Source organism: Biomphalaria glabrata, chromosome 9 (assembly GCF_947242115.1).
Source record: "Biomphalaria glabrata chromosome 9, xgBioGlab47.1, whole genome shotgun sequence".
Taxonomy (NCBI): Eukaryota; Metazoa; Mollusca; class Gastropoda; family Planorbidae; genus Biomphalaria; species Biomphalaria glabrata.
In genome coordinates, this window is record NC_074719.1 from 7,060,422 (window position 1) to 7,116,787 (window position 56,366).

General features: G+C 34.5%; 2 protein-coding genes across 4 annotated transcripts; both read left to right on the top strand.

The window, feature by feature from the left end:
- The first annotated feature begins 712 nt into the window (after positions 1 to 712).
- Positions 713 to 6,281, top strand: LOC129928442 (uncharacterized). 2 transcript variants are annotated; one of them, XM_056042903.1, is made up of 4 exons: positions 713 to 883; positions 1,940 to 2,182; positions 3,040 to 3,157; positions 5,031 to 6,281. In XM_056042903.1, exons 2-4 carry the CDS (start codon positions 2,175 to 2,177, stop codon positions 5,508 to 5,510), a joined length of 606 nt encoding a protein of 201 aa, XP_055898878.1. In that variant the 5' UTR covers positions 713 to 883; positions 1,940 to 2,174; the 3' UTR covers positions 5,511 to 6,281. The 2 variants fall into 2 exon arrangements, with proteins under 2 accessions (XP_055898878.1, XP_055898877.1); XM_056042902.1 differs by having other exon boundaries at positions 713 to 879.
- Positions 6,282 to 17,558: 11,277 nt separating this feature from the next.
- On the top strand, positions 17,559 to 46,640 carry LOC106072078 (choline transporter-like protein 2). Of its 2 annotated transcripts, XM_056042163.1 has the most exons (24): positions 17,559 to 17,830; positions 25,462 to 25,510; positions 26,512 to 26,585; positions 27,008 to 27,086; positions 29,750 to 29,834; positions 31,176 to 31,295; positions 32,375 to 32,438; positions 32,634 to 32,769; positions 34,007 to 34,090; positions 35,770 to 35,882; positions 36,367 to 36,498; positions 37,084 to 37,183; positions 38,600 to 38,692; positions 38,812 to 38,899; positions 39,073 to 39,125; positions 39,248 to 39,424; positions 40,997 to 41,125; positions 41,280 to 41,349; positions 41,750 to 41,823; positions 42,016 to 42,086; positions 43,006 to 43,094; positions 43,387 to 43,471; positions 45,542 to 45,681; positions 46,281 to 46,640. In XM_056042163.1, exons 1-23 carry the CDS (start codon positions 17,674 to 17,676, stop codon positions 45,631 to 45,633), a joined length of 2,214 nt encoding a protein of 737 aa, XP_055898138.1. In that variant the 5' UTR covers positions 17,559 to 17,673; the 3' UTR covers positions 45,634 to 45,681; positions 46,281 to 46,640. The 2 variants fall into 2 exon arrangements, with proteins under 2 accessions (XP_055898138.1, XP_055898137.1); XM_056042162.1 differs by having other exon boundaries at positions 44,871 to 46,640.
- The last annotated feature ends 9,726 nt before the right edge of the window (positions 46,641 to 56,366 follow it).

A 56,366-nucleotide genomic window follows, 5' to 3' on the forward strand; every position in this document is an offset into this window, starting at 1 on the left:
ACTATATTTTTAGACCTCATTCTATTATCAACAAGAGAGTTTATTAAAATGTTTCACTCAGTTTTAATAGTATCTTATATTAGTTTATAGTGCTCCATTCCTTTGGAGAAATTACTCCATGAAGACTAATATTACTAATATATTCTCTATTTGGGACCCCTCTACAAAAAATAATAAAATAACTAGAAAAGAATCAAAATAAAGTTATAATATATATTCATATTGGACTAGAGTAATACAATTGGTAAAATACGAAAACACTAAAGTTAAATACACCCCAGAAAGTACCAATAATACATAAAACATTGAACCATAATTGACAAATACAAAAATATAAGCTAATTAAATACCGAACTCAGAAAGACACTTTTCTTGTTTCTAATGCTAGGACATATTTTTACAAGGACTTTTTTTTCTTTCTCAGTGACCCCAGTGTCATTAGAGCATAGAAAGGTTTGCCTGAATCCATGACTTAGTATAGTATTTTTTCTTTCTAATTAACACCCATAACTTGATTAGCATATAGCACGTACTTATCTACTTATATCAACTTCTGTCATTTATAAAATAAGATAAGCAATGATAGTTGTAACCCACGCTACCAGGGACAATGTCCCCATATTTCTCTCAATGTTAGAACCTCTCAGAGTAAGTACACACAGTCTAAACTTGTCTAAATCCTGTCCACTTGATCCGATCCATTTATTCAGTATAATCTGCCTTGACGTGAAACCAGTCCATTGAGATCAACAACATATCAATTTACACTTTCGTTAGGTCTGGACTAGTTCCAGCAGTTAGTTCCGGGGTGCAACAACATAGAGCTTACGATTTCATACATCTAGGGAATGACGGCGACATCTTCTAGACGTTCTTTCTGTAGGTAGAATATAGTTAGAAGTAATTAAATCATAAGGAATAATCATACCTATATAAACATTTCACTTTGCGATAAATCTCTTCTAGTCTTTTTTAGTTTCTTTACAGTTGAAGCTATATAATGTTTTTTTTTTATACATGTATACAATTTCACATTATATTTATCCAAGTTTAGTAAAAAAAAAAAAGCTTTTTGCAATGGGGTTCTAACCTGTATGGATTTTTTTTTTTACTTTTTAAAAATCAGATTGTATAAATGAATGTTATTATATAAGTATATGTTTATTATGCCCTGCTCGTATTTATGCGTTAAAGCTAGTACTGCATATTAATTAGAGACTTTAATTCATTGGTTTTCATGGCTGAATCAGGCAACTTGCCCCAATGCTCTAATTACACTCATTGAGAATATGAAATAAGAAATGGCTCTTATGTTTATGTTTACCAGGTTGTGTTTTAGTGTTTTTGTAATTTGTAATTGTAGCCCTAGGTCGCCATCATAGTCCATATGCAGTTTAAAAATGCTTCTTTTTTTTGCACTCTGTTTGTCTCTCTTGTACAACTGTTGTACACGTTATGTCTTGTTCACCCAATCTCGGATCAAGTTAAAATTGTACACAATCATTTCTTGTACCTGACAAAAAAATGATCAATTGGTTAATTAATTATTGGTAATTAATTATTTTGGTTGGTATCGAATAAGGAAAAGAAATTGTACTAGACAGATGTTGCGGTATAAGTTGAATTAGTCCCCTTTATACTTTGTCGCGTAAAAGTTTGAAACTAACATTAGATAGCTATGAAACCTTCTATTTTCAAAAGCACTTTGCTGGCACAGTTGCTAGTGTGTTGAGTCCTCAAGTTTGAATTCAAGTCGTACAATTAAATACATTTAAAAAGCTGTCACGGTAACTTTCACCCAGACACCCTCTTCATTCTCCAAACTAATTAATATAATTACACTTAATAGAAACGTTATAGTTTTCTTCTTAAATGTATAGTCTACACTGACATTGTGGTGGATGAATCAAAATACAGTGGCTTTTGTTTTGTTTAACAGGTGAACATTTGTAACAAGGTCAAGGTAACGTGTTTATATTCCAGTCGATGTCGTCCTGGACTCCTAGCAACTGTATTGCAGACTGTCCAGTAACCAAAGAAAAAAACAAAATACGAAGTTTAAAAAAGCCGACGACCTAGCTTAGCCTACTTATGAAATGAGAAAGAGTTCCACAATGCCATGCTAGTGTTATAGGCCCTGGTCATTGACAACCAGAAGATCAACAGGATATGAGATGGACAAGTGAGTGAACAAATGTGCAGACGATAATGGTTATTTCCGGTGTTGATATGGTGCGCAAAGGTGCACGCGTTCAATATAATAAAGTATCGTTCTCCACCATAACACTAATGGTTGTTGTTGGTTTAGTGCTGACTGTGAACCTAGATCTTAATTCACAAGGTGGCAGCGGTGTATTAATGATCAAAGGTAATCATTAATAAGTATATAAAGGTTTATTGTTTGCAATAATAAATAGGCAACAATTCAAGGCTACGCCGTGCAATGGCAGCTAGAAATTTACTTCCTGTACCCGAACCGCTCGAGGTAGAAGGTAACATGGCCGCTAATTGGCAAAAGTTTCACCGGAGCTGGCGAAACTATGAGTTAGCCATTAAATTGTCGGAAGAATCAGAGGAGGTCAGAGTGGCCACCTTTCTAACAATTATAGGGACAAAAAGCGATGGACATATATGAAGGTCTTGAAATTGAGAAGATCGTTCTCCGCCATGACACTAATGGTTGTTGTATGTTTATTGCTGACTGTGAACCTAGATCTTAATTAACATCCGGAGTTGACATTTTACATTCTATCTATCAACCCTTTCATCCATTCCTTCGTCCACCGTTTCGTAGTGTCTATCTCTCTGTATAGGTCCTACTTATTTTCTCCACCATCCCTATCTAGCTATTGAGAAGCCAGCCTACTAGACATGAAATGAATGTGGGATTAAAATAAGGCCAATCACCCCACGTCTAACGTAACAATAATAGGCCTATAGGCTTACCCCCCATTAGCTTTAGTCTTTTATTTAGCACCTTTTTTTTTATCTTCTACAAAACTTAAACGTTTTGATTGTTGAAACCATTTCTTTCACCAGCGATCTCAAAGATCTGCACCAGAACCTCGTAGGAGACCGACGATTGGCTAAAGACTACCAGGAACTAGAGAGACAGTCACTGCGTGAAATTGTCAACTGGAGACAAAAGAGAAGAGAGGTAACTCTGGCTAAGTTTTGATTGTTCATGTTTTAAAAGAATTATCTCCCCTTTCAGACCTTGCGATATATATGGGGTTCTGTGGCCAACGGTTAACGAGCAAGGTGTCATGTGGTCAGCACAACGACCAACCGCCTTTACTTCCCAACTAAAGTCAGGTGCCCATTAGAGTTGGGTGGACTCAGGGGCACCCTAAAGATCGCGAGATTCAAAATCCCAGTCTTCACTAAGATTCGAACCCAGGACCCCAAGTTTAGAAGCCAAGCGCTTAACCACTCACTAACCATGCCCCCTTTAAAAAGAATAATCCATATTTATACATAAAAACAAGGGAAAAAGGATACTTTTTAAAGAACAAAGCTTATCTAAGGTAAAGAATCTACCATTTATCTCAAGATGGCTCTGTTTAGCTCCTTTTTGGTATATAAAACAGAATGAATTAATAACTACTAATTGATTAACTAATTAGTTGTTTTTTTTTTTCATTGGTTTGTGTATTGCCATTGACTATGAATAATTATGCAAATTTTCAACTTGAGACGAGAAAAGAAGGTGGTAGAAAAGATATTACAAAACGTAAAAACGGTGAATAAATCCATATATACATCCACATCTCTCATCAAGTAGTATATATTTCCATAACAAACAAAATAATTAATTACCAATAATTAATTTACTAATTGGTTATTTTTTTGGATTGATTCGTGCCTTGTCAAGTACAATGAAAAATTGTGCAAAGTTTTAACTTGATCTGAGAATGGGAAACGGGAGAAAAACATATTCAAACTTTTTACCAGACAGACAGACAATCAGGTGCTATAAAGAAAGGGGAAAAATAATAAGGCTGCAAATGAGATGGTTTGCATTACATTTGCGATAGTGTTGTTAGTTGGTGTAGAAATCATATCATTTCCGTGAATCGACATTTCTTATTGTTATTATATTAAGGCTACGTCATAGAAACAAGCTCAACCTTCACACTACCATTAGCATGTATGCAAAATACTGTCGAAACACTATTTCTGTATGTAACAATGTAGTTTACTGTATCAAAAGATTGTTATCCATACTTCGCCATATTTGTCCAATTGTCACTTAAGTATGCAACATGTGTAATGTGATATTGTCAATACGCAATAGAAAAGTAAATAAATGCAAGTCTGACCCATTTTTGAGCACATATTTTTTTTTCTGTAAACGAAAAACGATTTTACGAATGGGGGTCGCCGCCTAGTGGTTTAATTATATTAGGGGGTCGAGTAACTAAAAAAGTTGATAACCTTTGTATTAGGGGGTATAAGTTGAATTAGTTCCCTTTATTGTTAGTAGGAAAAAAAAATTGTAAATAACTATAAAATCTATTTTTATAAGCGACTCCCTGGCACAGAGGTTACCGTATTGGCTTGAGGAGACTGAGCAGGCATTAACCCTAAGTTCGAAGTCAGGACGCCCACTTTAATTTTGTAAAAATATAAATACATTTAAACAGCGGCGAGCCAGATACCCCCCCCCCTTCTTTCTCCCTCTCCCTTCAACACCTTTCAAACAGGTCCAGACACGTGATAGGATCAAAGCGTAGTGAGAAAGTTAAACTCATGAAATTGCGTAAAACAAAAAACCATTGGTAAAAGTATTTCTTAATCGCACAGATTTATTATTGTCAGTCTAGATCTATTACAAATTTAACTCTTTCTATCCTAACTGACGATACCAGCGTTGATTCCACCAGAATGTGGTAAATAATTACGGAGAGAAAGAGTTAATGACATGACTGATCCAAACTAAGTGATGTAATTACACTTACTATAAGCTTTGTTGTTGTTTTTTTAAACAGTATTTTTAAAAAAAATATTTTGCCTATTTTTCTATGCAGATTGTTAAAGACTATAAAAGGGTAATACAAAGATCGCCTGATACTGACGAATGGATGCAAAGTCGAAAGGCTCGCAAAGACTCGTGGCAAACACGAGAACGAGACGAGATCTCCAAACGTTACTGCAGAAGATACAAACATTTCCGAGCGCCACCCGATTTGAAAGAGACAGCTGACAAAATAAAATCAGTCATCAAAGAAAGTGTTGGAGAGTTGGCATTACCAAAGCAAACGCGCAGCCATGATTTCAGTCCGATATCGACAAAGCTAACGCCGCATGGCGCGAAACGTCGCCATTCCGTTCCGGCAGAGTGTCAGACGTCCAGTCTGCCGGAAATCATTGAGCCGTTGAGAAGAATGACTCTGGGACACATTGAAATGACAAAGGACGTTCACAAAAGCGGTTCGAATCTAGGGAATAGAGTTTACCTGTGTGACATCAAAGACAGAAAATATATAGTCTGTAGAGACTACCCGTAACACACAGGGAAGTTTGGATCTAACAACATAGCATTATAAACATTATATGCACTGGGTATCGATGATTTTCTATGCCAAAGGAACGGGAAGAAAACAAAAACAAAACAATTACTTATGAGACAGTATGAAGGTACATTTTATATAGTACCCAACCTTAATCTATATTCTTGAAATAAAGGAATTAAATCTAATAAAGTAACAGAATTAAAATTATACTTTTTAAGTTTTAAATCAGACATCTCACACCATATATTCGAAACTGTCGACCAATATAAGCCTATATTCTCAGTACTCAACCACAAAGTCCATTCATCGTTCATCACTTTTATTATCTAAGGGAGGGGCGGAGGGCTTGGTCATTCAGTTTTGTGCCTTGGCATTTGGCTGTAAATCTTTTCTTTGCCCGAATTGTTCGACTACAAACCGGACATACCATGGGTGGGCAACCTTTTGTATTGAGGGTCGCATACTATTTATTTTTGGTATAAGGGGCCGCATATAATACACACTGGTGTTATATATGTGTATTTGTGTGTGCGTGTTTATCTAATTATTCAGATTCCAAATCTTCAAGTAGTTCTCTGATCTGGCGGTTGTTAAGTCCCTTAGACCTGATAAAGTTGATCACTGTGACAATTGGGTCAATAATATGCTGGATTTTCAATGTAGCTTTGCAAAAACTTTTCTGATGGATAACACAGTAGAGAAGTCAGAGTGCATGGTCAGAAGGCTATATCTCCCTTTAATGTCAACATTTATCATCTTTAACAATCCTAGACAGGGCCGCCGCTATCTATTGTTCAATGTGTGCATTTCACGCAAGCGGCCGAATCATTAAAGGTTCCTTTTTTTTAAAATGTTGGTTTAACAATTAAAAGTTACTTAAATATTTTTTATAATTTTTAATGATTCCATTATCCATTGCAAACTTAAAAGGACAAAAAACGATATTCGTACTATAAGAAATTATTTTGGAAACTTATTTAAAACAAAACAAAACAAAAAAAATATAGCGTCGAGTGAGGGATTCCCACGGGTTTTTCCATAGGCGCCGATTCGATTCATTTCTGGCCTTGAATTTTCGCGGGCTTTGTGTGATATTTGTTTCGAGTGGAATAGCCTGCCCTGTAAGTAGATCTAGTTATAAAAAACTCAATTTTAAAAAAACTTTTCCTTTTAAATGGCTCTTAGTTAATTAAACGTTGAATATTTTTGGCCGATTGTAAAGTCTAGATGTAAATCTACATTAAGTTCATTTGCGTTCTAGTTAAAAATACATATTAATTAAGCTCTTTTCGTAGTCGAATCAGTTAAAAACGATATCTATTTTATATTTAACATTAGATTTACTTAATATTGAATTATATATAAAGGTACTTAAGTTCCATGTTAGTGCTTTCTTTCATAAAAAAATTGTGCTAGTAGGCCTATTCCTTAGGCCTATTGGATTATTTTTACTATTATTCTGTTTTACATCAATTGATCATCTGTAATTTTAATGCAAAGTTTCTCAAACTTTGGGTCCTGGGGGGGAGGGGGCGCAACGTCCTGACAAAGACTAGAACTGTTTTAGGCAATGTGTGAAATGTTGATTGCAAGTATATTATTAATTATAAAAATTTCTCGAAATAATTTTCTTTCTCTAAGTAATCTAAAGTAAGTGTGGAGTTCATTTAATTATTACTATCAAAGTGAGCATTCTTTGTAGAACTGCATTGTAGGCCTACAGGGTAAATGCAGTGGCGTAGCAAGGTACCCGTGGGCCCGGGTGCAAGAATATGTTGGTGGGCCCCTTTTCCCAATAAGATGAATGTAAAGTGAGACAGAACAATTGAGTAATTTGAATGTATTGATAAATTTACTAAAAGACATTTCAATGCAAGTAAATAATAATGTCTTTACGTTTGATTCAGACAAGTCATAGTGTCTTAAAAGTCAATGTTTGTACAATTTCTTAACAGAATTAAACGACTTAAAGATGTTTCAATTGAATAAAGAAATGTTTTATGAGTTCTACATTCGACACATTTACATTCGTAAAACACTTCTAGGTGTAAGACTGTTAATTATTGATACATAGTGATGGGCAAAAGTTAACAAAAAAGTTAGAAACTTTTAGTTTAACTAAAAAAATAGTTAAGGCCATTGTTTAACTAGAAAAAAAAGTTTAGTTAAAATCGTAGTTTTATTAGTTTTTTAGTTACTAACTAAAAAATTTAATTAAAATTTGTAAAACTTTTCAACATGTGGTCAGGGTTGAAAAGCACTCCATGTTTTCTGGTCATGTGATATCAATAACTTTGATTATCAAAAAAATGATGCAGTTAACAACTAGTTAGACAGTATGCATTTGAAGAGGGTTAAGTAAGGTGCTGGTAGAAGTTACAGGAGTACATATTTGCACTTGAAAGTAGCAGAATTATAAAATGTTAGACAATTTTTGCCAAAAGCTTAATGCAGTATTATGAATGAGGTTGTTCCGAATGTTTTTGTGAGCCACGTGGAGGTGTTTAATTTCTGTTTCGAGTGGGAATCTGATTAGTGAGTTAGGTCAATATTTAGTGGGTTTAATCAATTGCGGCAAACAATATTTTTTTAACTGCAGGAACATCAAGTACACCCTTTTTATAGTCTTAAGACTTATTATTGAGATCTATTAAGTCTAAATTAACAGCTAGGCCTATATAGATCTAAAAGCATTAGGGTAACCAACTCCAGAAAAAAAAAATCTTAATCCACACACTCTTGGACCATATAGTAAATAGACTGTGCCAGTCACTGTGCCCAACTGATTTTAACAACCTGGTCAGCTAGACATGGTTCCACGACAATTCGTTCACTGACATTTCGTTCACCGACAAATCGTTCACGACTTTTCGTTCACGCGACTATTCGTTCACCAGACATTTCGTTCACCCGACAATTCGTTCACGCGACATATCGCTCACGGACTATTCGCTCACAGACAACTTGTTCACCGACTACTTGTTCACCGACAGTTGGTTCACGACAAATCGTTCACGCGACAAATCGTTCACGCGACTATTCGTTCACGGCACGGACAAATTGTTCACAGACAAATCGTTCACTGGATAGTAACATATTGTTTATATTATATATTTTCGTTGCGTGTTTAATTTATTTACATTAAAACTTTTGTAGCTATTATTTCCAAAAACAAAAAATTTCTAGAGATCAGGTCTAAGTCTAATCCGAGTTTATTTAATTTCGTTGTTGTTGTTGTTGTTAATATTTGTTAATGAGGACAGTATATGATAAAAATAATAATTAAAAGAATAAAAGAGATCTTACAAGCTAACTGAAAAATGTAAACGGGCCCTCACTTTACTATAGGTAACATTTTTACTTTCACCTTTAATATACCTTTACATCCCCTCTTTTTTTTTTTTCATCTACCTGGAATCTAGCCATTCATCTGGATACTCTAGTTAACACCTAGTGGAGTGCTAGTCAGACTGGCTCCTCTGGAAGTAATAAAACTTTATTGGACATTGCCTATACACATTTTCAATCTGTTAAAATTGAAAATATCTACTAGACACTAGTATAGTACTTTCCATCAAGTTTAAAAGGAGTTTTATTTTATTTTTATTTTAGTTAACTTGTTTCTGTATGTCACCACCCATTGGTAGACTAATTTTATTGCTTGGACTTCAATATCAAATTTATGGAAACAATTTAGCTTTGTTGTAGGCCTATTGCGATAAATTTATAATTTTTTGACAGGGAACCAAAATATTTCCTAGTGTTGTATATGTAATTAGTTTTTTTTTCTTAGATGTCTTAATTGATAAGTATTAACCTTAGATCTGTATCTAGTATGTGACGTTCAGAGTTGAACAATGAAACCATGTATTGTACCAAATCTAGTGCCATTGTTAAAAATATAAATAATCTCAGGTAAAAACACTGACAGGATTGTGGAAAAAAATACTAGTTTCTGTGTGTATATTTGTTTTTGTTAATAAGATGTCAATAAAATGGGTATGTTAATTAAACATCTGGACCGCTATTAAGAAAATAAGTAAATATGGGTAGGGCGAACAAGACTACATGACGGACTTGAGTGTAAAAGAAGGCCTACATGTTGAAAGTAAAAATGTTACCTGTAGTAAGGTGAGGTCCCATTTAAATGTTTCAGCTTGCTTGTAAGATCTCTCTTTTCTTTTAAGTATATATTTTATCACATACTGTCCTCATTAACAAAATATTAACAACAAACAAAAAATTTACAAAGAATTTCGGATCACGCCCGATCTCTAGCAATTTTTTGTTTTTGGAAATAACAAGTGAACGATTTGTCTGTGAACAATTTGTCTGTGAACGAATTGTTAGTGAACGATTAGTCGCGTGAACGATTTGTCGTGAACCAACTGTCGGTGAACAAGTTGTCAGTGAACAAGTTGTCTGTGATCGAATAGTCCGTGAGCGATATGTCGCGTGAACGAATTGTCGCGTGAACGAAATGTCTGGTGAACGAATAGTCGCGTGAACGAAAAGTCGTGAACGATTTGTCGGTGAACGAAATGTCAGTGAACGAATTGTCGTGTCCCCGCTAGACATACACATGACGAATTTAGGAAATTTAGGCACCGGATATTTAGGCACCGCGTATTTACGGATATTTAGGCACCGGATATTTAGGCACCCGGAAATTTAGGCACCCGGATATTTAGGCACCCGGAAATTTAGGCACCCGGATAATTAGGCACCCGGAAATTTAGGCACGGGATAATTAGGCACTTTTTGACAAGGCGGAAAATTAGGCACCGGATAATTAGGCACTCTTTAATTAGCGACCTTAATTTTGAAAGTAGTTTTAAAATGTTAACGTATATGTTATCCTTATAAGGCTATGGGCTGTCGGTGACGTTATACAAAAATAGCAACTAGAACGATTCTAGCTAAAGAAAAGTTGAAACAAAATGGGAAAAATGACAATCATGAGAATGTGTGGAAACAAAAGACTCCTGAGTATATAATATAGACATCACAGGATTCAGGGGAGGGTTGGTAGAGATGATACTCCGCTCATTGCTTCCGTCCATCACCAACCACTAAGGTTGACTGGTGAGTTTTTTTAAATTGATGATAATGCAAATTGTGTAAATATTTAGTTACTAATGTAAATACTTAGGATTAAAAAGTATTATAAAATATTTTTATTATGTCGGGGAGTGTTGGTGATAAATATAATCGCAATCGCCCTCTGCTTGTGGAAAAGGGAGGGGTCGTACTCTTAAAATGGGATAGGCGGGGGGGGGGGCGCACACACTCTCACTTAAATGAGAGGATTTCTCGCAGGTAGATGTAAACTTAGTCGTAAAAGTTACGTAGTGAATCTGAAGGCTACACACTGGACTAAAGGGTATGGAAACACAAAGGTGTTCAAATGGAAGTCTGGGGATTATATTTTAGAGGCCTTCCAAAAACTTTGGTAGACACATTTCTGTTTAAACCATCATAATAATAAGAACAATAATAAAAATAATAATATATAAAAGGGAAATGAAGATAGTTAAATTTCATTGGCAGTTTTGAAAGTTAGGGAAACGAGTGTTTTGATGTTGTTGTTGTTTTTTTAAATCATATATGTGTGTGTGTGTGTTTAATAATGTGTGTATGAAACCTTTTTTGTCGTTGTTTTTTTTTTTTTTTCATTCTGAAGAAAAAAAAATTATATAAGGTAGGCCTACTGAACACAAAAGGAATGGGGGAATCGTACCTTCTCGAAAATTGTAGTAAATATATTTGGTTTATGATAGAGAAGGCGGAGTTAAATTGGAACATCAACAATCTTCTATAAGCAGAATAAGTATTAATAAGAGACCAATATTCCAAAAAAAAATTATATTTAAATTTTTAACTCATCTGTCTTTTCCATAAACTTTTTTTAAATTTTCAAAACATTATATTTTATCGTAATTTCTAGCCGTTTTGCGATTTCCATTGCTATTTATATAAATATTATATTACATAAATTTACATATATATTCAATAAAAGTTAATTACCACATTTGAAGGACGTAACACACCTATACACTCACACAATAGATCTTCCTAAAGGGGTTACCTATTAACAATATAAAAGAAGGAGTGTTGATAATAGATATTAATGGTATTATAAAATATGTATACTACTTTAGTTTATCAACATATTTAATTCCTATAAGTAACGCGCGCAAATCCACCCTGCTCATTTCAATTCCCACTATAAGAAGACAATTTTCTCCAGACTTCCATTTTAGCAGTTATGTTCAATGCTGTACCCTGCCCTGTACTCCAGTGTGTAGCCTTGAGACTCATTGCGTCATTTTTACGACCTCGTTCAACATCTACCCGCCACAAATCCTCTCCTTTAGTGGGAGTGCGTAAAGGGGGAAGGGCTAAGGTCAGGAAGCAATGAGAAGAGAATCAACTCTACCTCCCCTTCCCTGAATACTGTGAGGTCTATATTTTATAATGACTATTAATCCGGAGTCATTTTATCCACACATTCTCATGATTGTCATTTTTTTCCTCGTTTTGTCAGTTTTCTTTTATATCATGAAAATTCAGTTAGAATCGCTATATTTGCTATTTTTTTGATAGCGTCACCAATAGCCCATAGCCTAAGGATAACATATACGTTAACATTTTAAAACTACTTTCAAAATTAAGGTCGCTAATTAAAGAGTGCCCAATTATCCGGTGCCTACTTTTCCGCCTTGTCAAAAAGTGCCTAATTATCCGGTGCCTAAATTTCCGGGTGCCTAAATATCCGGGTGCCTAAATTTCCGGGTGCCTAAATATCCGGTGCCTAAATATCCGGTGCCTAATTATCCGGTGCCTAAATTTCCAGATACCCCAGAAAGTAAATAGACAGTGTGTCCGACTGATTTTAACAACCTGGCCAGATAGACGTACACGTGTAGGTCTATATAGTGTACTGAGTGTGCAGTCCATAATGACAAGATCACCCAGTTTTTTTTCCCTTGCGCGTTTAACGGTTATGCAATAGTTTTAGTTGTATTTTTAGTGGTCAGACAAGAAAATAGCACATCGGCAGGGTTAGTCAAGAATGTATTTTACACAATAAAATAGGTATACAGGTCAAAGGTTTTAAAAACTCCAACGATTTCGTTTCTATTTCTTTGGATACTAGATCTAAATTTGAAATTCTAAATATATGTTATCTAATGAGATTTTAAACTTCACCAGTATAAGTAAGAATTTCCGTTATATAATAAGTTTAAAATAATAAATAAATAAAAATAATTAAAAAAAAAAAGAATACCATTATTTTCTAAAGGTTTTAATTCAAGGCAAAAATACAAGCACACATATTTATTTAGACATTTTAAAAATTTTATTGTGCACTTACGTTTTTGTAAGAAGCATATTTTTTATTACTGATTTTATTATAGCTAAATATTACTAGAATGTTAAAAGAATAAGTTCTAACCGTACCGTAGGCATAGAATTGGATGATTATATATCTCTATAGGTTTAGTTCAACCCTGCCCCCCCCCCCCCTAAAAAAGTTATGAAAAGTTTGTTATAGTTTAATTAACTTTCTTTAGTTTAGTTTAACTATATTTTGAAATTCATGATGAACTATTAGTTTAACTACTTTATTTTAGTTGAAAACTAGTTTTAGTTTAACTTTTAAAAGTTAGTTTAGTTCCCATCACTATCGATACAATTAAACTATAGTCTAATTCTACTTCCATCATTAAACAGTAACTAGATGGAACATTTTTCTGGCCTTCTAAGTAGCAAAGTCAGTAACCAGTGCGTCTATTTCTAAACTTTCAGCTGTTTCTCAATCTATGGAAAGAACACAAAGTGATGCCATAACCTGCTCTGTGTCATAGAAATTCTTAAAATATTTTTTCCTGTCAGATTTCAATATTCATAGCAATTTTAAATAAAGCCTAATTAGAGGTTTTTGTATAAATATAATGGTAATAACTTTCTTTAAGAATTATGAACCAAATAAATAATAATAATAATAATAATTATAATAATCGTTATTATCCGTAAGGAAATTTGTCTTACAATTTGTGCATTACACCAAACAAAAAACATTATAACTATAAGAAACCAAAGTGTACATTCACACCAGACTCACTCATAATTTACATGTGACAAAGTTTATACCAGATTGTTCTTATTTAATGATTTGATTGCCAGGGGAACAAAAGAGTGTTTGTGTCTGTTTGTCTTTGCTATCGGTGTCTTGTATCTCTTTTGTGATGGTAAAATCACGAAATCCTGACACAAAGGGTGATTCTTTATTTCGAGGATCTTGTTAGCTTTTTTATAGATGTTTGTCTCAAACAACTGCCCAAATGGGGTTTGTTTTTTGCCAATGATTTTGCCAGCAGCATTGAGGATTCTATTAAGTTTATTTTTATTTTTACTAGGTATTGATTAAAGATTGAAACTTTTCCATGATCAATTTGGACATCTTTCTATCTTCTAGATCTTGGTTATAAACCAGCTCTCCAATTCGGTTTTGCCATTCATTGTAATAGCACAAGCACGATACCTATGATGTTTCTTTTGCTTGCTTAATATTTAATGATATTTTAATTCTGTTGTAAACATTTTTAACATAATACAAAAGAAACCAAAACAATATGATGGAGACTGGCACTACTAGGCCTTAACAGTATGAACTTTGTCGGATCGGATATATATTTTTATAACATTTTGTAAGTCTGTTAAGATCTCAGACTTCGTACAATTTCGGAGACTGTGCATTTATTAAATGGGAACAAAGTTACGTATTTTAAATACAGAAAATAAAAGAAACAGATTAAGCTTTTAGAAGAATTGAATAATAAGTAGATGTGTGGAAATATTAATTCTTGACCATCAGGACTATCTCACTAAACCTAATTGTCATTGTTACTCGCCCCTTTCCTTATTTGTCTGTACAACACATTCAAACTTTCTACATCAAACTCTCTTCTTCCCACTCCATTCAGTATAAGCCTATTTATACTAGCAATGGTTTATGAACATACATGGAAAACAAGGGGGCGATCTGGCAACACTAGTCCCCTCAAACGTACATTGAAGGCTAACCACCATGACAATAAACCTGAAGGAGAACATTTCCTTACATTTAATTAATATTAACTCTAGCTTCAAACACATGGTGAATGTTTGAAAACTAATATAAAGTTTCGTGCCACGATATTTCGAGGGAGCTTTTCATATTCTATATGGCATGACTTTTTAGAAAAGTGCAATTTTTTTTTTCTTTAGTGTCATCCCTAAGTTCTCACGTGGCCACAGGGACAGACTGGCTATATGGGCATTTGGGCAAATGCCCGGTGGGCCGGTACTCAAATGGGCCGGTAGGGCCACCGAAATGGCCTGATCGAAGTCACTATGGCACATATTAAGCTGTTAAAGGTTTTATAATTTTCTTCTTCTTCTTCTTCTTCTTCTTATTATTATTATTATAAAAGGCCCTCTGAGCGTGGCGTTAAAAAAATCTTTCACAGACATTACAGTGTAATACTCTTTTAATCGAACAAATTTTCCGAAAATAAAATGTAGAATGTAGAAAGTGCTACTAGTAGGCTTCATCTTTTTAGGGCCTACATAATTGCTGATTTAAAAAGACGCTATATTGCTTATTAAGATATAGAGTTCACTGTATGCATGCTTATCGATACATTATCAAATTTAACAATGATTTTTAAGGACCGATACACCTAGAAATGGATGCCCATCACATGATTGAGAATTTGTGGGCCGAATTTTATAGAAATGCCCGGGCCAATTTTGACACCCAGTCCGCCCCTGCGTGGCCCCCATTAAATTAAGGATGTTGAGCGTAAGTGCAATAAACCCCTTTGCGCCATTGTTGCTACACCACGAGCTGTAGGCCCCTAATGGTCGTGGGCCCGGGTTCATTGAACCCTTTCGCGCCATGGATGCTACGCCACTGGGTAAATAGTTGATAGAAATAAGATGCTGGATATTTTGATAGATTAAAGGTGAAAGAAAGTATGTCTAAAATGTGATCAAGGCAACTACTAGAAAGATGCCAATTGCTAGATCAAACTTTTTCTCATGATGATTATGGAAAATACGTTCATTAATCGTGTAAAACAAGGCAATTCATTTTTTTTTGTCTGAAATATTGCCACATGAAAAAAAAGTGCTTGCACCCGTAAATAATAAACTCATCTTGAAATTGAATCTTATTAGGCCCTATCAACTCAGTGGGCTATTTTACAAATAAAGAAATGATGTATAAACTAATTATAATAAGGTGTTGGATCATTTAAATACTTACTATCGTGACTGTCGTGGTTAAAAAGGTTCCGCTTGCAGCGTGGTCGTAATAGTCATTATATAGAAATGTTGCTCCGGATTTAAGGCAGTGCATCAATCCAGGGTCTTACCCTCTACAAACTCTCTCTCTCTCTCTCTCTATCTATCTATCTATCTATATATAATAATAATAATAATAATCTTTATTATCCGTAAGGAAATTTGTCTTACAATTTGTGCATTACACATTATATCAGGGTGCGTCAAAAATGTATACACACTTTGAACTGGATCGTCGTCACTTAGCTGTTGCCCCAGCCTTGGAATGTACACACAAAACTTGCCTTTCATCAGAATGCGTAGCACACTACTAGCACTTACATCACTCTCACGTGCCGCTTGCCTTGATAATTTTTGAGGTGAACGCTGACACAGTTCCAAGACTCATCACTTGTAGCTGTACGAGGTCGCCCTGATCGACCTTTTGTGCACATCACACACTGTTCCATGAATTTCAAATTTGTCTCGTAGACGTGTAATTGTTAACCTTGAAGGTGGTTCTGTACCATACTCACGTCTCCACTGTCTTCGAACCGCAGCTACATTCTCAAACTTTCGGTACCACTTAATTATCTGCTTCCGCTCGTCAAAACTCAAACGCACGTCCGCCGTGTTGCAATTACTGATGCTGAGGGCCACCAGTTTGAACATTACTCGCATTAATCACATTTATTTTTCCCAGTGGACTTAAGCTTTCCATGTCCAGAAATTTAGCATTGTAGAACGGGAAATAAATTGTCTATGACAGTTCAAAGTGTGTATACATTTTTTGACGCACCCTATAGATATGGCCTCTTTCAGTCGCGAAGCGACTAATGGATCATCTCATGGAAATGGGATGAATGCCTGAGCATAAGTTGTAGTCGGAACGATGTCGCCCACACATCAGTTCCCCCTACTCCACGCAGCTGATGTATCCAAAGGAACGGCAGTGCCGATACAGTTTGGGGTCAGCGGCGTCGCAGGTTCTGCCAGAGTGTAGCACTGGGTGCTGCCAAAATTATTGAAGGGGTACGTATCTGTCGAAAGAAAACATTAAGAAACTAGAACAGACACAAAATATGCCTAAAGCAGTGAAATTCAAAACTTTCAAACATTCACATTTGACTTCAGGAGAGAAGACTCAAAAGTAAAGTAACAATCATACATATATCACCGAACCATAATCTTCAAATACAAAAAACAAAATACACACACACAAATCTAATAAAATACTGAGAAAAACACAAAGATAAAGGCACATTCCTCGTTCCATATGCTAAGACAAATTTGTACAAATGCTCCTTCTTCCCTGGTGCCATTAGAGCATGGAATGGGTTGTCTGAGCCATCCAGGAAAACCAATGACCTGGCAGAATTTTTAAGTCATTGGTTAATATGCATGACTAAATGCATGACGCGTAGGACGTAATAATCTTCCTTTTTAAAGTAACGTCTGTATTACAGAATGCCTAGGCAAATAGGAAATGTAGAGTACTAGAATTATTTCGTACTTTGCCAAAAAAAAAGCCAGGCATTTATAGACTCGAATACCTGCATTCCGCACCTTGCCGGTAACATCTCTCTCTATATATATATAGGTCTGTGATTGGCATTTAAAATAAAATAATTGTTTGTTCCGCTTCTCAGTGATTTTACTTTTTACGAAATAGATCAGGAAAAGATAATTAGGCCTAAATATAAAACCTATTGTTTATGTTCGATACTAGATCTAGATCTAGAGTATAGAAAGATTTGATATCTAGACTCTAGACGTCTATATGTAGAGTGTAGATCGTATTCATTATAGATCTAGATCTTTAATAATGTCTAATACTAGTACTAGTGTTGATGGGGATATACATTTACGCCGTTTGAATGTAGAGGAGGAAAAAAAATTAGTTGCTGAAAAGTTCAAGGAAGGGGCAGTAGATGATGGTGCTGATGCAGATTTTACTGATGGTCGCATCCTCAAAGAATATGGTAAATTAGTGAATATTCATATTATTTAGATCTAGATTCTAGATATAGACTAGATCCAGCTAGTCACTTTTTAGACTTTAGTATAGACTTAGGACTTAGACTTAGTATATCATCAGTATATTCATTGCTATAGGCACTATTATTATAGCTATACTATAATTTACTATAAACTATAAATAATAATATTATTACTATTAGTCTATTACTATTATATAATTATATTATAAATATATAGACTATTACTATTATTTATAGACAGTCTCTACTCTAGACTCTACTCTATTTTTTTTTTCTAGATCTATAATCTATAATACTAGATCTAGACTAGATCTGTTTAGAACTTTAGTCTAGTTCAGATTAGAACTCTAGAGTTAGGATAAGACTGTTAATAGTAATAGTCATAGTGTTAAGTCATAATTAATAATAATAAAATAATATTTAGAATATAACTTGTCTAGATTGAGATTCTAGAGCAATAAAAAACTAGGCAGTGTGACTATTAAAAGTATATTTCACAATACACTGGCTAAGCCTACATTTTTAAAAGATCTCTGACACAGAATATATGACCGGTCGTTTCATTGCCGGCCATTTCAGCCCCAATTAAATATTTTTTTCTTAGTCATTGTGTAATTGTGCTGTTAAGACTTTGCCTTTAAGCCCTCATTTCATCTAATATATAAATATGTTTATTTAGAAAACTTTTTGATATTTTGGACACGTTATTATAGTGTTCCCCCTTGTACCCATTGAGAAATTAAAGAATATATTTCAATAAGTAGATATATTCTAATGCGGAGTTTGTATTTAGTAATTTTGTTTCTGTTTGTCGTAGGGGTGTCAATACTATCCTGTGCATATTGGGTGATGTAATATTCAAAGGCCAACTTGTGGTGGAAGTAGAGAAAATCTTTTGAGAGATAGAAGTACGATTTGAATAGTTATGATTATGCTGCCCTGCGTTCATAATTTATCAAAGTCCAAGGTGTGTTGGAAGTAGTGGAAATCTTATAATATTGCCGCTGATAACTTATATCCTGAAGGCCATCTTTCACTTTATTAGTCAGCTGTTCTTTCTTAAATATAAGCATGTCTTTTCAAACTCAGATATAACATTTTGTTTATTCTAATAAACGCTGACTGAAAGAAATACACAACACTGGCAAATAAATTACAAATGGTGTTCAGCAATGCGAATCAAAGAATCATCTTCTGTAATTACTATCAATAGCCTATCTATTGATTTCATTTAACATGCAGTAAAAAATTGTTACCTTAGCTCTATATCTATAGAGGTTTTTTTAAAAATATTTTTATTGACATTCTTTTCTATTCTTATTTATTAATGTTAATACTTTTTGACATGTAAATAAAAATATGAAATATTGTTAATTTCATACTTTTTGCAATAATTATTTGGTGGATTGGAGCAGGGGTGGGCAAATTACGAATGCGGAGTGTTTTATATGTCCCGTGGACACCTACAGAAATAAGGTGTGCCCACAGTATATACATATAAAAATACAAATATTTTTTTTGGTATTTTTTCTTGCCATTTGAAATTCTGTATTTTCAGTATGATATAATCATATACAATTAGTCTAGTAACTTGACAATTAATCAATTTAAAATATCAATACAATTAACAGAACAAGACACGCTAAGAAAAAAAATGTTGTACGTCAATGCTATTGACAAAACAAATGTTCAAAATGAAAGTTCATTTACAGCATTTTTACAGCTGATAGCTTTGTTGGTCAGCTTTGTTGGTCAGCTTTGTTGGTTAGCTTTGTTGGTCACTACAAAAAATAAATATACAGAAATGTATAACAATCCCAGCATTGTTTTGTTTCCAATATAATTTATTTGTTGATAGAACTGTTAGCAACATTTTTTGATCTCTTTCGTCATGTCATTAATAATTCTGAATCATGTCCACAGACTTCGTATATTTTATAAATTCAAGGAGTGCATGTTATACCATATTTATTTTTCATTATATATATATATATATATATATATATATATATATATATATATATATATATATATATATATATATATATATATATATAATTTATTTTATCATTATCACGTTAGTACATTATAATAATATTACAAGTCAGTTCTGTAGCATTGCTAGATTTTCTTTTGGAAAGAAGGTTTTTTTTTTTTTTTTCTTGTTTATTATTAGACTTAAGTACTTTTCCCATAGAATCCTGAGTTGTTGTGTTGTTGTTTTTTTTTGAGACGAATGTGATTGATTGGTGTCTATGCCTCACGTGACATGTCAATGTTTGATGCACATCAGGAATCACATGACTAAGTTGACATTATAAACTCTCGACTTCTTCATTCTGATTAATTCTGAGCAAGTTTTCATTCCGTCACTAACGAAGACATAATTCCTAGTAGTTTCCCCTGATTGTTGAAATCGTGTGCTCGTCAGACACAGGAATGTACCAAACGTGACAAACACGAGTTCTCTCTCTTCACATCCTCGACGAAAATCTGTTTCAGAGATTTTCATTTCTCCTAACGGTATTTTGTATTCTTTAATAAACTTTGGGGAAATTAGTAGTTTATAAGGCGCACATCAAAGGAAATTTGTAGATAGAATCATGGAATACAATAAGGCCATGTCTACGTTTACGAAGTTAAGTAAAATAATTTGTAGATAGAATCATGGGATACAATAAGGCCATGTCTACGTTTACGAAGTTAAGTAAAATAATTTGTAGATAGAATCATGGAATACAATAAGGCCATGTCTACGTTTACGAAGTTAAGTAAAATAATTTGCCGGATTTTACTTGGCTAGATTGACCAACATGTGACCTACACATTCAGCCACTCTGATGTCCAAATTTTCGTTTTCTGTGCCTTAAACGGTAGCTTGTGTCATTATGTGCGGACATCGGACCACACGAGGCTTTTGGGCTGCACCAATGAACGAGCGTATTATTTGATATTAAGAACTTACATAATACAAATATGGAATGGAACGACCGTCTCTCTCCTTTCATGTCTATTGTCGATATTAGAGCCTGGTCCGTTCATTCCTTGAGAACCATCGCATCTTTTTTCTTTTCTCATTCAACTTCAAAAGTGTTGATCCTGTGAGAACTGTCCAGACCTGTATTTCTTGAAGCCAAGTTGGGAAAGAGAATTTCTCTGTTACTTGGATTCAACTTAATTTATGTATTTTTTTTCTTTGGGGGAGGGGGAGGAGCGGTGGCTGAGCGGTAAAACGCTTGGCTTCTGAATCGTGATCCGGGTTCGAATCATGGTGAAGACTGCTTCTGAGTCAACCCAGCTCTAATGAGTGCGTGATATTAGTTTGGAAAAAAAAAAGAGGTTGTGTTGGCCACATGATACCATCGTTAACCGTGAGCCAATAAAGCAGACGGCCTTTACATCATCTGCCCTTATAGAGAACGACTCAACTGCATGTTGACAGATCACATTTTACTAGAGTATAGTTTAGTTGCTAGGAAAGAAACTAAAGGAATGGACACGTGACACAAGGCGAGGAGAAAGACTGGCTGAGCAAACGTTATTCTAGCTTTCTGTAGGAGCTGAACGATTACAAGAATGTCCTGAACCACAAATAAAGCGACAGACAACAGTGTCAGCTGAGGCCTCGTGTTACAATTCACACAATTACAATTTGGATGTTACAGAATATTAGGTTGGGTTACACATCACATCAACCCTTGTGCTATTAGAGCATGGAATGGGTTGCCTGAATTGGCCAGAGCACCAACGACGTAATTATCTTCTCTTATAAGATAACGTCTGTAAATTATGAGATCAAAAAAAGAAGACATTAGCCGTTGTGCTATGATGTTTAAGTTTTTCTAAAAGCCCTTCATCTATTGGTGCCGTCCCTTTCTTTTTTTTTTAACAAAGCTTGTATCAATTCATTCTGTCTTCTGTCTGTCTGGTAAAAAGTTTGTACACGTTATTTCTCCCACACATAATCTCGGATTAAGCTGAAATTGTGCACAATTATTTCTTTTATCTGACAACACAAGAATCAATAGCTATTGGTAATTAATTATTTTGTTTGGTATCTCGAACAAGGGAAAGAAATAGTACTTGACCGAAGCTGAATTAGTCCCCTTTATAGGTCTTAGTCTGTAGCATACACTCTTCGCTAGCAGAGCGGTTACCATGTTGGCTTGAGAAGCCCGAGAAGGCATTAAGCCCACGAGTTTGAATTAAGATCGTTCACTTTAAAAAAAAAATACATTAAAAAAAAACGATCAGCCAGATATCCCGTTCTTTCAGCCGCACTCCTTTCCAAGTGGTCCAGACAAGTGATAGGATGGTAGCGTAGTGAAAAAGCTAAAAGCATGAAATTGCGCTAAACAAAAACAATCGGTAAAAAAATATTTCTAATCCCACAGATTTATTGTTGTTAGTATAGTATAGATCTATTACACATTTAATTACATGACTGATCCAAACTAATTGGTACACATTAAAATAAGCTAAGTATTTTTTTTTTTTTCCAAACTAATTGGCTTTGCATACAACTAAAAGGTGTTTCCGCCCCCCAGTGATGTCTCTATGACTCACATTGAACTAAGTCTTCTCACCTTATACTGTACTAGCAAACAAGCTTGTCTTAGTGTGAGGGCTAGTGTGTGTGTGTGTGTATCTGCGTTTGACATGTCCTATCAATCACCAGGACAGGTCCACGCATAATCCGTCTCCCCCACTGCCCCCACCAGCAGGTTATGAAACTCGCGTGTTACCTCTGTGTTCGGGGTCTTGCTCGATTTCACTGGGCTGCTGTGTTGATTGACAGTCTCTGTAGCTATTTATGACCGCTAATTTGTTGTTTCTAGTTTGTATACAAATGTTTAGGCTGGCTACGTTCTATCTCTATTTCGTATTAAAGTATACTTACTTGTTCTATTTACAGTGTTTGGAAGATAAGTGCTCTTCTTTCTTCTGTTAAGTCTATCACTTAAAGAGTCTTTTGTTCCCCACTCCTACTTCCCCCATACTTTGGCATTAGATACACAATCTGCTGAGAGGGTAGGCTGACGTCACGCTAATTGTCCATACCACTGGCACAGAGTGCTGGACAAACGTTCCGGTTCTAGATGTGTACGTGGGTCAGATTGTGGTGTAGGACGTTCAAGATGTAGATCTACTCAGTTCTAAACATAGAACTTTGCAAGCTTTGGTAACTAGTATCTAGCTGTGTGTTAGACCTTTGATTTAACGAGTGCCGTCGTAACCTAGTCTGTAGGGGCCGACATAGTTCGAGTTCACCATAGTTTGACTTGGTATCTAGACCTCTTTGAGGCCGTCTATGCAGTCTTTAGGCTACTCAAATTCTGAATCGGATGTACTCTCTCTTATAGCGGGCCATTGCCAGGACACTTAACAATGGACAGTGAGTATAAACATCGGGGTGAGGGGGGGGGATGCGCTACGCTGCGTAGCCTATTCACACAATCTCATTTCCCGGAGATTGTTTACATTTTGTTTTAGTAGTTACAACTAAATACTAAACTGTTAAATACCATCTTACCAATCTTTTTTTTTCTTCTGACCTTTATATAATTTGTTGCATTATCTTCTATGTAGCTTATTACTAATTATATTTTCCTATTCTTATTGGGGTGTGGGGGTGTGGTGGCTAATGTTTTACCAAAGGGAAAAGATAATTAGTTTTAGAACGTTTCAATATAATTACCTGCCTCTCTCTGTATATTGAACTCTTTACATTGGTCACGTGACATGCTAATTTGCTGGGGCAACAAAAGCGTAATGAATGCATAATTATTGCTTATTTTTATTATTTGTTTTGTATTGTTTGACATGAGGGAAGCTACAGAGAGTCCAAAGTCAGCACTTCTTGAAAGACCTGATCACAGAACTAGATTGATCCCTTGATGGCCAAAGTCTTGACCCCATTCCTTAATGGCCAAAGTCTTGACCCCTTACTCCCTTGTCAGTCATTCCTTGTGCTATCAATGGAACAGTGCCGAGCTTGTAGTGTACAGCACACATGGAATGTCCAATTTAGGTCAAACTATAGTGTAGACAGTGTTGGGGGACAGTCCTACTGCAGTTGTGTCTACACATTACTCCGAAGTAGAATGTCATGTCACATTAATAATTGACAGTCACATTTGTCCATCATCTGATCTCCTCTGTGTGGAGCTTTTGACATCTGTCCAGACATTTGGTTGTCTCTTGACTCTATTTTTTATCATAAGTAAATAAAATTCTGCTTTTACTGATGCTGCACGCACTTTGTAAATTCAATGTTTTAGAGTAAAAATGATTTCAAAATCCTATTCTTGTAGGCCCAGATTTTCTCTGCACTGTCTTGTAAACATCATCAATCTAGTACTTCTGTCAGATCATCTCATGTTTACTTTGGTTGTAGGGCTACATATTGATAAACAACTGAGGTTGTTGGTTACATATTGATAGACAACTTAGGTAGTTGGGCTATATTGATAAACAACTTAAGTAGTTGGGCTACATATTGATAAACAACTTAGGTAGTAGGGCTACTTATTGATAAACAACTTAAGTAGTAAGGCTACATATTGATAAACAACTTAGGTAGTAGGGCTACATATTGATAAACAACTTAGGTAGTAGGGCTACTTATTGATAAACAACTTAAGTAGTAAGGCTACATATTGATAAACAACTTAGGTAGTAGGGCTACTTATTGATAAACAACTTAAGTAGTAAGGCTACATATTGATAAACAACTTAGGTAGTAGGGCTACATATTGATAAACAACTTAGGTAGTAGGGCTACATATTGATAAACAACTTAGGTAGTAGGGCTACATATTGATAAACAACTTAGGTAGTAGGGCTACTTATTGATAAACAACTTAAGTAGTAAGGCTACATATTGATAAACAACTTAAGTAGTAAGGCTACATATTGATAAACAACTTAGGTAGTAGGGCTACTTATTGATAAACAACTTAAGTAGTAAGGCTACATATTGATAAACAACTTAGGTAGTAGGGCTACATATTGATAAACAACTTAGGTAGTAGGGCTACATATTGATAAACAACTTAGGTAGTAGGGCTACATATTGATAAACAACTTAGGTAGTAGGGCTACATATTGATAAACAACTTAGGTAGTAGGGCTACATATTGATAAACAACTTAGGTAGTAGGGCTACATATTGATAAACAACTTAGGTAGTAGGGCTACATATTGATAAACAACTTAGGTAGTAGGGCTACATATTGATAAACAACTTAGGTAGTAGGGCTACATATTGATAAACAACTTAGGTAATAGGGCTATATAATGATAATCAACTGAGGTAGTAGGGCTACATATTTATAAACAAATTATTTATATATTATTGACTTTTTTTTTACACTTATGATTTTGGTTTAATTTATGAAATTAGTTTGGGTGTTTTGATGTTTGAGGCACTCAGGTTATTTGAAACTCTTAAGTCAGCTTAATATTCCTCACTTGGTCAAGCATGACGGCAGTCATGAATAGTATAGACCTTTCAGATATATAATTAAGGTCACTATGTTTCACTGAAGTTAGTATTTAGGTCAATATTGGTCACATGATTAAATATTATTATTTGTTTCTTCCTATCACAGGTGAGCCTATTAAATACGATCCAAGTTTTAAAGGGCCAATAAATAACAGGTAAGTTGAATCATTTCTCACAACATTGCCAGTAGCTAGGGTGGGGGAAGGAGGGTGGAGAATTGGAAAATCCCCCCGGGCCCCCACTTGAGGTGGGGCCCCCAAATGAGTGTTTTTTACATTAAAAATTTAATATTGCACAAAATGCAGAGGCCCCCAAACGATGGAAAATTCTTAGCTACGCCCCTGCATTGGTGAATTCACTGACATGTAAGATTATTTTTAGATTGCTCTAATAGCTTCTTTTATGCTTATAGAATGCTCAGTGGGTTATGGTCCAATCTCTTTTGTGGACCAGTGGGGATATCTGGGGGAAGGTTTCCGTGCTGCCTTTAGGTGGTCAGCAAACACAACTCTGCTACAGTCAGGATTGAAACTTGAGCCCACTTATTAGGTGCTGAAAATGGTATTGTCTCCCTTTAACTGGTTTGAGTATAACAGACAGACACATGTGGCTGAGTGACATAAACTGGCCCCATCAAGGGAGGGCTTGAGTTTGTTTCTCCACCCAAGCTGAGTTGTATTTGCTGAGGGCCTAAAGACAGCACAGAAACCTGCTTCCTATATATAATGGTGGGAAGCGTGGTCGAGAGGCTAAGTGCGCTTGAACCTGGCTTGTCTTGGCTGCCTAGAAGGGGGCTCGAGGTTCGACACCCGACTCGGGCAGAGTTGCGTTTACTGAGCACCTAAAGGCAGCATGGAAAACCAATTCCTAGATAAAACCGCCCCCCCCCCCCCCCCCGGTCCACAAATGAGATTGGGCCAAGGCGCTCTGAGCATGCTATAAGCATGAAAGTGGCGCTATATAAAAGCTATAATAATAATTATAATAATAATATAATCATATAAATATCGTGGTAAATGTTTTATTTATGTTGTGAAGATATAAGAGGCTTGCAGTTTTTTGGGGTTGCCGACCCCCTCTTGCTAGCAAAACGTGGCTCCGTTGCTTGCATCCATGTTATTACAATTTGAATATTTGTTTGTGTGTATTTCTTCAGATCATGTACAGACATTATCTGTTGTATCATCTTCATTATCTTCTTGATGGGAATGGCCGTTGTGTCCATAGTAGGTTAGTACCTGGTCATGTTTGTCTCCTGTTCTCTGTGTTTTGATTAGGTCTTGTTTATAAGAACAGCTTATGAATGTAGTCCTGGCTATGTTTGCGTCTGCTAAATTCATACATTTGTTTAGGATTCCAAGTCTAGATCTACTTGGCTAACATGTCAAGGACTGTTCTATTCATTTTATTTTGTGACAATTATTTAAATAGAATGATGATCAAATATTAGTTATCTACCCTGTTTCGTAACACTCAGATGGTTGGTGCATTTTTAGAGGCATATTTGTTCTCCTATGCAGTTAATAAAAATTCTTGTACATGCCTGTCTGGACAGAATGTAATCATTTAAGCTTAAAAACAAATTTTAACATTACATGTAAGATTAATTTTTTGTTTGTTCATATTGTTCAGATGATTTCTGTTCTCATTAGGGTACGCAAGAGGTGATCCGATTCGACTAATCTACCCAACAGATTCTCATGGAAATATCTGTGGTTACGGTAAATACAGGTAAGACATTGTTACTTTGTTTATAGCAACTAAAATGTGTTTCTTTTTTGGTCTTCAGCAATAACTCTAAGTTTATGAAATTCTAAGTAAAAACTTAGATCAAGTATACAAATATTGCTTCTAATCTACAATATAACCAAAAAAAAAACCCCAGCTCATTCAACATAACATAGAGCTTGGGCAGGATATTATAAATACAATGAAAATAGCTGAAACCATCATACGTGTGTCATACATGTGTCATTAATATAGCAGCAACTATGCAATGACTGATCATTGTTTTAAAACTTTCAATATCTTTCATTAACATGACCTTAACATCATCTGCCGTATAGATCGCAATGTCTGAAAGGGTAACTTTCCTTTTTTCTTTTTAATGTGATTATAAAAATATCCTATTCAAAATCTGTTCTTTTTTTTTTTTTTTTTTTTTTAACCCATTTATATTGTTGTTATGGAACCAACTTTATTGTTGGATTTGTTTATATATTTTTTCTACTTTAAAAAAAATAACTACTACCTTTTTGATTTATTATCTTTTATACTAACATGGTGATATTTTACTCTTTTTAAATTTTAAATTAGGTCACTGTAACTCACACACTTTCCCTAAATTTTAATAGGAAACAAAGATATGGATCTATTTTTAAATGTCCAATTTATCTCATATTTTTCTTGAGTAAAGAGGTCAGCTTGTCAGCCTGTATGTTACCAAAAATAACCCTGATGCAGCAATGGACTGGTAATCTTTCTACTCTCTGACCTCTCATTAGCTATGCAGATTGCTTCCCCTTGACACAGTAAATAACTCTGCTTAAAGGAGGCAATTACCGTTTTGGCACATTTAGCTCATGGGCTAGGCAAAGAGGAATAACCCTTCCCCCTGGTATACCAGTTTCTCCTTACTACCCTCCCCCTTATTGTTTCTTCCACTTTTCTTCTTGTGATCATTTCCAGCCATAGACAAAAAAGGGGGGGGATATGGCAGAAAAAGAGACCAATAACACTTACTTAATTTCTGTTACTATTAGACAGTATTGATTGCGCTAGTGTTTTTCCCATAGAAGATAGTTTGTTTACAAGTCTTCCAAATAGAGGTTAGCTCTTTAGTTTGGTTCATTCAACATTGTGTTTCACCACCCCCAGGACAGATGTAGAAAATCTAAATCATCCACTGGCGGACAATGGTTATGCCTGCGCTAGCTTTGGCAAATATGTAGGTCACAGCTGGGTCTGCGTAGCCATGGAAAATACTGCATGCCTTATTGATCTTTGGACTCAAAGAAGAGAATTATTTTTATATAGATTTCTTCATGTCTTTAACTTTGTTCCCTTTTGTTTATATCATAAGCAATTTTTACGATTCCTCTATTCAGAACAATGGAAAAAACATAAAAAACCTGGAACAGGACATGTTTCTCAGAAAACAATTTTCCTAGATATTTGACAGTGGGTGTATATCTTTGGGAAAAGAATTACTAGCTATTTGGCCACACTGGGAAAACTCTAGTCTGACTTATAATTTTTCAAAGTATAATAAAAAAAATTATAAAAATTTGGCTAGAGGACTAGAAAATCTTTATCTTGAACAGACTACGTCTTCTTTTATTTTGGCATTCATTAAATAGTTACTTACATTAATTTAGAATATTTTGGGCACCCTCATCTAAGTCTAGACCTATAGGCCTGTGATTGGAATATCATAAACTCTAGTAGATTTATAAATATGCTGACCAGGATTTGTTCTTAGGGGAGGGGGAACAGGGTGGGGTAAAAATGTTCCTTTTTTTTCTCTAAAAGTCTAACATTCATTTGATATAAAGAGAAGAATAATGGCTCTATAAAATGTTTAAAGGTGGAATAAAAAAAAATTGAAAAATATTTGTCTTGTTTGTCTTGTGGCCAGCTGGAGTTTACAGTGCCCCATACAGTCATGGTACCATTATCATTTAACATGCTCTAAATAACCAAATCCTTATTGTGCATTTGACTTCATTGTATTTGAGAGTGCCGCTGGGGAATGAGGCTAGTGAGTTGTGTTTAAAGTTGAAGCCCCATTCTTGAGCAATGTAATGCACACACCAACACTAAGAGATATGTTTTTGTTTTAAGTGCTGTGAAGATTACTATCTCTCATTCATTGAAAGTGGATTCTAGGAAGCATGAGATTTCAGCTTTCACTATTTAATTGTATACAATAAGATCATAAACAACATCCTGGTTAAGTTAATATTTGAATATTATCCTGGGACAGTGTTTCTCAAATTTAGAGTGAAGAACATATAGTCTGTTATGCAAAAGTCTTAGTATCCAGAGGAATGGCGTGGGAATTTTGACAAGTTTGTAGGGTTCTCTTTGCATCACTGACTCTTACAATGGGGCTACTCTTGCACCTCCTTAGGCACCCCTATGTGAGTCTTGTTTTGCTACCGTTTCCACCCTGTCCCCACTAAGAGGCAGGGTAGCTTACCCAGGGAATCAACATATGTAACAAAGCTGAAGGTCTACCATGCTGTAGTCACCTTACTTTTAGATGCTTCAGAGTTCTAAAGTAATATTCTCCCCACATAACAGTGGAATTATTTTCTAAGAAAAAATACACCAGTGGAACTGGTTCTAGTGTTACACTTACTTGTAATGAATTTTGTTTTGTTTTGTCGTAGTGACAAACCTTACCTGTTTTTCTTTGATCTGGTCACCTGTGCCAAGTTGGGGCCAGCAGTGGTGACAGGATGCCCAACACCACAGGTAACACCATTCTTCATCTTAAAAATATCTGCCTACTGTAATGTTCATAATGGTTGAAAGTTGCAAGGGAACACAAAAGAATGATTGGCTTGTAAAAAGGGTCATCGAAAATGAATTGTATCAAATTATTTATGAATATTTTGATAGTAGGATAGTATACACTAACCAGGCTTTAGTTGGTTTGGTGAAATAGACTTAATCACACTCTCATGGGCTATGCTTTGCAATTACTTTAAGTAGTTTAAATTAGAACTTGACAAAGGATTGTGTATTTTTTAAGCTAGAAGTCAATTGGGGGGGGGGTATGTTATTTTCTTCTGGTTTGTTTTCATTTATACGTTGGAGAGTTCAGACGAGAGTCCCTTATCTGCAATGAACTGGCAGCTCTCCATATAGTTTTTGTTTGGGGGGAGGGGGCAGTTTGCAGCTTTGGAGGACATGGTCATCATTCTCAAGTGATGCTTCACAAGTGCAAATCTTACTAGTATTAAAAGAAGAACCACTTAGTACATTCTGTCTTACTGTATGGGGGTCAGTTATTGATTTCATATTTGTCTTATGAACTTCAGTTATGTATTGAAGTGACATTAAAGAATTTATGTATATAAAATGATGCAGATCCTTTTTTAAAAATTCTGAGTGTACTTTGAAATATTAGGATGGAATGAATAACTAGCAACCCTTATGCCTGTACTCTTGTTTCTTGAATTTAATTTTTAAAGTGAACAAGTGCAGAAGTAAATATTTGCTACAACCTCTGTGATAATTATGTAAACTTCTTTAAGTATGTAAAAACACTTTGAATTAACTTATACTAGTACATACTTTCAATGTTATCTAAGAAACACATTGAACACTCCTACAGAATCATGACTAGATGCTATTAAAATGTTATTCATTGTATCTTATATTTGGTCTCCATTATAAAAATGTTGAGCGCATTTTTAGGTTTTAAAAACAGTTAAAATTTTTATTTCAACTTTTTGATAAATTTTTTTTGGTTAAAGCTTGGCTCAAGAATAAATTCAAACTAAATGTCACATGTGTAACGTACAAGACAAGTTAGTTAACTTTTGAATATGATTCTCTTTACAAGTAGTCACGGTTACTGAGTCCTCGTTACTGCTTAGAATTCTTTCATATAAGTTACTCATCTCTTTTATTACACATCCTCTACTCATGCACAATGTGTGCATCACTATTGCTCTATAGCAGTGGTTCCCAAACTTTTTTGTCTCCTAGACCCCTTGGAAAAAATCTTAGACCCCTGAGGGTCTATTTAGACCAATTTGGGAATCACTGCTCTATAGAAAGACATTGATTTGCTTTGTTTCTTCTCAGGTCTGTGTTAAAGAATGTCCTTCTTCCAACTTTGTCTATGTACATAGTGTACAGAATGTCAACAGATCTGAGTTGATATGTAAGATTGACATTGACCCAACCAAGGCACCATATAAAGATGTAAGTCTGATTCCATTCTTTCAGTTTGTTATCCATTTTTTTTTTAAATAGTGATTTTTACCAAAGTAAACTGTGATGGCCTGGTGTCTTAACAAGATCTGTTGTTCTGGGGCTAGACAATCTCTGCTGACGTTTTTTTTATTGAACTATGAAGTAACATGGGGGAGCATGGTGGTGAGTGGTAAAGCACTTGGTATTCAAACTGGAGGGTTCCAGGTTCAAATCCTGTGAAGACAGGGAATTTTAATTTCGGAATCTTTATGGGGCCTCTGAGTCCAGCCATTTCTAATGGGTTCCTGACATTAGTTGGGGAAAAATAAAGGTGGTTGGTCATTAATAATAATGATAATAATAACAATAATCTTTATTGTCAGTAAAGAAGTTTGTCTTACAATTTGTGAATTACACCAAACAAAACATAATAACTATAGAAAAACAAAATGTACATTCACACCAGACTCACTCATAATTTACATGTGACAAAGTTTATATCAGATTTTTTCTATTTAATGATTTGATTGCCAGGGGAACAAAAGAGTGTTTATTTCTGTTTGTCTTTGCTATCAGTGTCTTGTATCTCTTTTGAGATGGTAAAATCACAAAATCCTGACACCCTCGGCCACATCTTTACATCATCTGCATAGTCTGAAAAGGGAAATTTACTATGAAATAATATACACCATTTCAATTTGTCAGATACTGACCACATCCATTCTCCATACTCTTGGCTACATCAATCATTGTCCTCCAAATACTCAACACAACCATTTTCTAGATACTGAACACAGCATTTCTCTCTTGTCACATGACCATATAGGCCACACAATTTGACAAGGAAATTTGTTATTACACTTTTATTGAGTCAACTAGAAATTATATGATCATAAACCATACATAACTATTATAATAATTTAATGTTAGAGCTTACATAAATTACCAACTTCACTATGTTTCAGAAAATATAAAAACCTGAAAGAATGTAAATCAGGGAAGAGCTGTTGATTTTGTCAATGTTTTTGTTACATATCTATAATTTACCCAACTAGACATAATGCTCAAATTATTGCTGTTATTGTTAGGTTCCTGTAGATAAACTTGTCAAAGACCAGCTGTGCGCTGCTTACTACCTGGAGTCTAAACCAAGTAAGTTTGATTGTTGGACAAATAGTTATAACTGTCAATGGTCTTGTTTAGATTGTCCAAGCAATGACAGTATGGTGTGCTATCTTAAAGAAAATGTTTTTCTGTTTTATTTAGGTTTACGTTTTTTTTTTTTTTGACATTGTTTTAATTGTGAAAATTGAGTATAAAATTCATTTATGTTTTTCTATTGTCTAGTTATTGGAAGATGCATGCCAAGTATATTTGCAAAAGCTCTAAACAAGGTTGATGCACTGAAGGATAATATCGGAAATGATATCAAAAGAGCCAATGGAGAGTTGGTCACTGGTGGGCTGATTCAGAATGGAACCATGTAAGTTTTGTTACGTCTAGATGTAAATGTATGTGGCCATTGTTTTATTAATGTCAACATTGTCTGCCAGTTGATTTAGATATTGTGATAACTTAAGGGAGGCAGCTTAACAATATTAATGGGGCATCACAAAAACATAATAACAATGTCACCTCTAGACTTGGGTGGAACTCGTTATCTTCTTCACTGTCAACATCCATCTCAGTCTAGTCTCTTACAGTGCGCTCCTGCTGCCCTACTTGGATTACTGTGTACATGGCAGGGTTAGAACATTATCTTTGTTTACTGCAAGACACTGCTGAAAACATTTAAAGAACACCTAGTGTGCTGTAACTGTGTAACAGTTATGCGATAGTATAAGTTAATATAATTAAAAAAAAAAAAGTACCAGGTAAAGGTTTTAATTCAAGGTAAAAATACAAGTACACATATATTTAGACATCTTTTTTTTTTTCAATTTTATTGTGCATTAACGTTTATGTATGAAACATCTTCCTTATTACTGATTTTATTATGTTCTGCAAGGTTAAAAGAATTAGTTCGAGCCGTAGGCATAGAGACGGAGGATTACTGCTAGTTTAGATTCCCGCCCCCCCCTCCCCCCCTCTGCCAAAAAAAAAGTTATGAAAAAGTTTGTATAGTTTAATTCATCTTCTTTAGTTTAATTTAACTTCATTTTGAAATTCATAGTAAACTTTTAGTTTAACTACCTTATTTTGGTTGAAACTTAGTTTTAGTTTAACTTTTTACATTCAGTTTAGTCCCCATCACTACCAAACAGACACAAAATGGTGGTCAGTGAAGTGAAAGTGATGGAAAGTGCCCTAGACTTATCATATCTATATTATGACGGTCATCAAATAGTCTTCTTATCTTACATAATACAGACATTACTTCAAAAAAGAAGATGATTACGTCCTACGCGTCATGCATTTAGTCATGCATATTAACCAATGACTTAAATTCTGCCAACTCACTGGTTTTCCTGGCTAGCTCAGGCTACTTGGTTTCCTAGTGTTCGAAATGAAAGATTCTGCGTTATTTTATTATATTCTATGATTTACAATGTCTGTCTTGTGTGTTGAGTGACTTAATTCAGACGTCAGTGACAAAACTCATCTTTTAGTACATTAATTCAACTTGATATACTATTATGTAATACATATAAAGTTTAGAATACAAAGTTTAGTTACTATAGAAATATAACATCTAAACATGCCTCCTCTATTCTCCTCAGTAACATTGCCCAGTTTTATAAACTGAAGGGAACAATGGAACTTTTGTTTAAAGATGTTGTCAACTCTGCACATCTCATAGTTTTGTAAGTCTTTACTTATGTTGTCAACTCTGCACATCTCATAGTTTTGTAAGTCTTTACTCATGTTGTCAACTCTGAACATCTCATAACTGTGTAAGTCTTTACTTATGTTGTCAACTCTGCACATCTCATAGTTTTGTAAGTCTTTACTCATGTTGTCAACTCTGAACATCTCATAACTGTGTAAGTCTTTACTTATGTTGTCAACTCTGCACATCTCATAGTTTTGTAAGTCTTTACTCATGTTGTCAACTCTGCACATTTCATAGTTTTGTAAGTCTTTACTCATGTTGTCAACTCTGCACATTTCATAGTTTTGTAAGTCTTTACTCATGTTGTCAACTCTGCACATCTCATAGCTTTGTAAGTCTTTACTCATGTTGTCAACTCTGCACATTTCATAGTTTTGTAAGTCTTTACTCATGTTGTCAACTCTGCACATTTCATAGTTTTGTAAGTCTTTACTCATGTTGTCAACTCTGCACATCTCATAGCTTTGTAAGTCTTTACTCATGTTGTCAACTCTGCACATCTCATAGCTTTGTAAGTCTTTACTTATGTTGTCAACTTTGCACATCTCATAGTTTTGTAAGTCTTTACTCATGTTGTCAACTCTGCACATTTCATAGTTTTGTAAGTCTTTACTTATGTTGTCAACTCTGCACATCTCATAACTTTGTAAGTCTTTACTTATGTTGTCAACTCTGCACATCTCATAGTTTTGTAAGTCTTTACTTATGTTGTCAACTCTGCACATCTCATAACTTTGTAAGTCTTTACTCATGTTGTCAACTCTGCACATCTCATAACTTTGTAAGTCTTTACTTATGTTGTCAACTCTGCACATCTCATAGTTTTGTAAGTCTTTACTTATGTTGTCAACTTTGCACATCTCATAGTTTTGTAAGTCTTTACTCATGTTGTCAACTCTGCACATTTCATAGTTTTGTAAGTCTTTACTTGTGTTGTCAACTCTGCACATCTCATAGTTTTGTAAGTCTTTACTCATGTTGTCAACTCTGCACATCTCATAGTTTTGTAAGTCTTTACTCATGTTGTCAACTCTGCACATCTCATAGCTTTGTAAGTCTTTACTCATGTTGTCAACTTTGCACATCTCATAGCTTTGTAAGTCTTTACTCATATTTTAAAAATAATTTTAACAAAAACAAAGTTTATTTATTTTCTCGTCAGTTTATTCTGTTGTTAATGTGTCAGATGTTTATAACTTTTTTAAGGTATTGAAAATATCTGGACACATAATGTGAATGTTTTATTAAAATGTAGAAGTTACATTTTTCAGAGGGCTAAATAACACAGTAACAGAAATAATCCTGCTCTTGTAGATTTTTTTGTCACTGAGCCTTTTCTCAGTATAAAATACTAATTGAGTCTAAGTCAGCTAGTTCTGTTCACATGCTTCAAATTGGTAGATATGTAATGGTGATAAATATAAATGAGTAATAATGCAAGTAAAGTTCCACTTTAAGACATTATGTAAAACTCATCTGTTTCTGAGGCCAACGGTTAATGAGGGTGCCAAGTTGCCAGCACAACGACCAGTGTTATAATAAACTTACAGTTAATTTTGAAAATATATAGCCAGATTTTTATGTTAGTAATTTTCGTAACTTTGGTTTGATACGAAACAAAAGTAAAATGATGATTTTGTTTCAACCCAGCTGCCTGTTGCTTGCTATGGTCCTGGCCATGGTGTGGATTGTCTTACTCAGGTGGATCACTACTGTCATGGTCTGGTTGACAATATTTCTCTTCATTGGTCTCTTTGGTTTTGGTAAGTCACTAGTACAGCAATAAAATTAATATTTAAATGACTAACTTAAGTCACTAGTACAGCAATCAAATTAATATTTAAATGACTAACTTAAGTCACTAGTACAGCAATAAAATATGAAATAAATATTTAAATGACTAAAATAAATCTTGTTTAACTTGCCCCTGACTCTATGATTGTAGGTACTTATTATAGTTACTCCAAGTAACCTGATACAATAAATCTTGTTTAACTTGCCCCTGACTTTATGATTGTAGGTACTTATTATAGTTACTCCAAATAACCTGATACAATAAATCTTGTTTAACTTGCCCCTGACTCTATTATTGTAGGTACTTATTATAGTTACTCCAAATAACCTGATACAATAAATCTTGTTTAACTTGCCCCTCACTCTATGATTGTAGGTACTTATTATAGTTACTCCAAGTAACCTGATACAATAAATCTTGTTTAACCCTTGCCCCTCACTCTATGATTGTAGGTACTTATTATAGTTACTCCAAGTACTATGAACTCAAGTCCATGAACGTCACCTCCGAGTATGGCCTCCCAGAAGAGTTTAAATTTGACTTTCAGTATTTCTTGTCACAGTCCAGGACCTGGCTGGCATTTGGTAGGTCACTTAATGTCTCATCAGCTTCTTTTGCCAGCATGTCTACATTAAAAAAAAATGTTCCTATTGATATTATTATCTTAACATTCATTTTAAATATTTGTTCCACTATTTGATACTAAATCAAAGTTTTGTATATTTTTTACCCATTTTAGAATTCAATAAAATGAGAATCTTATTATTGGCTAAGTTACCAACATTTCTGAAATGTAAAGGTGCTGAATTAGTTTATTTTATATTAATGCCCTAGTTAACTAAAAATTGTGATAAATAGAAATTTGTTTTTATCACAATATATACATTTCTAATGTATAGAACGTATAAAAATGATTGATATAAGTCACTTAATATATTTATTGCCCGAACTAAATTCTATATGCTTCAATTCTAATAGAAAAGAGGGTATGTTTCATTTCTACAATCAGATTCTATGATAAAACTGATGAGCTCTATTTGAATATAAAAATGTTTTAAAAAAATAATTGATTTCTCCATGTGTTTACATTTTGTATTTGTCCTTATTTATTCCTATGTTCCCATGTATTTCCAACCCAACAAATCAACTTGTTCCCTTTGCTGTCCCAGGTTGTACTGGAGCCACAATCCTGGCAATCTTTCTGCTTATTACCATCTTCTTGTGTTCACGTATCATGCTGGCCACCAAACTGATCTCGGAAGCCAGCGTGTGAGTTTGTTATCTTCTCATTATTTACTGGCTTGTTATATAAGCTAGAAAGTTGAACTTGTCTGTAATCTCTAGTAAATATAATTGTGTAAGATTGTTATCTTTAGAGTTTGTGCAGTTAAGGCATTATTTAATTTAGGAAGCACACAATTGTGGGAGTTTTAACAGCAACTGTACTATTTTAACTAAGCTTATATTTCTGGATTTCTGGTGGTGGAGTGGTTACTAGAATCTCCAACTCACATATCAGTTCAGAATTAAAAAAAAAATATATTGACATGTCTTAAGTCCACTCACTTCCAGTAAGTATCTAATAGTTTTAGGCGAAGCTAATGTTATTGGTCAATGTTTTGGGCACCATGACCCACTTGCTAGTTTTGGCACCTAAAAAACAATCAAAACTTATTATTTTTTCCTTGACGTTCTAAGTCTTAAAGGGAACTTAGTGACATTGGAAGGTAATACTAATCTGATCACTGAGCCAGTGACATTGGAAGGTAATACTAATCTGATCACTGAGCTAGTGACATAGGAAGGTAATACTAATCTGATCACTTAGCCCGTGACATAGGAAGGTAATACTAATCTGATCACTTTGCCTGAGCACTATCAACTACATACTACAAAAATAAAGAAATCCCATATCATATGTGGTGCTTCTCATTAGTTTTAGTGTACAGGACTTCGGGTAGACAAAATGTATCAACTTTTTTTTTGTTGACATTTAGTGTACCGGACTTCAGGTAGACAAAATGTATCAACTTTTTTTTTGTTGACATTTAGTGTACAGGACTTCAGGTAGACAAAATGTATCAACTTTTTTTTTGTTGACATTTAGTGTACCGGACTTCAGGTAGACAAAATGTATCAACTTTTTTTTTTTTTAAATTAGTGTACAGGACTTCAGGTAGACAAAATGTATCAACTTTTTTGTTGTTGACATTTAGTGTACAGGACTTCAGGTAGACAAAATGTATCAACTTTTTTGTTGTTGACATTTAGTGTACAGGACTTCAGGTAGACAAAATGTATTAACTTTTTTGTTGTTGACATTTAGTGTACAGGACTTCAGGTAGACAAAATGTATTAACTTTTTTGTTGTTGACATTTAGTGTACAGGACTTCAGGTAGACAAAATGTATTAACTTTTTTGTTGTTGACATTTAGTGTACAGGACTTCAGGTAGACAAAATGTATTAACTTTTTTGTTGTTGACATTTAGTGTACAGGACTTCAGGTAGACAAAATGTATCAACTTTTTTGTTGTTGACATTTAGTGTACAGGACTTCAGGTAGACAAAATGTATTAACTTTTTTGTTGTTGACATTTAGTGTACAGGACTTCAGGTAGACAAAATGTATCAACTTTTTTTTTTGTTGACATCAACAATAATTTAATGACTATTTGTTTTTCAGAGCCATCAGTCACATGTGGTGTGTGTTGCTGTGGCCACTGGTCCCATTTGTTTTACAGATTCTAGTCTTGGCCTACTGGATCAGTAGCATGGTGTATCCTTTACGTGTACTGACTTCAGACTTAATAGTGACTTTATTTTTAAAAAATGTCTTTCCTTTCTAAATAGAACTAGAATGCAAATGTCTGCTTCTAACTTTAACTCCAACTTCAGTTACATCTCATCAATGGGAGAACCAGAATATTACAATGCCACCAATGATGTAAATGCTCTACTGGCTCGTCTCCCTTGTGATCCATCAGTATGTTGTATAGGTTACATTGTTATTTTTAGTTTTTCAGAAGCATTCCTTTTATAAAGCTGTGCCGCCAAATTTGTAAATATTCATGTTTTTGAAAGCTCAAATAATATTAAGTATTTATACATATCTTATTTGTTTTGTATAGACAAAATTTTAATTAATTTTGGTTACAGGAGAATGCAACTCTTGGAGACTTCTGCAGTTTTGTCAGATATGGTGGAGATAGGTAACACACAGATAATACAAAAATGTTTAAAACTGAATATGTGTATACAACTATAATATTTGAAACAAGCATCTTGAGTTAAATTTGGATGTGATAGAGTTGTATGTGCTTGATATTTCCAGCTACAAGACGGCCATGTTGATCTTTATGGTGTTTATGTTTTTCTGGCTGATGAACTTCATCGTTGCCCTTGAGCAAATGACCTTGGCTGGAGCTTTTGCTTCTTACTATTGGGCTTGGGATAAAAATAAAGATATCCCAACATTTCCCTTGTGGTCTTCATTCTATAGAAGTTTAAGGTGAGTTGAGTAAATGTACTGGATACAGAAATACCCAGGCAATGCTCGCACAGTTGTTTATGTTTCAAGTTAAAACATTATTACAATTGCTATTACAGTCAAATTTGGAATCACATGATTTTTTTCAGCAAAAAAGGGCAGCAAAGATTACGATTACTAAGAAAACTGTCCTCGTTTAATGTTAGCGAAAAGGCCTTGGCTATGTTTTATCACGCTCATATCTGCAATATTTTAAGTTTCAATATCACTGCCTGGTATGGCAATTTGAGCATTAAAAATAAAAATAAACTTTATAGAATCCTAAATGTTGCTGGTAAAATCATTGGCAAAAAGCAAACCCCATTTGGGCAGTTGTTTGAGACAAACATCTATAAAAAAAAGCTAACAAGATCCTCGAAATAGAGAATCACCCTTTGTGTCAGGATTTTGTGATTTTACCATCACAAAAGAGATACAAGACACCGATAGCAAAGACAAACAGACACAAACACTCTTTTGTTCCCCTGGCAATCAAATCATTAAATAAGAACAATCTGGTATAAACTTAGTCATATGTAAATTATGAGTGAGCCTGGTGTGAATGTACACTTTGGTTTCTTATAGTTATAATGTTTTTTGTTTGGTGTAATGCACAAATTATAAGACAAATTTCCATATGGACAACAATAAAGATTATTATTATTATGTCAGGGGAAGCATTTAGTAGGATGTGCTTCTAGTTCTACCACTTGGGGCAATTACAAACTTACAGAAGCCACAAGTATTCTAGCCAGTTTGTCTAGTGTATTTGTTTATCTTCTAGACTAGTCTTGTTTCAACCCTCATTCACACAATTCTTGTGCCTAGGTTTACCCTCATTCACACAATTCTTGTGCCTAGGTTTACCCTCATTCACACAATTCTTGTGCCTAGGTTTACCCTCATTCACACAATTCTTGTGCCTAGGTTTACCCTCATTCACACAATTCTTGTGCCTAGGTTTACCCTCATTCACACAATTCTTGTGCCTAGGTTTACCCTCATTCAATCAATTCTTGTGCCTAGGTTTACCCTCATTCACACAATTCTTGTGCCTAGGTTTACCCTCATTCACACAATTCTTGTGCCTAGGTTTACCCTCATTCACACAATTCTTGTGCCTAGGTTTACCCTCATTCACACAATTCTTGTGCCTAGGTTTACCCTCATTCACACAATTCTTGTGCCTAGGTTTACCCTCATTCACACAATTCTTGTGCCTAGGTTTACCCTCATTCACACAATTCTTGTGCCTAGGTTTACCCTCATTCACACAATTCTTGTGCCTAGGTTTACCCTCATTCACACAATTCTTGTGCCTAGGTTTACCCTCATTCACACAATTCTTGTGCCTAGGTTTACCCTCATTCACACAATTCTTGTGCCTAGGTTTACCCTCATTCACACAATTCTTGTGCCTAGGTTTACCCTCATTCACACAATTCTTGTGCCTAGGTTTACCCTCATTCACACAATTCTTGTGCCTAGGTTTACCCTCATTCACACAATTCTTGTGCCTAGGTTTACCCTCATTCACACAATTCTTGTGCCTAGGTACCACATGGGATCCCTTGCATTTGGTTCTCTGATCATTGCCATCATTCAGATGATCCGAGCTTTCCTGGAGTATGTCAATAGGAAGCTGAAAGGCTCGGAAAACAAAGTTGCAAAGTTCATTCTAACGTGAGTTGTGGAACCTGCTTTATTACATTTCAATTTGTTTACTTTCTATTGAAATTGATGTTTACAAATTTTACGTACCGGTAGTTCTATTTTGAGACCTTTTTGTGTTGACAACAGTTTGTCGCCAATGTTTACACCATTTCATTTCATTTAGTTGTTTGCGATGTTGCTTTTGGTGTTTGGAAAAGTTTCTGAGATACATCAACAAAAATGCTTATATTTTGGTTAGTTTTTTCCCTTTATTATTATATTTTTTAACCATATTTTTTAAAAATTACAATTATCATTTATTTGTGTGTTATACTAGGAAGTACTATCAATACAATGATTAATTATCATTCTCATGTAAGTAATGCTGGCTAGTATTCTAGTAGTAGATAAACATCTCTTTGAAGAGTTGTGTCCCTTCAGATTGAAGCTCAACTGTAGAAAACTTTATTTTAAGTTGTCTCTCTTGACAAAAACACATTTTGAAATTTGCCTTCATGTTCTTTTATAGAATTTCTTTTTAAAATAATAAATAGTAATAATTAAATACTTAAAACCATATTTAAACACTAAAAAAACTAAATAATTTTTCTTATTTAAAATAATTTTTCTATCTTTTCATATTTCAATTTCCAGATAGCAATTCATGGTCGCAACTTCTGTACTGCGGCTAAAGATGGATTTTTATTAATTATGAGAAATGTTCTGAGGTAAACCCAATTAATACTAAACTAGATCTTGTAGTATTATGCCATCTGCGTATTTAACATCCTATGATCTATTATTATGTCATCTTAGTATCATTATGTAAGCATATTATGTCATTAAAAAACTCATCTATCTAAACATCTTAGTTATTTACTAGAGATATATAATGATGTAGAAATCTGTTCTTTCTTTAGGGCTGCTGTACTAGACAAAGTTTGTGATTTCTTGATGCTCATTTCAAAGCTGATGGTCACTGGAGCTATTGGTACAATTATTTTGTCACTAGAGTAGAGCTACAAAAACTCATTTGAAATTTAGGGTCCCACAGTTTTTAAAAATGTCAGCTTATAGGAAATGGGGGTGAACAAGGAAATACAGTATTGCATGTGTATGTATGGTATGCTTTATTATACAACTGAGAATAAGTCTTTTAAACAAAGGAGAAGTACATACATTGAGAAGACAGAACATTTTCCACCAGAACATGAAAATAAATGAATATATTAAAGAGTGCAGATCACATGATCTGAAAGGGGTAATTTATACTATAGATTGTAGATCACATGGTCTGAAAGGTGTACTTTATACTACAGAGTGTATATCACATGGTCTGAAAGGGGTACTTTATACTACAGAGTGTAGATCACATGATCTGAAAGGGGTACTTTATACTACAGAGTGTAGATCACATGGTCTGAAAGGGGTACTTTATACTACAGAGTGTAGATCACATGATCTGAAAGGGGTACTTTATACTACAGAGTGTAGATCACATGGTCTGAAAGGGGTACTTTATACTACAGAGTGTAGATCACATGGTCAGAATGGGATACTTTATACTACAGAGTGTAGATCACATGGTCTGAAAGGGGTACTTTATACTACAGAATGTACAGTCAATTACCTGATATCTCAGAAAAATACTTTATGAAGGCATATATTTGTCTATAATGAAAATTTACTGTAAAAACTGATCTTGCTAGGGATGTGGCAGAGCTATCTGGACCACTGGCTTAAAAAGTGACAGGTTTTCAGGACTTAATTGTAATTCTTATTAGTATCAAATATTGTTAATTCCATGAGGAGTATTATGTTTAATTCTTTTTTAGTCTTATTTTCATTATTATTGTCATTTCAATATAATTCACATACGTTTAAAATGTAATGTTTTAAATCTACTGCAGCTGTTATTGCCTTCTTCTGGTTCCAAAAGAAAGTTCCATTTTTTGAGAAGGTTGTTCCAGAAATGAATTACTTCCTCTTTGCTGTTGTGGTTAGTCTTTATGACATTTTTGTAAAGCTTCAGCTAATATTATGTAACAATTTTTTTGATATAGTTGTAATAATTAATTTTATTTAAATTACAGTAGTACCCAGTAATGAGAATATTGACACTCAGTTATCTCATAATTCCTTTCAAAACTTACTTAAACTTGGCTTTGATAAAGATTGCATAAGTCTCATAGTGATTACATAAGTCTCACAGTGATTACATAAGTCTCACAGTGATTACATAAGTCTCACAGTGATTACATAAGCCAAACATTTCTATTTTATTCTAACAGCTTGTTGTAATTGGAACCTACTTGATAGCTGATTCCTTCTTTGATGTGTACAGCATTGCTGTGGATACCATCTTCTTGTGTTTCTGTAAGTATTAGAATAACTGTATTGAGGTGACACTGTGGAGCATCATGTTCATATTTCTTTAACAAATGTAATGAATACAAATGATCAAATCAAATAGATCATGACTTTTTACCCCTACAGATTAGAAATGGGATTCGAACCCATCTTTTAAAGTTTTGGTTTGATTGGGTTAGATTTAAGTTTGAGTTTTCGTCTGATAATGAGTTTGGTTTGGGTTGGTCAGATTTATAGTTCAGGTTTGGTTTGATGTTATGAGATTAGATGATAGCAAAACTAAGTGTATTTTGGCTTCCAATGCCAATAAGTTCAGAAAAGATGAAGCTACAGATAAAGATTGTGAATCACTGCATGAGATGTGGAATGGCTTATTATGCAGGCTCAATATGTCAAACATTTGCCAAAATACAACAAAGCATATTAAGAATTTGTATTCATCACATCTGTAGAGATACAGGAATGTGAAAGAGTACAACTTCTGTACTGGGGATCAAACAGGAATTCCATGTGGGTTTTTTTTTACCACTTGCTGCTATTGATGGGATCTAGGAAGCTATTTTAGAAACTTGGCTGACTTTTGGTGAGTGAATTGACAGGTGAGACATGGAAAGGGGTCAAATAGTGATTTTAATCACCAGATATAGATTAAAAGGAGTGAGAGGGTACTAAACTATCTGGCTGAGATCAGAGGATTGCTACAAGTCTGTTAGTGGACGTGTGGTTAATTCTAATTGGAACTTGAAATATCTCTTTACCTCTGGTAAGGCTAAGTCTCTTAGGTCTGACTAGTATTCAGTCTCTCATAATAAAAAAACGAATTCCCTTTTTATGTCCCAAAAATCAAAGTGTAGCTCTAAACATTTAATTTATGTACAATTTCTTTCAGTCCTAACAAACATTTTACTTCTAGCAGGAAAAGAAAAGAAAGCTTTGTGTCTGTCTTACATTTGAACTGTCTTATATTTGAGCTGTTTTATATTTGAACTGTCTGTCTTACATTTGAACTGTCTTACATTTGAACTGTTTTATATTTGAACTGTCTGTCTTACATTTGAACTGTCTTATATGTAAACTGTCTGTCTTACATTTGAACTGTCTTACATTTGAACTGTCTTATATTTGAACTGTCTTATATGTGAACTGTCTTATATGTGAACTGTCTGTCTTACATTTGAACTGTTTTATATTTGAACTGTCTGTCTTACATTTGAACTGTCTGTCTTACATTTGAACTGTCTTACATTTGAACTGTTTTATATTTGAACTGTCTGTCTTACATTTGCACTGTCTGTCTTACATTTGAACTGTCTGTCTTACATTGGCACTGTCTTGTCTTACATTTGAACTGTCTGTCTTACATTGGCACTGTCTGTCTTACATTTGCACTGTGCTTTCCTTCCAGTGGAGGATATTGAATGTAATGATGGCAGCTCTGAGAGACCTTTCTACATGAACAGGGACAAGAATCTCAAGAGGCTCATCTTTGTGCCTAAAGGCAGTGAGAATTAAATGCTGCCCCCCGAAACCTTAACAAACAGGTTTCATTGATTGCTCTATGCAGTAACTTTGGTCGCAGTCTTGTGGCTTGGCTTGTTTACCTGTATTGTATTTGCTTTACATCAGTGATCCTCAAAAAATGTAATTCTGAAAATGATATTGCTAACTTTTTAAGGGGAAGATGCTCATTATGTTTAGGCCTTACACTAAGGAAATTATAACCAACGTATTGACCTCTATTATGTTTATATTACAATTGAATACAAAGTAATTTCAAAATATGAAACACACGATTGACAGTGTCTAAAAGGTTGTGGATCTCAAAATGTTTATTTAGCCGGGATCCTGTGGATATTTTCTATGAGCAGAACTTTATCTTTCTCTGGGATGCAATGTTAAATGTCAGCAATGTTATTTTTCCATTTATGTTTGCATCTTTGATGTTCCTGTTTCTTCCTACCACCATCTACTAACTTGTGCTGCAAGATACTTCCATCTCCTGGGTTTGGCTTTCTGTCTGATTCTACTGCCTGTGACTATTTTGTTGTGTTTAATTAGACTTGTGTGTAATTTCAGTGGAAGATTCAGAAAGAAATGATGGTTCAGCGGAGAGGCCTTACTACATGAGCAAAACTAAGAATTTAAAGATGATGATAAACAAGAAATAGATGGGAATAGATCTTAATAAACTTAAGGGGATAAGGAGAAATCAGAAGGTTAGAACATGGCCTTATATCTTCATAGATATATTACTTTAAGGAAATTTCTTGTAACGGAGATAATATGATTCAATTTTAGATAGACATTAACAAATAATTTATATGTATAAAAGTTTTTTAAACAAAAAGTCTGAAATTTGAAGCCTTATAATAAAGCTTGGAAAAAAATAACAAATGACATTAGAACTGTTTAAAAAAAATGATAATACTGATTTGTCTAAGACCTAAATATTCTCTTATTAAAACACTATACAAATAGAAATTGAGATGATGTACATACAATAATTATACATTTCAGTCTACAGTAACATAATGACATTTTGCAGCTTACTTTTAAAGTAAATGTGCCTTGCTTTTGTAAACATGTTAACTAACATATTGGTTTGAGAGCCGTTTGTTTCAATGGTTCATTAACTGCATGTAGGCTACAACGTTGTTTGCTCCCCAACTAACTTCATGAACTTGCATTATACACTTGTATTATGACCTTTCATTATAAGCTTGTATTAGGACTGTGACGGGTACTTCTTTTTTTTTTTTTTGCTCTATAAATCTTTTATGGCAGACATTTAACTTTTTCTTTTTCCATTTCCCAGGTTATTGTTGAGACTTTTCATTGTTGATGTGTATGTGTACCGGTTGAGTTTTTCATTCTGTTTCAGTTTAGTTTCATTTTGTAAGTTTATTTTAGTTTCCAGTCATTAAGTTTCAGTTTAGTTTCATTTTGTAAGTTTATTTTAGTTTCCATTCATTAAGTTTCAGTTTAGTTTCATTTTGTAAGTTTATTTTTGTTTCAATTCAATTTTTTGTTTCTCTTCACCCATTATGTTTCTGTTATTTTGGAAAATATTTTTTTTTAATTGCTTTTGTTTTTACATTTTGATATTTGATTCCAAGGGATCTGTTGTGCAAATACTTTGTGGCTACTCAAACCTTTTTTTTATTGGTGGGGGAGTTTTTTTAAATTTTTATTTATTTAGGGAAATGTAAACCTAATGGGACATAAGTTTCTTTGTTCAAAGCAAACACCATAATTCTCTTTGTTCAAAGCAAACATGTAAATTCTCTTTGTTCAAAGCAAACACATAAATTCTCTTTGTTCAAAACAAACACATAAACTCTCTTTGTTCAAAGCAAACACCTAAATTCTCTTTGTTCAAAGCAAACACCATAATTCTCTTTGTTGAAGGCAAACACCTAAACAGTAAAAGCATTTCTTATAGACTTAATCAAATAAGAGTGACATACATATTTGTACCACCAAAACATTTGTATCATTCACTGGCCACTGGCTAAATTTATATTTGTTAACATGAACATTTTTTATGTTTTATTGAACTTTTTGTCTACAAGCTGTATATAGACTTCATGGTTGTTTGTATCAATATTTCAATGTTAACGATAAGTCACATGATCAGCAGGTGATTGCATACATTTTGATTTAGTTTACATTTGATTGATTTATCTATGGTCTCCTTCTGTAGTGAAGTGACTATTGATCCTCTCATAGAAATGAGGTGAATGCTTGGGCATTAAATCTAGCTTTGATCAAAATGATGTCTCCAACACAGCAGTTCTCCACTCCCACACATCTGATGTGTCCACAGGAACGGCAAGTGCTGATACAGTTTGGGATTTTTTCCTGAAGCCTTTCCCATGTTTGGGTAAAGCTGTAAGGCAGCAGAGGTTTGAATTCAGAGTTTTCTCTTAGTGTTAGAGAACTATAACTTAGTGATTAGTGCTACACTTTGTAAGAACCAATCTTTTATTCCTTGGCTAATTTCAAATTGTTAGCTGGCAGGGGTGTGGTGGATAAGCTTTGAGTGAGTCATAGATTATATGGACTGTAGTAATTAAGAATTTTATTTTGTTGAAGTATTTTGTTTTTTACAAAATGTTTTGGTCAAGTGGCTAGTGATCTTTTATTATTGATCTATCTGGTAAAAATTTGTTGTAATTTCAATCATCCTGTTCTTTTTTTTTTCTAAGTTCTAATGTGAAGGCCACATGTAACTACATTGTAAAAAAAAATCATTCAATTTAATTGTAGTAAGTTCAATTTCTTTCCCTTTTATTGTATCATGAAAGATACTTTTTGAAGAAGGGAAAAAATTTAAGAAAAGGAATGAAAGACTTCAACATTCAAAGTGACCTTGTTTAGACCTAAATGCTTTGTACAGTTGTGACCTTTGAACCATGTTAACCTGGCATTGCTCTGATATTCAAAAGTGACACATTTCTAAATCTTTTAAATCCCTGACATTTTAGTGTTAATTTTCAAACAAGATGAAAATTATTTTTTTTTGTGTTCAAAACCAGGTCCTACTTTATGTTCAGATAATACAGCAAACTAAAGATTTAGATTTTATTTGTCATTTAAAAAATTGAGATCAAATCCTTGACATTCTCGTAAATTATAAATACTGTGTCAACTTCCTCTATTTTTTTCTTCCTTTTTTTAAATTCAGTATGCAATAGCACCATTCCACATTTACACTCTGCTTAGCACTTTGACCAACTTCCAACTTTTGCTCTTTCTCCATGAAGAGAATGGAAGCTAATTGTAGGAATTGTACAACAAGGTTTGATTTCTTTTTTTTAAACCTTTTTTTTTGTCTAGCATACATTTTGTATCAGACCATTCAATCTAGAAGTCTCTCTCCTCCAATCATAATTATTTGTGGCATTTTCAACAATTTTTTAAGCATTTTTTTTTTTTTTTTACATTTTATGTTTTACTTTTTTTAAAGTTATATTTTTTTAATATGTCCATTTTTGTTAAATCCTAGCCAACACAATACTCATATCCATGGCTCTAATTTTTTTTTTTCATTCAAAACCCTCTTTGACATTTAAAAATTTTTATGTACTTTAAATATGAAAACTTAATGTAACAAAATGAGTACTTATCCATTATTTTGCATATAGTTTCAGCATCCAGTATATGACACAGTAAGAGGTCTTTAGACTATATTACATTACTTTAAATTGTTATAATGTTTTATATTTTGACTTGAGTTTAAGGATTAAAAGCTATGCATTCTTTTTTTTTGTAATACTTGTAATATCTAGTTTCAACTTTCTTATTCAACACATCTAAAAAATAACCTTAGCACTTCATTTATAATGTAACCTTTATTGATAAACTTGGGATTTATGACTAGCTACTCTCTATTGATAAACTTTCTTTTGAGAAGAAAGTTGGTGTCAGTAAAAAAATAAAACCTAGCAGTTCATCTTAATATATGATTAATGAACAGAACTTTTAGAAGAAAACTAGAAAGTTGACACAAGGAACTAACAATGTGATCAGAAGCCTCGAAGTAATTAAGCCTTGTAGTTTGGAAGTTTTAAAGTAGACTTCATGATTTAAGCTAGTGAAAACAGATTGGCATGCTTACAGCAATGTAAAAAAAAACCAATGTATAAATAATTTTGTTTGATTCCATGATCTCTGTTGGCTGACTTGCCTTATTTTACTGTCGGATGGTATCTGTTCTATTTTTTAAATCTCTACTGATGTATATTAAATACTTTCTCTGGAGTAGGTATTTTGTTAAAATAAATATTACACTATCTATATGCTCTAAATGGACTTGTATCTATGTGATGTGTAACTAACTCTAAACATTGTGTGTTTACATAACTCTGCATGTGTGTGACTAGATTTGTCACCATGTTCTATATCACTGTGTGTGTGTGTGTGTGTTAATGTGAACTGCAGTCTGGAGAGTCAAGGGGAAGCAGACATTACTTGATAACCAGAGACAGAACAAAACAATAACTAATAGTTATGGTTCTTAGTTCTTTTCTTTCTGAGACACTAAACATAATGAACACATCCACTAGACATGATGAACACATCCACTAGACATGATGAACACATCCACTAGACATGATGAACACATCCACTAAACATGATGAACACATCCACTAGACATGATGAACACATCCACTAAACATGATGAACACATCCACTAGACATGATGAACACATCCACTAAACATGATGAACACATCCACTAGACATGATGAACACATCCACTAGACATGATGAACACATCCACTAGACATGATGAACACATCCACTAAACATGATGAACACATCCACTAAACATGATGAACACATCCACTAGACATAATGAACACATCCACTAAACATGATGAACACATCCACTAGACATAATGAACACATCCACTAGACATAATGAACACATCCACTAGACATGATGAACACATCCACTAGACATGATGAACACATCCACTAAACATGATGAACACATCCACTAAACATGATGAACACATCCACTAGACATAATGAACACATCCACTAAACATGATGAACACATCCACTAGACATAATGAACACATCCACTAGACATAATGAACACATCCACTAGACATGATGAACACATCCACTAAACATGATGAACACATCCACTAAACATGATGAACACATCCACTAAACATGATGAACACATCCACTAGACATGATGAACACATCCACTAAACATGATGAACACATCCACTAGACATAATGAACACATCCACTAAACATGATGAACACATCCACTAGACATAATGAACACATCCACTAGACATAATGAACACATCCACTAGACATGATGAACACATCCACTAAACATGATGAACACATCCACTAAACATGATGAACACATCCACTAGACATGATGAACACATCCACTAGACATGATGAACACATCCACTGGACATGATGAACACATCCACTGGACATGATGAACACATCCACTAAACATGATGAACACATCCACTAGACATGATGAACACATCCACTAGACATGATGAACACATCCACTAGACATGATGAACACATCCACTAAACATGATGAACACATCCACTAGACATGATGAACACATCCACTAGACATGATGAACACATCCACTAGACATGATGAACACATCCACTAGACATGATGAACACATCCACTAGACACGATGAACACATCCACTAGACATGATGAACACATCCACTAGACATGATGAACACATCCACTAGACATGATGAACACATCCACTAAACATGATGAACACATCCACTAAACATGATGAACACATCCACTAGACATGATGAACACATCCACTAAACATGATGAACACATCCACTAAACATGATGAACACATCCACTAAACATGATGAACACATCCACTAAACATGATGAACACATCCACTAAACATGATGAACACATCCACTAAACATGATGAACACATCCACTAGACATAATGAACACATCCACTAAACATGATGAACACATCCACTAGACATGATGAACACATCCACTAGACATAATGAACACATCCACTAAACATGAACACATCCACTAGACATGATGAACACATCCACTAAACATGATGAACACATCCACTAGACATGATGAACACATCCACTAAACATGATGAACACATCCACTGGACATGATGAACACATCCACTAGACATGATGAACACATCCACTAAACATGATGAACACATCCACTAGACATGATGAACACATCCACTAGACATGATGAACACATCCACTAGACATGATGAACACATCCACTAAACATGATGAACACATCCACTGGACATGATGAACACATCCACTAGACATGATGAAAACATCCACTAAACATGATGAACACATCCACTGGACATGATGAACACATCCACTAGACATGATGAACACATCCACTAAACATGATGAACACATCCACTAGACATGATGAACACATCCACTAGACATGATGAACACATCCACTAGACACGATGAACACATCCACTAGACATGATGAACACATCCACTAGACACGATGAACACATCCACTAGACATGATGAACACATCCACTAGACATAATGAACACATCCACTAGACATGATGAACACATCCACTAAACATGATGAACACATCCACTAAACATGATGAACACATCCACTAGACATGATGAACACATCCACTAAACATGATGAACACATCCACTAAACATGATGAACACATCCACTAAACATGATGAACACATTCACTAGACATGATGAACACATCCACTAGACACGATGAACACATCCACTAGACACGATGAACACATCCACAAGGACCAGGACTGTATCATTGCATTTTTATAATGTTGTTGATGTCAACATATATATATATATATTTCTATCATTGTAATGCAGAAAGCTTACATGGTGATGTTGAATGTACATTTAATGTTACAACTATTAACTGTTCTATGGTGGTATGGTTTTCTGTATTTGGTAAATATATTCTGCTTTTTATGTATAAAACACGATCAACTTTTAGATAATTTTAAAACCGTTCAATTTCTAAATAAATTGTGATCCTTTTCTTTCTGTTTTTTTTTTTGTACACTGTCTACATAGACCTATATATGTAATAAACATTTACAGCCTTGGATTGACTTTTTTTTTTTTCATTACCAGAAACTAAACATTAGAAAGAAACAGATACTGTTAAAAACTTGTGCCTAATTTTGAGGGATTAATTTGTTCTCCTATAAATAACTCAGGGGAAGTAAATCAACATACTACATTGAACTACCATTGGCAAAAGATAACCACAATGTTGACAGCACTAGGTGGTGCGGTGGCTGAGTGGTAAAGCGCATGGCTTCCAAACTGAGGGGTTCCAGGTTCAAAGACTGGGATTTTTAATTTACAGATGACCTTTACATCATCTGCTCTATAGATCGCATGGTCTGAAAGGGAAACTTTACTTGACATGACTAGCCTGAAACTTTAGTTTATTATAAACTCTAACACGTAAGTGGCTATGTTAATATTGTTACGTATTTCTGAATCTTCTGGCTAGAAGTATTAGTAGGCACACAAATAAAAACACTGTAAAGAACTTGACGACTAAACTTTTAGTTTCATATAACTTTAATGACTATTAACTCTAACAATTCGTCACTGTAACATGTAGCGTAGAAGAATGTACAATATCTGTCAGTTTACAGTTAGCTATACTTCGTTGCAATTCATCTCTTCACTTCGTTGCAATTCATCTCTTCTCAACTTGCACCGAGTCGTATTCCACAGAACAGACCAACGACACACTTCCCAGTGTCGCTCCAGGTCTCCCAAAGCTGAACCAAGTCGTACTCCAGTCTATCACATCAGAGCCGCCCACGTCTTACATCGACTGTATCGACTGTAACGGCTCAAGTCCACTGTAGTTCGCTGTATAGACTTTAACGACAGTAGTCCACTCCAGTTAACTCTACCCTAGTTAACTTGCATCGAGTCGTACACATTTCTCTTCCACTAGAGCCGCACACGTCTTACATCGTCTGTATCGACTGTAACGGCTAACTCACGACTCCATACGACTGACTTTCACATTAACTCTCTGGCTTATATAGAGTCCCTAATCGCTTGTCCAAAGTTGCACAAACACGGCTAGTATCCTATGAAATAACACGTGAGGAAACGTCACATCCTGTCTCTATTTATACACGTAGATTCCAGAAAACACTCGATGCAGTGTCATCAAGTCGGGGTCACACGTAGTGACCTTTATCTGTCACTGTTCATTAGTAACTGTCCCCCTACTTAGATCTGTTCGTCCCCTGGAACAACACGTGTGGACACGTCACATCCTGTCTTTGTTTGCACATGTAGATTCCAGGGAACACTAGTTGCTGTGTCATCTCGCCGGGGTCATACGTTGACCTCTACCTATCACTGTTCATTTGTAACAATATATCAAAACATGTACAATTTACAAATGTTAATACAAAACTGTTGAGCACAATAAATCATTCTTAGTTGCATTTAAAAAAAAAAAAAATCTCATTTGACTGTCACATTCACTGTTAGCACACATGTATCACTAGGTGAAAGACTGTCAACTTGAAGTGCTACTGTCAAGAAATCCTTTGTTAAGGAGGAAAAGTCCTAACAATCACTAGAAATGAACCACATCAAGTTGATAGAGCAATTATTTTGCTTTTAATAACGAATGTTAGATTTAAAAAAAAAAAACTTTTTTTATCACCGCCCTATTAACTATGAGAAAAAATCCTTGTTAAGCAAATGTATAAATCTACTACACTTCATAATATTTTAAAGCAGGGGTGGGCAACCTTTTTCTATTGAGGGTCGCATTAAAAAAAAAAATTCGGAATGGGGGGCCGCATATATGTTTATAAAATATGTACTTGCAAGTAGAAAAATAACCCAGCTGACATTGTATTATTTTATATTTATACTGAATCATACGTTTACATCTCATTTTTTACACTCCGAATTGAGGAATTACAACAAGAGTTAGCAATTTCTTAATCTAATTTTATGAACATTTCTTTCAATTCCGTTATTGTCACATCACAAATGTACAGTTGCACTTAATGTGAAATATTTTGTACTGTTTACACTTTTACATAATTTTCCGGAACTATGGAACTAGTTTATTAGTTGTTATCCTTGTGACTGCTGTCAAATTACACTTGTTTATTTTCAAACAAAAGAAAAATGCTTCTTCACTGATGTATCTGGACCCAAATAATGTAAAAGTTTAGCAGCAAAGTTTTTTTTAGTGTGGAAATTTAGCTTCTGATTTGCATAAAATTCCTGTGGAAGAACTGACTGGAACTTCTCTTTCAGGTCATAATTACTTGGAGTTATGTCCTGAATCATTTTCTGCACTAAATGGTGAGCTCAGGGTATTAAAGAAATGGTTCTTGACGTCCTAAAATTTTCTTTAAAATTCCACATTCAAGGAATCCAAATATTAAGTCTTATACTTTTTTTTTTACTTTTAACCATTTCACTAGAAACAGTTTCACTTTTCAGCAAAGGAAAATGACAAAACCTGCTTTCTCATGCTTGCCTAGAGAAATGGGGAAGTTTTGTTTGAAAGACTTAACATGCACATTTTATAATGAGAAACATGGAAGTCTGTCTTCCACTCTTCATTAGAAATATTAGTAACAAAGTCACAGTCAATGCCCTTCAAGGAACCTAACAATTACTTCATTGATTTCCCATATTCTTCTCAATACCTTGCCCATGCTAAGACACTACTGTGATACCGAACTTCGAAATGTTTTGTTTTCAAATCATAAAGTACTTCTTGGAACTGTCTGTCACAAGACGCTAGAGTGCTGGCGCCTGCTTGAACTGGTCTTAGTCTAGGGTGATTCTGGAGGCCCGACTGTTGACGCTGGAACTTTGGTGGCTTTAGCCCTGTCGCGATTTTGGTGTTAGTCTATATAATTAAGATATGAAACTAAACACCGGAATATAGTTAGAAACTATAACTTTAAACTGTAACTTTATTTACACACAACATATAAACTTCCAAATGAAACGTTATATACAGGTACATCAACTACTAAACTAAGGTCTCTAATCGCTATCAACGTTAGATTTCACTATCAGTCTCTCGTACAATATTGAGAAGACAAGCAGAAGCGGGAAATACGACCGTCCGCTCTACAAGACCCATGCCAACTAACTGTCCCTTTTTCAGAGCAAAAAAAACCCTCCCACGTGGACTACACCGCAACACAGTGGTTACGTCCCCTTGCATCATCAGTGACGCATAACCTCAGTGGTTACGTCTACATGCATCATCAGTATCTGACCCGTGATGACGTAGGCCGCGCCAACTGCCCCGTTCCCCAGATCACCCCGCCCTCGTTGTAGCCTAGGTACTCTGGTCCCGTGACAACAAAATAAACATTCCAATAATAAAACAAATCTAATTAAAATATATTAAAACATAAATAATGACATTAGATCTAAAATATAAATAACAGAAATCAACTTAAAACTTTACACAATAACTAAGGCCATGGTAGTGGACTGCGGTTGTTCTGCTACACACACACAAACGGTTGTGGGCTCACAGCGGTTTGTGACACTGTCTGTTGCTGACTCCTTGCTATGATAAGTGTGATAACCAAATATGTTTGATATTCAGTGCAGCTTTGTGCAAACATTCCCGTTTTAGAGTTTATGGTTGGGATATTGTTCTTTAATTAAAAAAACAAAAAACTATTTTTCTTAGTCAAAGCAAGGGCTCCATCAGTTGTTACACTTGCCAACTTGTTCTAAGCCAACCAAACAATTTCAAGTTTTTCATAGCAATCAATAAATACTGGCTTGAGTTTGTCTTAGACTGAATGTTTTCGAAATATTGCCAATAAGAATAATCTCTTTGTTTACTTTCAAATTTGAAGAATAACATGTAGAGATAATGTTGTTTCTTTAACCTCTTTATCATAAGTGATAAGAATCAGAAGTTTCAATAATTTATATAGATATTTACAGTCATTTATTTTAATGGTGTTTACATATGCCCAGCCTGCGACCACAGCTGTGTATCAAGGATTGGCTCTTTAGTCACACAAGAAGTTACAAAGGGAAAAGATTGTCTCTCCAGACGTAAAATGACACAGGAATTTTAATATATTAGCATTTTATATGAATACTTTGTGGGTACACCTTATTTCTATAGGTGTTCGCGGGCAGCATAAAACACTCCGGTGGGCCACATGTATGTGGCCTCCTGTCCGTAATTTGCCCACCCCTGTTCGAAAGATAGACCTTTACATCTAGAGTTAGAAAACAGTGCGCAAAATGCTCCTGAACATTAATTTATTCAACTGTTGATTGCATAGGACCTACTTGTGAGACT

Bases quoted from the DNA above. Each gene is read 5' to 3' on its own strand.
- LOC106072078 (XM_056042162.1), top strand. From the start codon at position 17,674: ATGTCTAATACTAGTACTAGTGTTGATGGGGATATACATTTACGCCGT. The intron at 32,439-32,633 runs GTAAGTTTGATT...TCTATTGTCTAG, and splicing joins CTACCTGGAGTCTAAACCAA to TTATTGGAAGATGCATGCCA. The intron at 35,883-36,366 runs GTAAGTCACTAG...CTATGATTGTAG, and splicing joins CATTGGTCTCTTTGGTTTTG to GTACTTATTATAGTTACTCC.
- LOC129928442 (XM_056042903.1), top strand. The intron at 3,158-5,030 runs GTAACTCTGGCT...TTTTCTATGCAG, and splicing joins GGAGACAAAAGAGAAGAGAG to ATTGTTAAAGACTATAAAAG.